At 46.3% G+C, this 70,979-nt stretch overlaps 4 protein-coding genes across 7 annotated transcripts in view; 2 read left to right on the forward strand and 2 right to left on the reverse strand.

Annotated features, from left to right (window-relative positions):
* The first annotated feature begins 6,345 nt into the window (after positions 1-6,345).
* On the forward strand, positions 6,346-21,701 carry per1b (period circadian clock 1b). 4 transcript variants are annotated; one of them, XM_055939054.1, is made up of 12 exons: positions 6,346-6,514; positions 12,492-14,009; positions 14,177-14,759; positions 15,119-15,546; positions 15,834-16,099; positions 16,259-16,359; positions 17,367-17,525; positions 17,909-18,196; positions 18,326-19,149; positions 19,278-19,440; positions 19,662-20,020; positions 20,174-21,701. In XM_055939054.1, the coding sequence occupies exons 2-12, from the start codon at positions 13,233-13,235 to the stop codon at positions 20,369-20,371; spliced, it is 4,146 nt and encodes a 1,381-aa protein (XP_055795029.1). In that variant the 5' UTR covers positions 6,346-6,514; positions 12,492-13,232; the 3' UTR covers positions 20,372-21,701. The 4 variants fall into 4 exon arrangements, with proteins under 4 accessions (XP_055795029.1, XP_055795032.1, XP_055795030.1 ...); XM_055939055.1 differs by lacking the exon at positions 6,346-6,514 and adding an exon at positions 9,614-9,922; XM_055939056.1 differs by lacking the exon at positions 6,346-6,514 and adding an exon at positions 9,614-9,755.
* A 5,655-nt stretch (positions 21,702-27,356) lies between these two features.
* On the forward strand, positions 27,357-46,047 carry LOC129865955 (procollagen C-endopeptidase enhancer 2-like). The gene is made up of 9 exons (XM_055939058.1): positions 27,357-27,528; positions 33,765-33,873; positions 39,995-40,253; positions 40,541-40,665; positions 41,937-42,073; positions 42,713-43,362; positions 43,487-43,567; positions 44,323-44,493; positions 45,575-46,047. Exons 1-9 carry the CDS (start codon positions 27,434-27,436, stop codon positions 45,703-45,705), a joined length of 1,758 nt encoding a protein of 585 aa, XP_055795033.1. The 5' UTR covers positions 27,357-27,433; the 3' UTR covers positions 45,706-46,047.
* A 3,236-nt stretch (positions 46,048-49,283) lies between these two features.
* On the reverse strand, positions 49,284-62,645 carry paqr9 (progestin and adipoQ receptor family member 9). The gene has a single exon (XM_055939059.1). The coding sequence runs from the start codon at positions 60,573-60,575 to the stop codon at positions 59,283-59,285; it is 1,293 nt and encodes a 430-aa protein (XP_055795034.1). The 5' UTR covers positions 60,576-62,645; the 3' UTR covers positions 49,284-59,282.
* Positions 62,646-65,688: 3,043 nt separating this feature from the next.
* Positions 65,689-70,979, reverse strand: part of LOC129865957 (zinc finger MYND domain-containing protein 15-like) — a 7,241-nt gene continuing 1,950 nt past the window's right edge. The window contains exons 5-10 of the mRNA XM_055939060.1: positions 70,500-70,588; positions 69,973-70,074; positions 68,423-68,552; positions 66,806-66,864; positions 66,509-66,669; positions 65,689-66,065 (exon numbers count right to left, since the gene is read on the reverse strand). Of these exons, the coding sequence (XP_055795035.1) occupies positions 65,876-66,065; positions 66,509-66,669; positions 66,806-66,864; positions 68,423-68,552; positions 69,973-70,074; positions 70,500-70,588 (731 nt within the window). The 3' untranslated portion in view covers positions 65,689-65,875. The remainder of the gene's footprint in view (positions 66,066-66,508; positions 66,670-66,805; positions 66,865-68,422; positions 68,553-69,972; positions 70,075-70,499; positions 70,589-70,979) is intronic.

Here is a 70,979-nt window from a genome sequence, read left to right on the forward strand (position 1 = left end):
CACGTGCTACATAACCGCTAGCCTAGCGGCGCTAGGTAACCTGAGCTCACCGTCACATGACCTACACGTGCTAAATAACCGCTAGCCTAGCGGCGCTAGGTAACCTGAGCTCACCGTCACATGACCTACACGTGCTAAATAACCGCTAGCCTAGCGGCGCTAGGTAACCTGAGCTCACCGTCACATGACCTACACGTGCTAAATAACCGCTAGCCTAGCGGCGCTAGGTAACCTGAGCTCACCGTCACATGACCTACACGTGCTAAATAACCGCTAGCCTAGCGGCGCTAGGTAACCTGAGCTCACCGTCACATGACCTACACGTGCTAAATAACCGCTAGCCTAGCGGCGCTAGGTAACCTGAGCTCACCGTCACATGACCTACACGTGCTAAATAACCGCTAGCCTAGCGGCGCTAGGTAACCTGAGCTCACCGTCACATGACCTACACGTGCTAAATAACCGCTAGCCTAGCGGCGCTAGGTAACCTGAGCTCACCGTCACATGACCTACACGTGCTAAATAACCGCTAGCCTAGCGGCGCTAGGTAACCTGAGCGCACCGTCACATGACCTACACGTGCTAAATAACCGCTAGCCTAGCGGCGCTAGGTAACCTGAGCTCACCGTCACATGACCTACACGTGCTAAATAACCGCTAGCCTAGCGGCGCTAGGTAACCTGAGCTCACCGTCACATGACCTACACGTGCTAAATAACCGCTAGCCTAGCGGCGCTAGGTAACCTGAGCTCACCGTCACATGACCTACACGTGCTAAATAACCGCTAGCCTAGCGGCGCTAGGTAACCTGAGCTCACCGTCACATGACCTACACGTGCTAAATAACCGCTAGCCTAGCGGCGCTAGGTAATCTGAGCTCACCGTCACATGACCTACACGTGCTAAATAACCGCTAGCCTAGCGGCGCTAGGTAATCTGAGCTCACCGTCACATGACCTACACGTGCTAAATAACCGCTAGCCTAGCGGCGCTAGGTAACCTGAGGTCACCGTCACATGACCTACACGTGCTAAATAACCGCTAGCCTAGCGGCGCTAGGTAATCTGAGCTCACCGTCACATGACCTACACGTGCTAAATAACCGCTAGCCTAGCGGCGCTAGGTAACCTGAGCTCACCGTCACAGGTTCTGTCACTCTCCTCATCTCCTACCTGGCCCTGCCCCAGACCATAATCACAGCCAACTACCCACAGTAAATATCACAGCCAAATACACACAGTAAATATCGGGCCAAATAATCATCCTATCCGACTTCCAAAGGAATATAAAGAAATAAGTAGGCGGTGACCTGCAGGACTTTTTGACACACTCAACGTTTTAAAAAAAAAACTCCAAACACATGTCAATTACAGTAGATGTCAAATCAAATTGTATTTGTCACATGCTCCGAATACAACAGGTGTAAACCTTACCGTGAAATGCTTACTTACAAGCTCTTAACCAACAATGCAGTTAATGAGAGTTAAGAAAATATTTACTAATTAAACTATAATAAAATAAAACAAAAAAGTAATACAATAACGAGGCTATATATAGGGTACCGTGTCAATGTGCAGGGGTACAGGTTAGTCAAGTTATTTGTACATGTAGGTAGGGGTGAAGTGACTATGCATAGTTAATAAACAGAGAGTAGCAGCAGTGTACATGTAGGTAGGGGTGAAGTGACTATGCATAGATAATAAACAGAGAGTAGCAGCAGTGTACATGTAGGTAGGGGTAAAGTGACTATGTATAGATAATAAACAGTGAGTAGCAGCAGTGTACATTGTTACGTTCCCCAGTTTCTGTGTTCTGTTTTGTATTTGAGTGTGTGTTTCAGGAGATGGCTTCCTGAAGTACTCCCCAACCAGTTGATTGGTCAACCCCAGGCTAATTGGTGATCGGAGCTGACCCCGCCCCCTCATCAAGAAGCAGCTGACACTAATCACCATTGCCACCTGAAGATAAAAGCCAGTGTTCTGCCCCAAGAGATTGGTAGAGGAGAGAGAGGAGATGAGATAAGGAGTAGAGATTTGGAGATTGAGAGAGAAATTAGATTGATATAGTGTTGGTTGTGTATCAGAAAGTGTGGTATGTACTGTTGTTGTTGGTAGCAGTTTTGCTATGTCCTGTGTTTGTGAGTGTTTGTGAAATCGTTAATAATTAATCTGTTTCGTTTGTTCCCAGGGGGGGAAGGAGAAGGCACTTTGGGAGTGCTTAGGCAAGAGGCCCGAGGGCATACATATACCCATAGTATATTTACTGTCTAGGCACACTAGGTAAGACCTGGGCGGACCACCCCCTGTATTTTGGTTAGGGCACCAGACGGTGCTAAGTTAGGTAAGTTAAGTGGGTAGGCAGGTTAGATAGGAGAGGGGGAACTTTGATATTTACTTTCTTTGCTTTGGTTCCGTCCAGCCCCTTTTCCCCATATTACCGTGTAAGAAAATAAATTCTAGTAAACGGTAAATTCTGCTTTTGTGTCATCCTTACTCGCACCTACAGTCCATACCTCTTGCACTTCAGAGAGTTGAGTTGTAGCAGGGAGTTGCGTTCCCTCTTCTCAGAGGCGTGCGTAACATACATGTAGGTAGGGGTGAAGTGACTATGTATAGATAATAAACAGAGAGTAGCAGCAGTGTACATGTAGGTAGGGGTGAAGTGACTATGTATAGATAATAAACAGAGTAGCAGCAGTGTACATGTAGGTAGGGGTGAAGTGACTATGTATAGATAATAAACAGAGAGTAGCAGCAGTGGAGATGTAGGTAGGGGTGAAGTGACTATGTATAGATAATAAACAGAGAGTAGCAGCAGTGTACATGTAGGTTGGGGTGAAGTGACTATGTATAGATAATAAACAGAGAGTAGCAGCAGTGGAGATGTAGGTAGGGGTGAAGTGACTATGCATAGATAATAAACAGAGTAGCAGCAGTGTACGTGTAGGTAGGGGTGAAGTGACTATGCATAGATAATAAACAGAGAGTAGCAGCAGTGTACATGTAGGTAGGGGTGAAGTGACTATGCATAGATAATAAACAGAGAGTAGCAGCAGTGGAGATGTAGGTAGGGGTGAAGTGACTATGCATAGATAATAAACAGAGAGTAGCAGCAGTGTACGTGTAGGTAGGGGTGAAGTGACTATGCATAGATAATAAACAGAGAGTAGCAGCAGTGTACATGTAGGTAGGGGTGAAGTGACTATGCATAGATAATAAACAGAGAGTAGCAGCAGTGTACATGTAGGTAGGGGTGAAGTGACTATGCATAGATAATAAACAGAGAGTAGCAGCAGTGGAGATGTAGGTAGGGGTGAAGTGACTATGCATAGATAATAAACAGAGTAGCAGCAGTGTACGTGTAGGTAGGGGTGAAGTGACTATGCATAGATAATAAACAGAGAGTAGCAGCAGTGTACATGTAGGTAGGGGTGAAGTGACTATGCATAGATAAAACAGTGAGTAGCAGCAGTGTACATGTAGGTAGGGGTGAAGTGACTATGCATAGATAATAAACAGCGAGTAGCAGCAGTGTAAAAACAAAGGGAGGGAAGGTCGTGTAAATGTAAATTGTCCGGTGGCGATTTGATTAATTGTTCAGCAGTCTTTTGGCTTGGGGGTAGAATCTGTTAAGGAGCATTTTGGTCCTAGACTTGGTGCTCCGGTACCGCTTGCCTTGCGGTAGCAGAGAGAACAGCCTATGACTTGGGTGACTGGAGTCTTTGACCATTTTTGGGGCCTTCCTCTGACACCGCCTAGTATTTAGGTCCTGGATGGCAGGAAGCTTGGCCCCAGTGATGTACTGGGCCGTACGCACTACCCTCTGTGGAGCCTTACAGTCAGATTCCGAGCAGTTGTCATACCAGGCGGTGATGCAACCTGTCATTATGCTCTCGATGGTGCATCTGTAGAACATTTTGAGGATCTGGGGACCCATGACAAATCTTTTCAGTGTCCTGAGGGGGAAAAGGTGTTGTCATGCCCTCTTCACGACTGTCTTGGTGTGTTTGGACCATGATACTTCGTGGACTACTTGGTGATGTGGACACCAAGGAACTTGAAACTCTCGACCCGCTCCACTACAGCCCCGTCGACGTTAATGGGGGCCTGTTCGGCCCGCCTTTTCCTGTAGTCCACAATCAGCTCCTTTGTCTTGCTCACATTGAGGGAGAGGTTGTTGTCCTGGCACCACAATGCCAGTTCTCTGACCTCCTCCCTATAAGGCCGTCTCATCATTGTCGGTGATCAGGCCTACTACCACTGTTGTGTCGTCAGCAAACTTAATGGTGTTGGGAGTCGTGTTTGGCCACGCAGTCTTGGGTGAACAGGTTGCAAAGATCTACGAGTAGGTTTATGGCAGCCCTTTCACAGACTCTCCTTCACAACCAGACAACCAACCAATCATGACCTGCTCACCTTAGAGACTTTGAATCAACCTTGTACACTTAGTTTCAGTGGGGGGGGGGGAAATATTAGAGCTGTTAGACTGGCTGATCTGTTGAGATACAGGTTGCTTTCCTGTAACTGGGTTATGCTACTGTGTGCTTGTGCTGTGAAAAACTTAAACACACATTGAAAAGCTAGTTGGCTTCAGCTATTCAAACACAACAGAGGCATTGCAGTGCCACTCATAGTGCAGGTTATACCAAGAGATGCATGAATATGCAGGCTAAAGGGTTTGAGTGTAAATATGTTGGTCATATTGGATTCAGAATGAAATGTATTCAAAATAAAGATGTTTACATGTCATTTAACCTCCATCAAATGGTATTATAGCAGCCATATTGGATTTTGGACGCCATATTGGATTTCAGGCAAAATCCAGGGTGGCCGCAAAGATCATCAGTGGTGGACCCCTGACTAATTGCAAGAGTAGGGACTAAAGATAGAAAATCCTTCAAGGAACATTGGACCACCCCCCCCACACACACACACACCACAAAAAAAAAATGGTGTTTTGATGTCTGTCCCAACTTGTTTTCCTTAGAGCCGAATTAAAAAAGTCACAACATCAGGAGACGTGTAGCTATCCCTTTGTTTTCAACGAGCACAATACAGCACTGAATGAGAGGAAATTTGACTTGGCAAGTTTTCTATTAATCATCAGCTAACGAAAAGTAAAGCTTACATTCATCATAAGTATTCACAGGTCTATATTTCCTAGATGCATTAAGATATCCTAATGCTGTTCGTTTGTGTATGTTGGGTAGACAATTTAAAACTACTTGTAATTCCACATTTTAGCAATATCAGAGCTTGCAATGGGTTACATGTGACTCATCGCCCCTCAGCCAGACATTCTGCACTGTTTGAGTTTAGGGGGTGTGTCATATCTATCAATTTAACCACTTTTGCAGTAAACTATGTTTTTACAACCATCCATTTCATAAATGGGAGACATTAGAGATGTGGAAAAAAACTGGTTCTGTTTCGTTCTACCTCGGGTAGGAGTATTTAATAAATAAATAAAAACTTTTTTCTCAAATACTTTTTGAGGATTGACCACTAGCCTATATGTGAGTTGTATGTATCTAACCTATGTGCAAAGATCTAGTAATAGTTTATAATAGTCTACAAAATCATTGAAAAGTATTTGATGACCTCATATCAATGCCCCCACCCGATCAGGACATTGGGGCTATTCTGTAGAGTTCTAATTCACGGTCACATTTCGCACCGCCCTAGTTTTGAAGACTGTTTACCAGAAATACCATGTCTCTCTCAACCACCCAGCCAGCCGCGTGATTTTCGAGTTGGGTTGGGAGAATATTCATCGTCACCGTGCTAGTCTTGCAGAGGCACGTTGCTTTGTGCATGGACATCTTTCCAGCAGCTGCAAGTAATTGTATAGTGGCGCACGTGCAAAAAAAAGAAAGAGGTTAACAAATTACAATGACACTGTTTTTAACGTCCCAGTTTACTACTTCGTATGCGAAGCTTTGTCAGTAAATGATATATTACAGGATTGCATTCAACAGGATTAATAACAGTTGTGTTTTCTTTGTTGATGATGTTGTGTACACTGATTTTGAGACAGTTCGGTCCCTAGAAGTACAGTGAGGGCACTGGGCCGTCATTGTAAATAATAATTTGTTCTTAACCGACTTGCCTAGTTAAATAATGGTTACATTAAAAAAAAAAAAATCTACAAGTCTGTTTTTAGTTTCGGAGAGCATGCACGATGCAACGTGCGAGTTTAAGCACAGCAGAGTCCCGTGTGGCAAGCGCCGCTCTCCTCGACCAATGGGAACATTCCTGGGTGTAACTGGGCTGGGTATTTGCTAACTGAGAGCCAATGAGTTTGTTCAATAGAAATGACCATGGAACCGATACAGGGCACGTGTACCTATGCGTGTAGACTGACATGGGCGAAGCGAAATGTGTGCGGTACGACAGAACAGAAACGAAGCAGGGGAGAGAAGTCCACTATCTCTATGGTCCATACCTTTTGAATTAAGACATTACTTATTGACAAGGACTATTCGAGAACAATATCGAAACAAGAGAAATTAAAGGTAAGATTTATTTATATTTTTACAAAAACAGTATTTGCGCTTTGGGAGTGGTGTCTGAATAGAACGTCAACCAATGCCAACTAACGTTAGCTATGTCACTTTTTTTTCCGGTTTATTTACAGTTTTTGTAGATATATATAGTTAGTCGCACATTGTGTATGTGTTCTATGGCCCGTAAACGCATTAAACTGTTAGTCAACACCAGCTGTTTAGCAAGCATGTGACAAAGACATGTTGATTATTTAGTTGTATCTTTAAAAAAAAATGTATCTAAAGATCACCCGGCAGCTAACATGACCACGCTGACTCAAATGCATCCACCGGGCAATGAATGCTTTGCTGCTTTTGGCTCGTTCACTGTAACTTTGACTGGCCCAAAATAATAATAATGTTCTACCTAGTTACGCGTGGTGATAGGATCTATTCAAATGTGACGTATAACTTTATTGTAACTTTATCTTGTTACTTTATTACATTTTCACTTGCAAGATAGTTTACTGTAGCTATTCCTGAACATGCCAGCCAATCAGGTTTGGGAAGAGAGACAAGGGATTACAAGGGGAGAGGTGGAATATCAGATGCAGAATAGAGGGGGCTGTGTCTCGTTGATTTTTATTTTATTTAACTAGGCAAGTTAGTTAAGAACAAATTCTTATTTACAGTGACGGCCTACCAAAAGGCCTCCTGCGGGGACGGTGCCTGGGATTAAAAATAATAAAAAATACTCTAATTGTGGCCATAAAGACACATCAGAACAGATGAGGTTAAAAATAACACTCAGCACTTTGAAACAAACGACCTTTAACCTAACCCGAAATTTACTGGCCTGATTTGGTAAAAAGAGGACACCCAACCGAGATTAGGCTACACAGCACGATCGCTAGAGCAAGAGGGGGGGGACAGGGAGAGAGCCAATGACTCGTACACCGCTGTGACTCGGGAGTCAGCATATTTTTTATTTAACTAGGCAAATTAGTTAAGAACAAAATCTTTATTTACATAGACGGCCTGAACAAGGCCAACTGACTTGTTCAGGGGCATAACATAAAGACAGATTTTTACCTTGTCAGCTCGGGGACTCGATCTAGCAACCTTTCGGTTACTGGCCCAATGCTCTAACCACTAGGCTACCTGATATCTGTCTGAGAAAACAACATAATCCTTTAGAAACAGTGTCCTCGTTGCAAACGGCTCCAACAGCGTGCATTAAATGCCATCCACCTCTCCTGGTGAGAGAGTGAATGTGTTGATGGAGCTGGGCTGTAGATTTGATTAGAGCTTTGGATGTGTTTTCTAGACAGGTGGCCTCTTCTAACAAACGGCATGTTATCCTAGAGGAATAAGTTTGGTTTACCTCAGAGAGGTGTGTAATTCATTGGGCGTAAACAACAATGGTCCTTCTCAGTGTACCTGTTTTCTCACATTATTTTCTACACCAAACCAGTTGGTTCACATCCATTACTGCATTACACCCTGTGGTTGTTCCTTGCATGGCATCAACAAGTCACTGGTAGACAGTTAGCCACAAGTCTAACAAACCATGCTGGGAGATTAATTGGAAGTTTAGTAAGTGAGTTGCGTATCAGTGAAGTGACTGACTGGTGGAGAGGTTGAGGAAAACTTTCTAGATTGTAAAATTACGTTTCTTGTACTTGTTACATTCAGTTTCTCCAGTGTTAACCAGCTCCTTCAACTGTTTCACAACTGTAACGCCACTAATATCCTTTTACGGATCACGTCTTATCACAATAGTCATGTAAGTCCACCGATTTTGCTGTCAGGTCACACTGTAAGTGACCGTTTCTAAGGTAACTATGACCGTTTCTACGGTAACTATGACCGTTTCTACGGTAACTATGACCGTTTCTACGGTAACTATGACCGTTTCTACGGTAACTATGACCGCTTCTACGGTAACTATGACCGCTTCTACGGTAACTATGACCGCTTCTACGGTAACTATGACCGCTTCTACGGTAACTATGACCGTTTCTACGGTAACTTAACAGCTTCACAGGGGCTCTCAAGTAAATCATTTGATGCATGATATAGGCTCAAGTGGAAAAAGTCAGCCAATCAGTCTAATATGCAAATGTTTTGAGAATAAAACTTATTGGGAAATGGATTTGACAGTTTTCTCATGAGCTTGAACATTTGGGACATTTGACAGTTTCTTTTGAGCACTGTTCTCTAATGGTCATTGGATGGCTTTAGTTTGCTTGGGCATATTTCATTTACATGAAATGTCAGTGCTGATGAACCCATGTCTCGGTCAGCTTCGACTCCTACTGTTGATTGAAACGTATTGATTCAACGATTTGAAACGTACAGTCATGTCATCTCTTTTGGTGTCTGTTTTTAAATCCATTATTTAGTTTTAAGTATTTGATGACTCGTGGTTGTAATGCAGAGTCTACCAAAGCAGCAACACTCAGGTATAGCTTTAACGATAATGCCACGATGGTTACAATATCTACGGCTCCTGTAATTACTGTGTGATGGCACACAAAATTACACTCCCCTGCTGAAATGTATAGATTTAAAGTACTCATTAGTACTGGGTCATTCAAAGTCTTATACGTTGGCCTACTAAATATGGCTCAGACTGCGTCTTCAAATGGATTTTGCCGACGCTAAGAAATATTCGGCTCAGCCCTGATTTAATAGCCTATGCGTTGTATGTGACGTCTTCTCCTGGGCTGCATCTGGCCCATGAACGAGGTTAGTCTCCTAACGTTTGTGAGGGAGGGGTATGTAACCTGTTGTCACATTGTGACAATTTTGATGTAATATCAGGATTTTTCCATGTGGGAGCTCCATTTTTATTTTATTTTTAGGCCCTGCCGAAAAGAAACAAACTCACTTATTTTTAAGGCATCGTGTTTTTTCTCTCAATAAATGTTTATCACTACTGTGGGAAAGACATTTTTAAATTAGTCTTTTTTTTATGGACTCTTAGCAGGACATTAGGTTTTTCATCATAGTGGTACGGTCACTGTGCGAAACATGCACAGTACTAAGTTATCTGTCATTGGCTGGGCGCTCTGTCCAATGAGCAGCCTGTGAGGCTCGGGTAAAGCACAGCCGAGTACACGTGCATCATGTGTTTTGAACAGAGGAGCAGAAGGGAGCGATGACGGGCCACTAAAATCTCACTCCACACTGGGAGTTATATGCAAGGAACAGAATTTACAGACGCTCATAGAGACACCAACGGACCCGCCCGCCTCAACCTACAACCGTGAATATTTGTTCTTATTTACTGCTCACGCGATCGTGCCGAACTTAATTGTTTGAGCCATATGCCATGCCATCTTCTCTGCTACATCTTAGCAACATTAGTAGAAGATAACTATACACACGTTTCTGATTCATCGACGTGTGTCTGTAACACATCTGCACATTGTGGTAGGAATTTAATTTATTTGCAATCTCTAGATGTATTATAGTTAGAGTGATGCTCTGTGATGCATGCATTTCTCAATATGGGTCCATGTTTCCTTGATTTCAGATTCTGTACAAGAATCTAGGCTGTTTTACTGCTGTTAATGTAAAAAAAAAAAAAAAAAAACGAGGGGTAAAGTAACCAAAAAAAGATTGATTTAGAATCGGAAGAATATTTGAGGAATTAAAACCAAACATGTCCGGGCGGCTGGTGGGCACTTCAGTTCCTAATGGTTTATTACATAACCGGAATAGACCACGGTTGTAAATGCTTTTGTCAGGCTACAACTGTAAAACTAGGTCTGGATGGAAAGGGACAGTTATTTGAACAAAGCATGTGTGTTGACCTGGGTAGTTGTCTTCATCTGTAAACAGGAACTTGCCACTTATATTGAGAAATTGTATTTGTGGACACAATACAGCAATGTTGTTGTATTAGAGTGGCACAATGCCAACGTTTTCCCCGGTTCCCCACTGGCTTTCGGACTCTGACGCACTCCTTGTCGGATTTCCTGTCATTATTACACAGCTTTGAACAGTAAATATATTTTCTGCCAATATTTCTTCATTCAGAGAAAAGTTGTTTTTTTTTTTAGCTTGGATCCAGTTTGGAAAGACCACGGGAAATGCCAGGCACCGGTAGGTGCCCATAGTTAATATCATCCTAATAATACTGAGTTATTATGACCCTGTTAGGGTAGGTGAGTGGGGTATTGGGACTGCATGACTGGCTGTGGCTGCTTCAGATGTTGGGTCAGGAGGTGATCTGGATGGCTGTAACCTGAGAACAGTTACCCAGCCTGGGAAGTATGCATGGCTCCATCTCCCAGTTGAGGCACAGGATGTGTTGTGCTGTGTCATCCATAGGGTCTGTCTGCCACCCAGACCAACAGCTTTTTACATTTTTTTTTAAAATTTAACCTCTACCTAGGCAAGTCAGTTAAGAACAAATTCTCATTTACAGCCTACAGTGGGTTAACTACCTTGTTCAGGGGCAGAATGACAGATTTTTATCTTGTCAGCTCGGGGATTTGATCTAGCAACCTTTCGGTTACTGGCCCATCGCTCTAACCACTAGGCTTCTGCCCCATATGGTGACACAGGGTTTGGTCCAACATGACTATTGTAGACACCATCGGTAGACACTATCAAATTGGTATGAGTCGGTTCATTCAATCTACTTCCATTCACTTTATAAGATCATGTGTTTTACCGGTTTTACCGGTAATCCAAGGTGATGTTCTTGTTGTTTATCAAGTTTTTAATCACATCCGGCCTTGTCACTCAACACACGCGTTTACTCATTTAGGCTTATCCTTCCTGAGTCATCAGCTTCTTGCTGAGCCCCTTCACTCAGACTCCGCGACCTAAGACGGCTCTTCGGTGACCGCGCTCTGCTGGGTTTAAACCTGGCTGCTGTCGACACTGCCTGCGTCACACCAATTATAGGCCACCTGATGTTGGCCCGAAAGAGAAAGTGAGCGAGAGAAGAAATGGCAAATGTGTATCAGCATTGGGCTTCTAGTTCTGAGGATTTCTGGGATTTAAGGGAGAGGTTTCTGGGGAGTAACTAGAGGAACATTCCCTGCGTAGGGGACCGGCCTGCCAATGCTCCCGGTGAAGGACCATTCAGGAATAACCGCTGATCTTTATGGCACCAACCTTGGGATAGTGATGATCTTAGTTGAACAGACTAAGACTTTAACCTGTCCTGCAAGAGAATTAGGTTACCAATGACGATAGCTGAAATTACAAGTTGGCTGGCAGCAATTGAGATCTGTACCGGGGTGCAGATGGGAGTCTTTCTATTGTAAGCTAGAGGGAGGCCTGGTTTGCACCGGTTGTCTGGGAAATGGACCAACAGTTGGGTGCTGGTCACATGTGCGCACACAATCACACACACAGCCAGACTCATCCATGCTGGGCAGCTAGGAACCGGCTTAAACTGCATGCTGCTGACAGAGACTCTGGTGTAGTCGGGGACTGTTGTACCCACACAGATGGACAAATGGGGAGATGGACAGAAGGAAGCACAAAATGATTATAACATTTTAATAGAAAGGTATTGATAGATGTGGACACACACACACACACACACACACAGAGAGAGGTACACGTCAGCTGTCTGCAGTGCTGTCCTCTCATAGGTTTATTTGATATTCCCTTTGGCTTTCAACTGAAAAGGTGGCCTCCATTTGAGGTCCTGAAGCCTCTTCAGAGCCCCCTGGTACACCAAAGGAGCTTGGGTATATTGTTTTTTTATAGACACTATCAAAGATTTAAGGAGTTGCCGCTGTAAGTATTGACTAGGAGACCCCCTCACTATTTATATATAATCTCTCTCTCTGTAGGCCAAACCTCCCACAAAGCCCACTGTACTGCAGTTTGGACAAGGCAAGATAATATTGTACTGGTACAAAGCAGGTTGACAGAATGCATAGACCAGCTTCAATACATCAGACTAATCCGATCTCGAGAGAAAAGAAGTCCACACTATGAAGTCTAACCTGTTGTTTCTCCTTCTCCCCACCAGGTGGCCTGTAGCACAGAGAGTAACAGCCACACGGCCGAGAGAATAACAGCCACACGGCCCAGAGGGTAACAGCCACACGGCCCGGAGGGTAACAGCCACACGGCCCGGAGGGTAACAGCCACACGGCCCGGAGGGTAACAGCCACACGGCCCAGAGGGTAACAGCCACACGGCCCAGAGGGTAACAGCCACACGGCCCGGAGAATAACAGCCACACGGCCCGGAGAATAACAGCCACACGGCCCGGAGAATAACAGCCACACGGCCCGGAGAATAACAGCCACACGGCCCGGAGAATAACAGCCACACGGCCGAGAGCAGGCGAGACGCCAAGAGAGAAGTAGCGACCTGTTCTTTTCTGTTTCCCAGTCGTTTCTTGAGCGGAAGCAGCAGCGTCTCTCGATCAGTCCAGCTGTGAGAGTCACGTTGGTCTACTTAGTTAGCAGAATATTATCTCTCCCTTCTGCGGGTGGAAAACCGCGGGTGGATCCCTCACCCTTTAGCACTTGACCCGAGGGTCTCAGCAAAAACTAATATTATATTCTTTTTCAACATTTTCAGGAGAAACAATGTTTTCTCTTAGTGTTTTATCAACCAATCAACCAACCACGATACACAACTGCAGTCACGCTAGTCCCACCTAATCAACTGGAAAAGAAACATTTTCTATAATTATCTTACATTACACTTGGTGAGAGAGCTTTATCTCAACCAAGCCTAACCAGCCCCATCCTAACCTATTATGAGTTATGACGACTCAATCTCCGCCGCTGGCGATGACACTTGGGGACGAGTGGGAAGCGCCAATGAAGAAGAGGAGGCGGGAACAGGAGTGAGCTCCCCCCGCAGCAACAACAACCATGGCAGCCAATCGGGAACTTCGGACTTGGCAAATCGGGTGCGAGGATCCTCTCCAAGTGGATCCGGCTCCGGTGGCTCGTCTGGGGGGGACCAGAGGGGTCCCATCTCAGATGACGGGGACGCTTTATCCAGTGGGAACGACTCCGGCGAGAGGGAGTCGAGTGAGGGAGGGAGCGGGTCCAGGGGACATCAGTCCAGGAGTTCCCACTGCTCCTCCAGCCAGAAGGACTCGGGCATGATGCTGGAGAACACGGAGAGCAACAAGAGCTCTAACTCTCCGTCCCAGAGCCCGTCTCCCCCCAGCAGTTCCCTGGCCTACAGCCTGCTGTCAGCCAGCTCAGAGCAGGACCCTCCTTCCACCTCCGGCTGCAGCAGCAACGAGCAGCACCAGACGGCCCGCGTCCAGACCCAGAAGGAGATGCTGAAAGCCCTGAAGGAGCTCAAGGTCCGTCTACCGACCGAGTGCAAGGGCAAAGGTCGCTCCAGCACCCTGGACGCCCTCCAGTACGCCCTGAACTGTGTGAAGCAGGTGAGGGCCAACCAGGAGTACTATCACCAGTGGAGTGTGGAGGAGTGTCATGGCTGCAGCCTGGATCTGTCTGCGTATACCATTGAGGAGCTGGACAACATCGCCTCAGAGTACACCCTCAAAAATACAGTACGTCAACATCCTCCAAACAATGACTAAGCATTTCACACACGTATTTCAATTTCACGTTATTTTTGAAAGTACTTTTTTTTTTAATGCAGTTGACTCACACGGTACGCAAGCAATCATTCCTGACTCACACTCTTCCTCCCCCTTCTCTCTCCTCCTCCCTCCAGGACACCTTCTCCATGGCGGTGTCCTTCCTGACAGGCAAAGTGGTGTACATCTCCCCGGAGGGCTCATCCCTGCTGCGCTGCAAGCCAGAGAGGCTCCAGGGGGCCATCTTCTCCGAGCTGCTGGCTCCCCAAGACGTCAGCACCTTCTACAGCAGCACGGCCCCCTGCCGCCTGCCCGCCTGGGCCACCTACATGGCCTCTGTGTCCCCACCGACAGACTGCACCCAGGGGAAGTCCATGTTCTGTCGCATCAGTGCCGACCGGGCGCAGGGAGGCGAGATCAAATACTACCCCTTCCGCATGACCCCCTATCAGCTAACCCTGAGGGACTTAGACACGTCAGACCCCCAGCCCTGCTGCCTGCTCATCGCTGAGCGGGTCCAGTCTGGATACGAAGCTCCCAGGATCCCGGCTGACAAGCGGATCTTTTCCACCAGTCACACTCCCAGCTGTCTCTTCCAGGAAGTAGATGAAAGGGCTGTGCCGTTGTTAGGCTACCTTCCCCAGGACCTGGTGGGAAGCCCTGTACTCCTCTACCTCCACCCAGAGGACAGACCCATCATGGTGGCCATACATAGGAAGAGTAAGTACACCTTTTATTGTCTGTCTTCCTCCACATCTTTCAGTCTTATTTTACTATTTTATTCTCATTCTGTCTGAATCATGTCATCTCTCTCTCTCTCTTTTTCTGTCTCTTTCTGTCTCTCTCTTTTTCTCTCTTTCTGTCTCTCTCTCTTTCTGTCTCTCTCTGTCTCTCTGTCTCTCTCTTTTTCTCTCTCTTTCTGTCTCTCTCTTTCTCTCTCTCTCTCTGTCTCTCTCTCTTTTTCTGTCTCTTTCTTTCTCTCTCTCTCTCTTTCTGTCTCTCTCTGTCACTCTCTCTCGCTCTCTTTCTGTAAAGCTTAGTGTTCTTCCATTCTAACCTCTTTTCCTTCCGTCTTCCAGTCCTCCAGTCTGCAGGCCAGCCCTTCGACAGCTCTCCCATGAGGATGTGTGCCCGCAGTGGGGAGTACGTGACCATCGACACTAGCTGGTCCTCCTTCATCAACCCCTGGAGCAGGAAGGTGGCCTTCATCGTAGGCCGCCACAAAGTCCGAACCAGCCCCTTGACCGAGGACGTGTTCACCCCTCTGCGGGGCTGCGAGGGCCGCCCCATGGCCCCGGAGATCGTGCAGCTGAGCGAGCAAATCCACCGTCTCCTGGTGCAGCCGGTCCACAGCGGAGGGTCGCAGGGCTACAGCAGCCTGGCTTCAAATGGATCCTGGTCCCACGAACAGCAGTACCGACGCACGGCCTCCTCCTCCGCCTCTGACAGCAAGTCCACCAACGCCATGGAGGCCATGGAGGCAGCCGTGGTCGCTCTGCACAAACCGGTGAGTGGAATGAAGACACTCTAAAAGCCTATACACACACGCACGCAGAGGTCTTCATATTTTACATGTTAGTCATTTAGCAGACTCTTCTTCAGAGGGACTTATAGACTTAATTACAGTTAAGTGCCTTGCTCAAGGCTACATCAAAAGATTGTTTACCTAGTTGGCTCAGGGATTCAAACCAGCAACCTTTTGGTTACTGGCCCAATGTTCTTAACCGATAGGCTACCTACCACCCTATATATTCACACACTGACTTTATGGTCATTGTGCTGTTGTTCACCCAGATGACGTTCCAGCAGATCTGTAAGGACGTGCACATGGTCAAGACCAGCGGGCAGCAGGTCTTTATCGACTCTCGCAACCGAGCCCTGTCCCGGAGACACGCTGTCACAGCGCTCCGAGCCATTGGAGAAGTGGAGCCCGTCAAGAGTCTGATCCCGGAGGTGGCGTGTCCACCCAAAACCCCGGTGTTCAACACCCAGCTGATGAAGGAGGAGCCTCCCAGTGCCTACAGCTACCAACAGATTAACTGTCTGGACAGCATCATTAGGTATGTACTGGTGGGAATACTGCTGGATTTAATAGTCATTTTACTGGGAACAGTGGTGGTTTTGATAGTGATTCAATTTATGGTTTGAATCCTAAATTGAAATCAAGTGCACTTCATAAAATGAACCAAATGGACTTACGTTGTCACTTCCCCTCCCAGGTTCTTGGACGGCTGTAACGTTCCCAACACGGTTAAGAGGAAGTTTGGCACGTCCACATCGGACGAAGACAAACAGAAGGAAACCGCTGGGAATGCAAAAGGTACATTCACCCTACATCCTGTTAGATAGACCCTGTACAGCAGGTTACCCTACATCCTGTTAGATAGAGGCTGTACACCAGGTTACCCTACATCCTGTTAGATAGTCTCTGTACACCAGGTTACCCTACATCCTGTTAGATAGTCTCTGTACACCAGGTTACCCTACATCCTGTTAGATAGTCTCTGTACACCAGGTTACCCTACATCCTGTTAGATAGTCTCTGTACACCAGGTTACCCTACATCCTGTTAGATAGTCTCTGTACACCAGGTTACCCTACAGCCCCTGTTAGATAGAGGCTGTACACCAGGTTACCCTACATCCTGTTAGATAGTCTCTGTACACCAGGTTACCCTACATCCTGTTAGATAGTCTCTGTACACCAGGTTACCCTACATCCTGTTAGATAGAGGCTGTACACCAGGTTACCCTACATCCTGTTAGATAGTCTCTGTACACCAGGTTACCCTACAGCCCCTGTTAGATAGAGGCTGTACACCAGGTTACCCTACATCCTGTTAGATAGAGGCTGTACACCAGGTTACCCTACATCCTGTTAGATAGAGGCTGTACAGCAGGTTACCCTACATCCTGTTAGATAGAGGCTGTACACCAGGTTACCCTACATCCTGTTAGATAGTCTCTGTACACCAGGTTACCCTACATCCTGTTAGATAGTCTCTGTACACCAGGTTACCCTACATCCTGTTAGATAGTCTCTGTACACCAGGTTACCCTACAGCTATATTAGACTTGGACTAGACCACTGGTCACTGCAGTCCACAGACACCACAGGAGAAACGGGACACACGAGTGTGAAAGAGAGTGAGCGAGGGCGAGGGCGAGAGCGAGGGGACTCTTAATGAGAACTTTGTCTGTTCTATAAAAGGCCTGCTTGTTGTGACACGCTGAACTGGGGGCTGGGTTTTACCACGAGAGCAATCCGTACGATTGACTCACCTAGGCCTGTCCGTTCGTCTGTCTGTGTGTGTGTTGGGTGCTACAGGTGATCCAGCTACTACAGTCACCCTGGTTGGGGACTCAGCGGGGGTACACCCCCTGGCCATGCACAGCCACAAGGCGAAGAGTGTAGCCTCAGTCACCTCTCAGTGCAGCTTCAGCAGTACCATCGTCCACGTGGGAGACAAGAAGCTCCCCGAGTCAGGTGGGAAAGACAACATGGCCGCCACGCTTGTCTCCTGGCCCGTAGTAGTGGTCTGTCACGGGAGTCTGTCTCCTATACCACTCCTTTTAAACTAGTGGTCTGTCACGGGAGTCTCTCTGCCACCGGTGTCTGTCCGTGGAAACTCTCAGTTACTTGATAGTAACTCATAGTTGCTTGTCGTTGCTCTGTTTTGTCTCTTGTGGTTATTTTTTTCCGTCTATCTCTCACCCCATCTAGTTTCTTATAGCTTGTTTGTTTCTCTCTCCATGACCTTTTCTTTCTCTCTCAAGCCGCCGAGTCCAGCCTTTCCTCTTCTCAGTGTTTTTCTGAAACTGTCTATAACGTTTCCTCCTTCTCTGTCTCCTCTCTTCTCTCCTACACAGACGTTGTCATGGAAGATGCTCCTCCCACTCCTATGCCAGCCACTCCCACCACGACCAAATCTCCACCGACCGCCATCATTGCCCCTCCCCCGCCCAGAACGACCTCTCCACCCAGCCGGAGAGGAAGTGGCCTGACCAAAGGCTTGACCAAGGAGGTGCTCTCTGCTCACACACAGCAGGAGGAGCAAGCCTTCCTCTGTCGCTTCAGTGACCTGAGCCAGCTGAGGGTGATTGAGCCAGCCTCGGCCCTGCGCTGCCCGCTCCCCAACAGCAACCCCCGTCGCAGAGGTACAAATGCATTTCTCAACAACACTCTTTCCATCAACTAGATTTTTAACTCGGGCCACCTATCCAACTGCACTGAAATCCACACTTCACTGTTCTGTTAACTTATGCATCTCTCTCTCGCTCTCTCAGGAGCGTGTTCCCCTGACTACCATGCAGCTGGAGGCAGCAGTGGCCGCCGTGGAGCCAAGAGGCTGAAGCAGCAGGAGTCCTCAGAACAGAGGGGCCCTCTGGCTTTGGGCCTGACCGGACCCGTCGGGGGCCCCAACGTCGTCCCCATGAACTCCCCCCCCAGCTCCACCTACACCCTCCCAATGATGCCCCTGGGGCCTCCCACAACATCCTCCTGGCCCGCCTCCGTAGGATCCCAGGCCAGCCTGCCCTCTGTGCCCTACCCCTCGGGTACGCTCCCCCTCTACCCCATCTACCCTCCCCTCTCCCAGCCCATACAGAACCAGATGGTGCCTCCTATGATGGCCCTGGTGCTGCCCAACTACATGTTCCCACAGCTCAACCCCAACCTCCCCCAGATGGTCACAGCCATGAACACAATGGGAAGCCCCATGCCCCAGCCGGGTGCCGCCACGGTTTCCCCCGGCCCACAGCAATTCTTCAACCCCAACGCTGGTTTCCCCTTCCCCGGTACCAGCGTCATGCCATGCCCCATGCCTACGATGCCCTCGCTCATGCAAACTGCCATGCCTATTCAGACCCAACGGCCAGCCTCTGGGTCCAGCACCCCCCAGTCATGTAGTCAAGTACCAGTGGGCCAGGAGGGTGCAGAGTCGCCCCTCTTCCACTCTCGCTGCTCCTCCCCCCTCAACCTGCTGCAGCTTGTGGAGGAGTCGCCTAGCAACCGGCCGGAGGTCGCCACAGCGCCGGCTGCTTCCGCGCTACAGGCCACGATCCCCGCACAAGGGACTCGGGGGAGATCGGCAGATGACTCCAAGGAGAACGTGAGTTGAAAAGATGTCATCTCTAAATGTACATTATTCATTATAGTTTGAACTCAATACGTCTAGCTAAGGTATTATAACTCATATCTCTCTCCTTCGTCTCTCTCTCTCTCTCTCTCTCTCTTTAGGCCAATGATTCCAACCAGGATGGTGAATCCACCCCCAGTGACATACTGGACCTGCTCTTGCAAGAGGACTCTCGCTCAGGCACCGGCTCCACGTCCTCTGGGTCGGGTTCTGACTGCTTGGGCACTGTGTCCAACGGCTGCAGCTCCTCAGGCAGTGGAACTAGTGAGTAACCCCTCAATACTGCCTGACATGGCAAATGGAACAGAACATGTTGACATTCTGTTGTTGCCTACATCGCTAGGTAAATGTCACCTAGAATCTTCTAGCTGTCACTCAAACATAAAGTGGGAATACCCCAATCACTAGGAAAATACTGATCACACTAAAAACTCCAGCCGGTTCAGGTCTGACCTATAACAACTTCTTCTGTCGTCTTCTCCCAGGTCGCAGTCGCAGTAGCCACACCAGCAAGTACTTTGGCAGCATCGACTCGTCAGAGAACGACCACTCCCGCAAGCAGCCAGCAGGTGGCAGCAGAGCAGGAGGCGACGGGGAGGAGCAGTTGATTAAGTGTGTCCTGCAGGATCCTATCTGGCTCCTCATGGCCAACACTGACCACAAGGTTATGATGACCTACCAGCTGCCGACCAAGGACAGGGAGACGGTGCTGCGGCAGGACCGCGAGGCCCTACGGGCCATGCACAAACGCCAGCCCCGCTTCACTGAGGACCAGAAGAGAGAACTGAGCCAGGTCCACCCCTGGATACGTACCGGGCGCCTGCCACGCGCCATCAACGTCTCGGTAAGCACCCCTCCCCTCTCGTACAAACGTAACTTTATTTATTTTGTTTTATGTGAACATAGACCTACACCCATATGACCTGTTTCATCCACAAGTGATCATACAGGAAGTGTTTTGGCTGTCAGCTAACCCTTCTCTACACCTCCCTCTCAGGCATGTATGGGGTGCAAGTCTTCCCCCTTACCAGAGAGCACCATGGACCAGGGAGGAGAGGCTCACAGAGAAGAGAGGCATGCGGCGCACTCTGAAACACAAGGCAACGACCAGGAAATGACAACAGAAGAGCAGGAAGTGACCTGGCCAACGGAGGAGGAGAAAGCAAGGGCTGCCGAATCCGAAATGACCCACTGAAAGGTTGAGAAGGGATCAAGAACACTTGATTGTGAGTTTTTCTTCCGGCTGACAGACGCCACGCTAAGAGATGCAAATTCCAGGCCTAAATGTCCCGACGCTAATCCGAGAGAATCAAGACTTTGATCACAGGCGGTTGCGGGTAATCGAAGTGCATTCTTTTTCTATTAGCTGGGACTGCTGCCATGTCAGTGTCCCTATTGGCTGGCGGTCAAATCGATTGGGACTCTGGGTCCAATCGGTCAGTCCGCTTTGTGTGTTCCATCACCAGTATGACAGTGGTTGTGAGAGAGACTGTCGACATGACAGAAAGCCTTGAAAGCATGGGGGACACAGCACACTGTTAAAATCAGTGTACCATTGGATTGTACACACCAATATATATTTTTCCTTGTGTATTTATTGAACATGTTAATTTAATAAGAAACACTAAGGTGTGAATGTGTTACAAAATGGCCACTTTATTTCACAGCACGTCTACTCCCGTTTTGGGATAGAATGGTTTCTCCTGTACAGTTCTAGTTCCTGTTGGGAGGATTCATTTCACAGGGAGAGAGGGGGACCCCTTGGTTATTTTTCTCTGTTGGGAGCTTTTTTCTGATAACCCGGGATTGTTGTAAATTGTTTTGTTTTCTGCATATATTTTTTTCCACTTAAAACAAATGCTTGTTATACGAGTCAGTTAAGACCACATTTACACAGGCAGGTTTACTTTATTTTGTAAGCAGTATGTATATTTTATATCACTGTAAATTCTGTTCTGAGAAGAAATTGTCTTGTGTTTGGTCAAAAACAAAATATTTATGAAAATCAAAGTACCCTCTGATCTCAGGGGAGTCGATGTGGCTGTTTCTGTGGTAACACAATCGAATGTGGTGTCACTCTGGACAACGGGGTGACGGTTGAACATGTGGGACCGCTGTACCCATTCCTGATTTGCTGGGCATTATGGTCACCCTGCAGTGAAACCGGTCCATAAAACTTTGCTGCAAACATATTTTCCTATGAAAACAGTCCAGGATACTGAACAAGGTAAAAAAAAAACTTCCAGCTTCCATAGCAACAAAGAGAACAGACTTTTGATTGGAGGCATCCATCACAAGGATTCTGGAATACTGAAAACCAGATTGGCAATGTTCTGATGGGTTTGAAAGGACTTTAAACAACACAGTAGAACATTGTTCAGCTCTTAAGAGTTTTTAGAGACTATCGTTGTTTGACTGTCTCGCCTCTCTGTGGCACTGTACTAGTGATATGATATTCAAGCTTAATTTCCTAATATTTTGTATTAAAAAAAAAAAGTTAATAAATGAAATGATATCCAATGTTTCATGACTTTGTCTTCTTCTGTAGTGCACCTGACTCAGGGAATGTAGCCTGTTAACCCATACTGAATGTACAGTTTCTTTAGATAAGGTATTTAAAACCCAGTTTCAACATCTGACAGCAACAAGCTAGTACTATATAAATGTATTTGTATCATTTTTTTTTTTTAAATTTTGCTCATCGTTATGGAGGTTGTCTGAGGACTACGTGCTCAGGGCCAGGGACAGCCATATCCTGAGAGGGCCACAGGAGGCTGCTGATGGGAGAAAGATTCATAATGATGGCCAGGAATGGACCAAATGGAATGATACCATTCCACTCCTGTCATTAACACGAGCCCGTTCTCCCCAATTAAGGTGCCACCAGCTTCCTGTGGTGTGAGCGCTGCGACTGGTAGGGGGACTTTAGTAGGTGGACTTTAGTAGGTGGACTTTAGTAGGTGGACTTTAGTAGGTGGGGTTTAGTAGGGGGACTTTAGTAGGTGGGGTTTAGTAGGGGGACTTTAGTAGGTGGGGTTTAGTAGGGGGACTTTAGTAGGTGGGGTTTAGTAGGGGGACTTTAGTAGGTGGGGTTTAGTAGGGGGACTTTAGTAGGGGGACTTTAGTAGGTGGGGTTTAGTAGGGGACTTTAGTAGGGGACTTTAGTAGGTGGGGTTTAGTAGGGGGACTTTAGTAAGGGTTCCCATCCCCCCTAGAGTAGAGGTTTATCTGGACTGGCCTCATACACATTCACTGAGCCTTTTTTTCTGGGGTTTGATAACTCTGTCCCATAGATTAGCTACCTGAGTCCACGTGTTTTTTTTTTAAGTCAGGTGACGCCACTCTTATGCAACGCTTGTCCCTCAGCCTCGCTGCAGATTAATTTAGAGATAACTAACGTAAGACATAGCATCCACGTGGAACACTTGAGACATTCCTATTCAAAAACAGCTGTGTGATATTTAAGTGATGATGCCCCCGAAAGCCGGTGTTTGGAGGATATATTGGCATGGCGTTGAGGGGCGGCAAACCGTGCCAATATATCCTCAAAACACCGGCTTCCAGGGCATTATCACTTTTATACAACGGGTTACCAACATATTCAGATAATGATTTACATATTTTAATTAAAAACATTTTGATGAATTCATTCATACTATTTGATCCTTCCACAAGATATATAGTGCATTCGGAAAGTATTCAGACCCCTTGACTTTTTCCATATTTTGTTACATTACAGCCTTATTCTAAAATTGATTAAATTGTTTTTCCCCCTTCATACATCTATATACAATACCCCATAATGACAAAGCAAAAACATGTTTTTAGACATTCTTGCAAATTTTTTAAAATTAAAAACTGAAATATGTTTACATAAGTATTCAGACCCTTTACTCAGTACTTTGTTGAAGCACCTTTGGCAGTGATTACAGCCTCGAGTCTTCTTGGGTATGACGATACAAGCTTGGCACACCTGTCTTTGCTGCGTTTTTCCCGTCCTTCTCTGCAGATCCTCTCAAGCTCTGTCAGGTTGGATGGGGAGCGTCGCTGCACAGCATTTTCAGGTCTCTCCAGAGATCGGTTCAAGTCGGGGCTCTGGCTGGGCCTCTCAAGGACATTCAAAGACTTGTCCCAAAGCCACTCATTCATTGTCTTGGCTGTGTGCTTATGGTTGTTATCCAGTTGGAAGGTGAACCTTCGCCCCAGTCTGAGGTACGGAGTGCTCTGGAGCAGGTTCTCATCAAGGATTGTACTTTGCTCTGTTCATCTTTCCCTCGATCCTGACTAGTCTCTCTGTCCCTGCTGCTTTAAAACATCCCCACAGCATGATGCTGTCACCACCATGCTTCACTGTAGGGAGGGTGCCAGGTTTCCTCCAGACGTGACGCTTTGCATTCAGGCCAAAGAGTTCAATCTTGGTTTCATCAGACCAGAGAATCTTGTTTCTCATGGTCCGAGAGTCTTTAGGTTCCTTATGGTAAACTCCAAGCAGTCTGTCATGTGCCTTTTAATGAGGAGTGGCTTCCATCTGGCCACTCTACCATAAAGGCGTTATTGGGGGAGTGAGGCAGAGATGGTTGTCCTCCTGGAAGGTTCTCCCATCTCCACAGAGGAACTCTAGAGCTCTGTCCGAGTGACCATCAGGTTCTTGGTCACCTCCCTGACCAAGGCCCTTCTCCCCCGATTGCTCAGTTTTCTTGGGGACCTTCAATGCTGCAGACATTTTTTGGTACCCTTCCCCAGATCTGTGCCTCGACACAATTCTGTCTCGGAGCTCTACGGACAATTCCTTCAACCTCATGGCTTGGTTTTTGCTCTGACGTGCACTGTCAACTATGGGACATTATATAGACAGGTGTATGCTTTTCCAAATCATGTCCAATCAATTGAATTTACCACAGGTGGACTCCAATCAAGTTGTAGAAACATCTCCAAGATGATCAATAGAAACAGGATGCACCTGAGCTCAATTTCGAGTCTCATAGCAAAGGGTCTGAATAGTTATGTAAATCAGGTATTTCTGTTTTTTATTTTTATAAATTAACAACAAATACTAAAAACCTGTTTTCGCTTTGTCATTATAGGGTATTGTTTGTAGATTGAAGGGGGGGGGGGGGGTTTCATCCTTTTTAGAAAAAGGCTGTAACGTAACAAAAGGGGGAAGGGGTCTGAATACTTTCCAAATGTACTGTAGTCCTGACACAAATCTAGGGTTCCTACCCAAGAAGGGCTGGTTTTTCGTTCGTCAGAGACGCGACCCAGTCATTCAGTCTTTCTGTTCTGTATCTATGGACGCGACCCAGTCGTTCATTCTAAATGTTCTGTATCTATGGACGCGACCCAGTCGTTCATTCTAAATGTTCTGTATCTATGGACGCGACCCAGTCATTCATTCTAAATGTTCTGTATCTATGGACGCGACCCAGTTGTTCATTCTAAATGTTCTGTATCTATGGACGCGACCCAGTCGTTCATTCTAAATGTTCTGTATCTATGGACGCGACCCAGTTGTTCATTCTAAATGTTCTGTATCTATGGACGCGACCCAGTCGTTCATTCTAAATGTTCTGTATCTATGGACGCGACCCAGTCATTCATTCTAAATGTTCTGTATCTATGGACGCGACCCAGTTGTTCATTCTAAATGTTCTGTATCTATGGACGCGACCCAGTCGTTCATTCTAAATGTTCTGTATCTATGGACGCGACCCAGTCATTCGTTCTAAATGTTCCATTTCCAAGCTGGAAGGCGATGTTCTTATCCCTTGCTTGCTAGCTAGCCAACTCCGGCTAATTTACAGTCACGTCAAAAAGTGCAGCCAGAATAACAGCAACGTTTAAGCTGTTTTCGAGTGACATTTATTTGGATAAATCCATAACAATTTCCTCTCCTAATGAGCTCGCTGAAGAGTCTGTCCAGAGTCTGAGTAAGATGAGTTTGTGGAGGCTGCAGTTTGTATACTAACCACTCTCTTCATATTCTACATTCAATGTGGTTTCTGCCCAGTGGCCACCACAGCTTAAAAAAGACCAAGGAATGCCTGCGTTGTGGTTCTGCTGTTATTGACGCGAACACACAAACACTCACACGCACACACACACACACCAGACAAGGATGGTGAAGGGAGGACGGCTCATAATAATGTCTGGAAAGGAGGAAATTAAATGGCATCAAATGGCCTGGAAGCTATGTGTTTCATGTATTTAATACCATACCACTCCAGCCATTACCACGAGGCGGTCCTCCCCGTTTAAGATGCCCACACACAGACACACACAAAAAGATAACTAATGTAAAATAGTCTGTCTTTAAAATGTATATGGTATGAATAAACTGGAAGAAGAAGCCCAAGTATTGTTGTTCATTAGTTTACTCCAATTAGGGGAGGGGTGGTAGGGTTAGGAGACAATACTGAAGTAGAGAGAAAAGTACATATAGGGGATTGGAAATGATGCAGACAATTACTTTGATGGAACCCACAATCTATCTGCAATATAAAAACTGGATCTACCCCCTTTAAAAACAGAACTCTAACACACTCCAAACACAATGGTGATGGTGATGATCACACAGTGGGTCGCAATGACAGGGATTTCCATGCCAAAGCCTGGTCAGAGTTTTAAATACCTACACAAAGGGTGCACATGTTGACACTATACGTTTAGGCAGATCATATGGGAGTCATTTCTTTTCCTTCAAATCTATTTCAAGCCTATCTATTTTCATATCCACACATCAACTACTTTTAGACGAAATGCAGTTTTAACTACCAGTTTCATGAAATGGAAGGATTCTCGGCCCTATCTTTTTGACCAGAGTGCCCTCGGGTTGCCAATAAAAACAGGTCTCCTACCATCATATCCCCAAATAATCCTCAATGACATTGGCTCTCGCTCTGTAGAAATAAATGGTGTGTGTGGTTCAAGCAGGTTAGAGTTACAGTTAGTTAGAGCTAGAGTAGAGTTAGAGCTAGAATTAGAGTTAGAGTTAGAGTTAGAGTTAGAGTTAGAGCTAGAGTTAGAGCTAGAGTTAGAGCTAGAGCTAGAGTTAGAGCTAGAGCTAGAGTTAGAGCTAGAGCTAGAGTTAGAGCTAGAGTTAGAGTTAGAGCTAGAGTTAGAGTTAGAGTTAGAGCTAGAGCTAGAGCTAGAGTTAGAGCTAGAGTTAGAGTTAGAGCTAGAGTTAGAGTTAGAGTTAGAGTTAGAGCTAGAGTTAAAGTTAGAGCTAGAGTTAGAGTTAGAGTTAGAGTTAGAGTTACAGTTAGAGCTAGAGCTAGAGTTAGAGTTAGAGTTAGAGTTACAGTTAGAGCTAGAGCTAGAGTTAGAGCTAGAGTTAGAGTTAGAGCTAGAGTTAGAGTTAGAGTTAGAGTTAGAGCTAGAGTTAAAGTTAGAGCTAGAGTTAGAGTTAGAGTTAGAGTTAGAGCTAGAGTTAGAGTTAGAGTTAGAGTTAGAGCTAGAGTTAGAGTTAGAGTTAGAGTTAGAGCTAGAGTTAAAGTTAGAGCTAGAGTTAGAGTTAGAGTTAGAGTTAGAGTTAGAGCTAGAGCTAGAGTTAGAGCTAGAGTTAGAGTTAGAGCTAGAGTTAGAGTTAGAGTTAGAGTTAGAGCTAGAGTTAAAGTTAGAGCTAGAGTTAGAGTTAGAGTTAGAGTTAGAGCTAGAGTTAGAGTTAGAGTTAAAGTTAGAGCTAGAGTTAGAGTTACAGTTAGAGTTACAGTTAGAGCTAGAGCTAGAGCTAGAGTTACAGTTAGAGCTAGAGTTAGAGCTAGAGCTAGAGCTAGAGTTAGTTGCTGTGGCTGTAGGAGTAGTGAAGCAGTCCTTCGTTATATACATCTACAGTAACACTGGAATTCTGTCTGTGACACACACACACACACCTTATATTCCAATATATTTCATTTGTTATATTTCACCTGTTTTCCAACAATACAATACTCATATGTTTACATGTAGGTTATTTGTTCACTTGTCACATGACACCCCAGCCACACGACCAAATAAAACATGGCATCCCCATCTGGGACATATTAAACTCTCCTTCTCTCGCCCCTCTCGTTCCTCCCCTCGTTCCTCCCCTCCTCGTACCCATGCCTTCTGTATCCCTCTCTCACTCCCCTTTCTACATCCCCCTCTCTCTCAATCCTCCTCTCTTTCTACATCCTCTACTCTGCCTCTCCCTCCCTCTTTCCCTCCTTTCTGTCTTCCTCTACTCGCCCTCTCTCTCTGGTCTGTTCCCTCTCTTGGTCTGTGTGGGCATTAGAGCAGGATGCAGGGCAGGGTGTGTGTGTGGACTGTGTCTGTCCTCCTGTCGATGACACTGGGATGGACCCAGGCTCAAAGCCAGACCACTAATTTTACCAGGTGAGTCAGAAAAAAAGGTGTGTGCGTTCACTTGAGGGTGCATTTGTGTGTTTAAAGAATGTGTGTGTGTTAGTGTCAACGTGTCTTTGGTCAGTGTGTACCCAGTGTGCATGTGTGTGTTTGTGTCAATGTTTCATGTGTGTGCATATTAACACATGTGTAGATGTGAACACAGTAAACCAGTTGGCTTGCCTGTTTGTCTGTAAGCATTTGCATTTTTAATCTGTTCCTGTCTCTCTGCACTGTTTTAATCTGTTCCTGTCTCTCTGCCCTGTTGTAATCTGTTCCTGTCTCTCTGCACTGTTTTAATCTGTTCCTGTCTCTCTGCACTGTTTTAATCTGTTCCTGTCTCTCTGCACTGTTTTAATCTGTTCCTGTCTCTCTGCACTGTTTTAATCTGTTCCTGTCTCTCTGCACTGTTTTAATCTGTTCCTGTCTCTCTGCACTGTTTTAATCTGTTCCTGTCTCTCTGCACTGTTTTAATCTGTTCCTGTCTCTCTGCACTGTTGTAATCTGTTCCTGTCTCTCTGCCCTGTTTTAATCTGTTCCTGTCTCTCTGCACTGTTTTAATCTGTTTCTGTCTCTCTGCACTGTTGTAATCTGTTCCTGTCTCTCTGCCCTGTTTTAATCTGTTCCTGTCTCTCTGCACTGTTTTAATCTGTTCCTGTCTCTCTGCACTGTTTTAATCTGTTCCTGTCTCTCTGCACTGTTTTAATCTGTTCCTGTCTCTCTGCACTGTTTTAATCTGTTTCTGTCTCTCTGCACTGTTGTAATCTGTTCCTGTCTCTCTGCCCTGTTGTAATCTGTTCCTGTCTCTCTGCACTGTTTTCACATGTTCCTGTCTCTCTGCACTGCTTTAATCTGTTCCTGTCTCTCTGCCCTGTTTTAATCTGTTCCTGTCTCTCTGCACTGTTTTAATCTGTTCCTGTCTCTCTGCACTGTTTTAATCTGTTCCTGTCTCTCTGCACTGTTTTAATCTGTTCCTGTCTCTCTGCACTCTCTCTGCACTGTTGTTTTCCCCTAAAACTCAATTCTTTCCGCTAGTGTAGTTAGAAATAGCCTGTAGGCGGTTAGGCAGGACCCACAGGAGAATATGATGTGGTTAGTATGGAGACTAGCTAGCCCTGCTCTGTGGTTAGTATGGAGACTAGCTAGCCCTGCTCTGTCTGTGGCACCCTGTTTCATAGTGCACCACGTTTAATCAGATCCCTTTCAGCCTCAACGGCCCAGATGGGAACTATGGGATTTTGGATCTTTATCATCAGAACTTTTGACTCTCCTCAGAATTTGTGACGGCCGCGTCTCGCTACCCGCTTCACTAAAACCACCACACGAGATACAGAGCCGTGGAAAGTTAGCGCAGGTTTGACAAAGCAGATATTTGTGTGCTGTTTTATTTAGCTTGGCACGTTAGAAGAGGAGGGACCAGACCACTTGAGATATTTAGGACGTTGGACCACGCAGTGTGGCTTTTCCGGCACTACTTTAAACACAAAGCAACCCTGTCAGGACCTGGAAGTGGAACATGGTTGGAGAAGGGAGCGGGTCAGGGAGGGAAACTTTCTACAACACGACATCTCTGAACTATAAGCTGAGCCATGGGGGGGGTTGTGATAAAAAAGTGTTGACCGTGGATATGATACAGCACAGTATGTTGGAACACACTGATGCCTTTTACCAACAGACCAGAACCATTACAGTTGTTTGAATTAAATATTCATGTCGAATAAGCCTGAGGGCTTGCTGTAAAATATATCACCTGTGTGTGTGTGTGTGTGTGTGTGTGTGTGTGTGTGTGTGTGTGTGTGTGTGTGTGTGTGTGTGTGTGTGTGTGTGTGTGTGTGTGTGTGTGTGTGTGTGTGTGTGTGTGTGTGTGTGTGTGTGTGTGTGTGTGTGTGTGTGTGTGTGTGTATAACAGGCTATGTGTAGTGCCGATTGGTTTCAGTTTTTCAAAAGTGCCACGGTTTGCCTGTGGCCCCATGCCAAAGTAAAGTGTGCATTGTGTGTGGTGACAATTTTCTGATGTGGCACCGCTTTAACACGAGTGTGTGTGTTGACCAGTTGGCGGGCATCTTCTCGGACATCTTCAACCTGTCCCAGTCCCAGGTTGTAGTCCCCACCTGCTTTAAGGAGACCACCATCATCCCAGTGCCCAAGAAACACAAGGTGACCCCGTCGTGCTCACCCCGGACATCATGAAGCGCTTCGAGAGGCTGGACAAGATCCACATCAGGGCCAGCATACCAGACACTGGACCCACTCCAATTAGTCTACCACTCCAACAGATCCACTGAGTCCATTTCCATCGCTATTCACACGGCCGCTACACATCTGGACAAGAGGAACACCTATGTCAGAATGCTGTTCATTGACTACAGTTCAGCATTCAACGCTATTGTCCCCCTCCAAGCTCGACACCAAGCTCAGAGCCCTGGGTCTGGACACCAAGCTCAGTGCCCTGGGTCTGGACACCAAGCTCAGAGCCCTGCGTCTGGACACCAAGCTCAGAGTCCTGGGTCTGGACACCAAGCTCAGAGTCCTGGGTCTGGACACCAAGCTCAGAGCCCTGGGTCTGGACACCAAGCTCAGAGTCCTGCGTCTGGACACCAAGCTCAGAGCCCTGCGTCTGGACACCAAGCTCAGAGTCCTGGGTCTGGACACCAAGCTCAGAGTCCTGGGTCTGGACACCAAGCTCAGAGTCCTGCGTCTGGACACCAAGCTCAGAGCCCTGGGTCTGGACACCAATCTCAGAGCCCTGCGTCTGGACACCAAGCTCAGAGCCCTGCGTCTGGACACCAAGCTCAGAGCCCTGCGTCTGGACACCAAGCTCAGAGTCCTGCGTCTGGACACCAAGCTCAGAGCCCTGCGTCTGGACACCAAGCTCAGAGCCCTGCGTCTGGACACCAAGCTCAGAGTCCTGGGTCTGGACACCAAGCTCAGAGCCCTGGGTCTGGACACCAAGCTCAGAGTCCTGCGTCTGGACACCAAGCTCAGAGCCCTGCGTCTGGACACCAAGCTCAGAGTCCTGCGTCTGGACACCAAGCTCAGAGCCCTGCGTCTGGACACCAAGCTCAGAGCCCTGCGTCTGGACAACAAGCTCAGAGCCCTGCGTCTGAACACTACCCTCTGCAACTGGACTTCCTGGAATTCCAGACGGGCAGACCACAGTCTGTGAGGATCGGCAACAACACCTCCTCCACACTGACTCTCAACACAAACACAGGAGTCCCCCCCCCAGGGATGTTTCCTCAGCCGTCTGCTGTACTCCCTGTTTACCCACGACTGTGTGGCTTTGCACGACACCAGCCCTATCATCTAGTTTGCTGATGACACCACGGTTGTTAGGCCTGATAACAGACAACGACAAGTCAGCATATAGGGAGGGGGATTTTAAGTGCCTCTGAGTCCACATCACCTATGACTTGACATGGACCAACAACACCACCCACTGTTGTCAAGAGGGCACAACAGCACTTCCTGCCACGAGCTGTTCTCTTCCTTACCGTCGGGTCGATGGTATCGGAGCAAGAGGTCTGATACCAACAGGCTCAGAGACAGTTTCTATCTACAAAGCCATCAGACTGCTGAACACTTGAACTGGACTGACCACCTGCACTGACTCTCTGCACCTTAGCACACATGCACCAACACACACACAAACACACACACACACCCACATACGCACACGCACACGCACACACTGCTACTACCAGACTCTTATTATACTGCTCAGTTTATACACTGTCTCCATCCCCCTTCCTCTATACACGTTTAAATATTACACGACAAATAGTACCTTCCTCTATTATCCTGATGCTAAAATGTTTATTCTATTCTACTGAGCCATTTACTTTATGTTGGTATTCTTATCTTGTATTATTTCTTGTTGTTGTTGTATTGTCGAGAAGGAACCTGCAAGCTATCATTTTGTTGGATGATGTATACCATACATACAAATAACAAAACTTTAAACGTGCGTATATGTGTGTGTTTATGCTTGACTGTGCTATAAAAACCCTATGTGAGTTCTCCCCAACATACATATTATCCGTGTCTACAGGATTGGGCCTACCTTTATAAAACCCCTCCCCTATGTGAGTTCTCCCCAACATACATATTATCCGTGTCTACAGGATTGGGCCTACCTTTATAAAAACCCTCCCCTATGTGAGTTCTCCCCAACATACATATTATCCGTGTCTACAGGATTGGGCCTACCTTTATAAAACCCCTCCCCTATGTGAGTTCTCCCCAACATACATATTATCCGTGTCTACTGCCCAGGATTGGACCTACCTTTATAAAACCCCTCCCCTATGTGAGTTCTCAGAGAACAGAGTGGGTCTGTGTTGCTGGTGGTTTCAGTGTGTTTAGAGAGGGGTTCTGCCCCCAGAATGTTGATGCTTAAAGGAGTTACCTTAGTAGCAAGGTTCCTGTGACGTCTGAAACCGTTTTCTACAGAATTATAAAACATGCCATGAATCGGTTCATTTTTCCTCACAGAAAAGAGAAATAATATAATGGATCTCTCTCTCAAATTCAATTCAAGTGAAATACACTGCTCAAAAAAATAAAGGGAACACTTAAACAACACAATGTAACTCCAAGTCAATCACACTTCTGTGAAATCAAACTGTCCACTTAGGAAGCAACACTGATTGACAATAAATTTCACATTCTGTTGTGCAAATGGAATAGACAAAAGGTGGAAATTATAGGCAATTAGCAAGACACCCCCAAAAAAGGAATGATTCTGCAGGTGGTGATCACAGACCACTTCTCAGTTCCTATGCTTCCTGGCTGATGTTTTGGTCACTTTTGAATGCTGGCGGTGCTCTCACTCTAGTGGTAGCATGAGACGGAGTCTACAACCCACACAAGTGGCTCAGGTAGTGCAGTTCATCCAGGATGGCACATCAATGCGAGCTGTGGCAAAAAGGTTTGCTGTGTCTGTCAGCGTAGTGTCCAGAGCATGCAGGCGCTACCAGGAGACAGGCCAGTACATCAGGAGACGTGGAGGAGGCCGTAGGAGGGCAACAACCCAGCAGCAGGACCGCTACCTCCGCCTTTGTGCAAGGAGGTGCACTGCCAGCGCCCTGCAAAATGACCTCCAGCAGGCCTCTCTCTCTCTCTCTCTCTCTCTCTCTCTCTCTCCCTCTCTCATCCCCCCTCTCTCTCTCTCTCTCTCCCTCTCTCATCCCCCCTCTCTCTCTCTCTCTCTCTCTCTCTCTCTCCTCTCCTCTCTCTCTCTCCTCTCTCTCTCTCTCTCTCTCTCTCTCTCTCTCTCTCTCTCTCTCCTCTCTCTCTCTCTCTCTCTCTCTCTCTCTCTCTCTCTCTCTCTCCTCTCTCTCTCTCTCTCTCTCTCTCTCTCTCTCTCTCTCTCTCTCTCTCTCTCTCTCTCTCTCTCTCTCTCTCTCTCTCTCTCTCTCAATTCAAGGGGCTTTATTGGCATGGGAAACATATGTTAACATTGCCAAAAGCAAGTGAAGTAGATAATATACAAAAGTGAAATAAACAATTAAAATGAACAGTATACATTACACTCATAGAAGTTCCAAAATAATAAAGACATTACAATGTCATATTATGCATATATACAGTGCTGTAATGATGTACAAATGGTTGAAGTACAAAAGGGAAAATAAACATTAATATGGGTTGAACTTACAATGGTGTTTGTTCTTCACTGGTTGCCCTTTTCTTGTGATAACAGGTCACAAATCTGCCTATGGCGACCTTTCTCAATAGCAAGGCTATTCTCACTGAGTTTGTTCATAGTCAAAGCTTTCCTTAAGTTTGGGTCAGTCAAAGTGGTCAGGTATTCTGCCACTGTGTAATCTCTGTTTAGGGCCAAATAGCATTCTAGTTTGCTCAGTTTTTTTGTTGTCTTTCCAATGTGTCAAGTAATTATTTTTTTGTTTTCTTATAATTTGGTTGGGTCTAATTGTATTGCTGTCCTGGGGCTCTGTGGGGTCTGTTTGTGTTTGTGAACAGAGCCCCAGGACCAGATTGCTTAGGGGACTCTTCTCCAGATTAATCTCTCTGTAGGTGATGACTTTGTTATGGAAGATTTGGGAATCACTTCCTTTTAGGTGGTTGTAGAATTTAACGTCTCTCTCTCTCTGTCTCCTCCCACACACGCTCACTCTCTCTCTCTCTCCCTTTCTCTCTCTCTCTGTCTCTCTGTTTCTCTCACTCCCTCTCTCTCTCTCTCCCTCATGCTCCCTCTCTCTCAGGCCTATCTTCCACTGTGGGGGTCACTTGGTGACTGAATCAGGCTTTGTGGGCAGTGAGGGATTCCCCAGCCACTACAAACCCAACCGCAAATGCACCTGGTACATCACTGTGAGTACCCAACAGAATATATACCACGACACCATATAACACCAGAGGTACTACTCAAACCGTCCAGCTGCACCCTAGCTGTAATAACAGTACCTTTAACCTCTCTACTGAACAGGTTTCACCTCTCTACTGAACAGGTTTCACCTCTCTACTGAACAGGTTTCACCTCTCTACTGAACAGGTTTCACCTCTCTACTGAACAGGTTTCACCTCTCTACTGAACAGGTTTAACCTCTCTACTGAACAGGTTTCACCTCTCTACTGAACAGGTTTCACCTCTCTACTGAACAGGTTTCACCTCTCTACTGAACAGGTTTCACCTCTCTACTGAACAGGTTTAACCTCTCTACTGAACAGGTTTCACCTCTCTACTGTTAGAAAGCCGGATCAACTCAGAATACCCAAGAGTGAAAAAAAATGTTTTTGAAAACGCAATTAAGGGAATTTACTGGAATGATCTCTTGTCCTATACAGATGTGGAAGCTAATAGTCAAGTTTTTCTATCACAATCCAGACTACAATAAATGGCTTCCTAAAGAAAATCTAATCCAAACCTGGCCTAAAGAGCACTCTTCCTTGGTTAAATGGAGAAATCTGGAAATTTATGAAAGAATGAGATTATGCTCTAAAAACAGCCATAAAATCTAAATTAGAGCATGACAGATGTAGGTTTACCATGTTGAGAAATAAGGAGATGAAAGAAATCAGACAGGCCAAGGTAAACTTTTTTATTAACATAACTGGTGAAGCAAAGGGAAATTCTAACTTGATCTGGGAGAATCTAAAAAAGTGAACAGGGAAAGACCATAGTAACACTACAAAAAGACTAGAAATCATGGTGAATAACAATCTCACACAGGATTCAGTCGTAATAGCATTAGCCTTCAATTCCTACTTTATTGACTCTGTCAGGGCACTGACACAGAACCCCTCCACCGGTTTCTTGTGCTCAGTGGTAGTGAATGACGCTCAACCTGTCTTCATCTTAAGGGAGGTTTCTGAGTTAGAAGTGAACAAGGTGATTAGCTCACTAAAGAACTCTAAAGCCAAAGATGTGTTTGGGCTGGACTCTACCTTTCGTAAAAACTACAAAGAGTCACTCATTGGCCCCATTACTAAGGTCGCCAACACATCTATTGGTCTGAGGGTGTTTCCAAGGGTCTGTAAGTCAGCCATAGTAACGGCCATCTTTAAATCGGGTGACCATGCTGACGGTTGTTGAAAAGTGTGTAGCAGAACAGCTGATTGCCCACCTCAACAACAGCCCCTTCACATTACACTCCATGCAGTTTGGGTTCAGAGCGAAACACTCCACAGAAACGGCCAACTGCTTTCTTCTGGAAAATGTGAAGTCCAAGATGGACAAAGGGGGCATTGTTGGAGCTGTGTTTCTGGACCTAAGGAAGGCTTTTGATACTGTTAACCATGAGATTCTCATCACAAAATTGCCCAAGTTCAACTTTTCCCCCAATGCCTTGAGATGGATGAAATCATACCTTGAAGGCAGAACTCAGTGTGTCAGAGTGAGCAATGAGCTGTCGCCCACTCTCAGCTATGATGTGGGCGTGCCCCAAGGGTCAATACTGGGGCCCCTCCTGTTCTGCCTGTACATTAATGATCTGCCTTCTGTCTGTACTGGGTCTGAAGTTCAAATGTATGCAGATGATACAGTGATATATGTGCATGCAAAGAGCAAACAACAAGCTGCACAAGAACTCACTACTGTAATGGTCCAGGTTACAAAGTGACTCAGTGACTCACTACTGTAATGGTCCAGGTTACAAAGTGACTCAGTGACTCACTACTGTAATGGTCCAGGTTACAAAGTGGCTCACTACTGTAATGGTCCAGGTTACAAAGTGGCTCACTACTGTAATGGTCCAGGTTACAAAGTGGCTCACTACTGTAATGGTCCAGGTTACAAAGTGGCTCACTACTGTAATGGTCCAGGTTACAAAGTGGCTCACTACTGTAATGGTCCAGGTTACAAAGTGGCTCACTACTGTAATGGTCCAGGTTACAAAGTGGCTCAGTGACTCACTACTGTAATTGTCCAGGTTACAAAGTGGCTCAGTGACTCACTACTGTAATGGTCCAGGTTACAAAGTGGCTCAGTGACTCACTACTGTAATGGTCCAAGTTACAAAGTGGCTCACTACTGTAATGGTCCAGGTTACAAAGTGGCTCAGTGACTCACTACTGTAATGGTCCAGGTTAAACAGTGGCTCAGTGACTCACTACTGTAATGGTCCAGGTTACAAAGTGGCTCAGTGACTCACTACTGTAATGGTCCAGGTTACAAAGTGGCTCAGTGACTCACTACTGTAATGGTCCAGGTTACAAAGTGGCTCAGTGACTCACTACTGTAATGGTCCAGGTTACAAAGTGGCTCAGTGACTCACTACTGTAATGGTCCAGGTTACAAAGTGGCTAAGTGACTCACTACTGTAATGGTCCAGGTTACAAAGTGGCTCAGTGACTCACTACTGTAATGGTCCAGGTTACAAAGTGGCTCACTACTGTAATGGTCCAGGTTACAAAGTGGCTCAGTGACTCATCTTTGCATCTTAATGTGAAAAAACAGTCTTTATGTTCTTCACAAAGAGGACAACTGATGCTACTGAGCCAGATGTCTGTGTGTCAGGGGAGAAGCTCCAGCTGGTATCTGATGCTACTGAGCCAGATGTCTGTGTGTCAGGGGAGAAGCTCCAGGTGGTATCTGATGTTACTGAGCCAGATGTCTGTGTTTCAGGGGAGAAGCTCCAGCTGGTATCTGATGTTACTGAGCCAGATGTCTGTGTTTCAGGGGAGAAGCTCCAGCTGGTATCTGATGTTACTGAGCCAGATGTCTATGTGTCAGGGGAGAAGCTCCAGCTGGTATCTGATGCTACTGAGCCAGATGTCTGTGTGTCAGGGGAGAAGCTCCAGCTGGTATCTGATGCTACTGAGCCAGATGTCTGTGTGTCAGGGGAGAAGCTCCAGCTGGTATCTGATGCTACTGAGCCAGATGTCTATGTGTCAGGGGAGAAGCTCCAGCTGGTATCTGATGCTACTGAGCCAGATGTCTATGTGTCAGGGGAGAAGCTCCAGGTGGTATCTGAAGCTACTGAGCCAGGTGTCTATGTGTCAGGGGAGAAGCTCCAGCTGGTATCTGATGCTACTGAGCCAGATGTCTATGTGTCAGGGGAGAAGCTCCAGATGTCTATGTGTCAGGGGAGAAGCTCCAGGTGGTATCTGATGCTACTGAGCCAGATGTCTGTGTGTCAGGGGAGAAGCTCCAGATGTCTATGTGTCAGGGGAGAAGCTCCAGGTGGTATCTGATGCTACTGAGCCAGATGTCTATGTGTCAGGGGAGAAGCTCCAGATGTCTATGTGTCAGGGGAGAAGCTCCAGGTGGTATCTGATGCTACTGAGCCAGATGTCTATGTGTCAGGGGAGAAGCTCCAGATGTCTGTGTGTCAGGGCAGAAGCTCCAGCTGGTATCTGATGCTACTGAGCCAGATGTCTTTGTGTCAGGGGAGAAGCTCCAGCTGGTATCTGATGCTACTGAGCCAGATGTCTGTGTGTCAGGGGAGAAGCTCCAGCTGGTATCTGATGCTACTGAGCCAGATGTCTATGTGTCAGGGGAGAAGCTCCAGGTGGTATCTGATGCTACTGAGCCAGATGTCTATGTGTCAGGGGAGAAGCTCCAGGTGGTATCTGATGCTACTGAGCCAGATGTCTATGTGTCAGGGCAGAAGCTCCAGCTGGTATCTGATGCTACTGAGCCAGATGTCTACGTGTCAGGGGAGAAGCTCCAGGTGGTATCTGATGTTACTGAGCCAGATGTCTATGTGTCAGGGGAGAAGCTCCAGCTGGTATCTGATGCTACTGAGCCAGATGTCTGTGTGTCAGGGGAGAAGCTCCAGGTGGTATCTGATGCTACTGAGCCAGATGTCTGTGTGTCAGGGGAGAAGCTCCAGCTGGTATCTGATGCTACTGAGCCAGATGTCTATGTGTCAGGGGAGAAGCTCCAGCTGGTATCTGATGCTACTGAGCCAGATGTCTGTGTGTCAGGGGAGAAGCTCCAGGTGGTATCTGATTTTAAGTGCCTTGGAATCATACTTGATTCCAACCTCTCTTTTAAAAAGCAGGTGAAAAGGTAATTCAAATAACCAAATTCAACCTAGCTAATTTCCGATTTATACGAAATTGTTTGACTACAGAGGTAGCAAAACTGTACTTCAAATCTATGATACTCCCCCACTTAACATACTGCTTGACTAGTTGGGCCCAATCTTGCTGTACCACATTAAAACCCATTCAGTATGTCTACAAACAGGCTCTCAAAGTGATTGATAGAACGCCCAATAGCCATCATCACTGTTACATCCTCAGAAAGCATGAGCTCTTGAGTTGGGAAAATCTTGTGCAATACACCGACGCATGTCTTGTATTCAAGATCCTAAATGGCTTGGCTCCCCCTCCACTCAGTATTTTGTTACACAGAAAACCCAAACATATTGCAGCAGATCCACAAGCTCTGCCATGAGAGGTGACTGTATAGTTCCCTTTTAAGGAAAAGCACCTTTAGTAAATCCGCTTTTTCTGTGAGAGCTTCCCATGTCTGGAATACACTGCCATCAGACACACATAACTGCACCACATATCACACTTTCACAAAAAACATGAAGACCTGGCTAAAGGTCAATCAGATTTGTGAACATAATCCCTAGCTGTGTATTTCCGCATTCCATGTTGTCTGTAGCTTGTGAGGTGTGGAAACACTTTGTTGCTTTTATGAATTTTGTCTTGTTGCTTTTTGTTCTATGTTTCTCTGTCTGCATGCTACGTGTTACTTGTTCTATGTTGCTCTGTCTGCATGCTACGTGTTACTTGTTCTATGTTTCTCTGTCTGCATGCTACGTGTTACTTGTTCTATGTTGCTCTGTCTGCATGCTACGTGTAACTTCTTCTATGTTGCTCTGTCTGCATGCTACGTGTTACTTGTTCTATGTTGCTCTGTCTGCATGCTACGTGTTACTTGTTCTATGTTTCTCTGTCTGCATGCTACGTGTTACTTGTTCTATGTTGCTCTGTCTGCATGCTACGTGTTACTTGTTCTATGTTGCTCTGTCTGCATGCTACGTGTTACTTGTTCTATGTTGCTCTGTCTGCATGCTACGTGTTACTTGTTCTATGTTGCTCTGTCTGCATGCTACGTGTTACTTGTTCTATGTTGCTCTGTCTGCATGCTACGTATTACTTGTTCTATGTTGCTCTGTCTGCATGCTACGTGTTACTTGTTCTATGTTTCTCTGTCTGCATGCTACGTGTTACTTGTTCTATGTTGCTCTGTCTGCATGCTACGTGTTACTTGTTCTATGTTGCTCTGTCTGCATGCTACGTGTTACTTGTTCTGTGTTACTCTGTCTGCATGCTACGTGTTACTTGTTCTATGTTTCTCTGTCTGCATGCTACGTGTTACTTGTTCTATGTTGCTCTGTCTGCATGCTACGTATTACTTGTTCTATGTTGCTCTGTCTGCATGCTACCTGTCACTTGTTCTATGTTGCTCTGTCTGCATGCTACGTGTTACTTGTTCTATGTTGCTCTGTCTGCATGCTACGTATTACTTGTTCTATGTTGCTCTGTCTGCATGCTACGTGTTACTTGTTCTGTGTTACTCTGTCTGCATGCTACGTGTTACTTGTTCTATGTTGCTCTGTCTGCATGCTACGTGTTACTTGTTCTATATTTCTCTGTCTGCATGCTACGTGTTACTTGTTCTATGTTGCTCTGTCTGCATGCTACGTGTTACTTGTTCTATGTTTCTCTGTCTGCATGCTACGTGTTACTTGTTCTATGTTTCTCTGTCTGCACGATACGTCTTGCTTGTTCTATGTTGCTCTGCATGTGCTCACTGCTCATTGATTGTCTGTATTGTAATTGTAATTGTTTTTAATAACCTGCCCAGGGACTGCGGTTGTAAATTAGCCGGCTGGCTAAAACCGGCACTTTTACTGAAACGTTGATTAATGTTCACTGTCCCTGTAAAAATAAAAATAAACTCAAACCAATAAAATGGTATAAAATAACCTCTGACATTTAGCCCCTCACATCTACATCCCATAATACCCAGGTCCCCGAGGGCCACGTCGTCATGCTCTCCTTCCGCATGTTTGACCTGGAGGCCGACCCCACCTGTCGCTATGACTACCTGGACGTGTACAACGGCCACTTGCACACGATGCAGAAGCTGGGGAGGTTCTGCGGGACGTTCCGACCCGGGGCTCTCATCTCTACCTCCAACACCATGATGCTGGAGATGGTGTCTGATAGTAGTACAGGAGGACGGGGGTTTGCGGCTCACTACCAAGGAGGGAAACCACACATGGACGGTGAGATGTGATTATTGATACTATGGTCTCATAGACAGTGAAATGTGATTATTGATACTATGGTCTCATAGACAGTGAGAAGTGATTATTGATACCGTAGTTTCATGCTCTTCAGTCTATCTCTATTTATAGTGTCCGTCTCTCTCTCTCTCTTTCTGTCACTCTGTCTCTCTCTCTTCTCTCTTCTCTCTCTGTCTCTCTCTGTCTCTCTCTCTGTCTCTGTCTCTCTGTGTCTCTCTCTCTCTCTGTCTCTCTCTGTCTCTCTCTCTGTGTCTGTCTCTCCTCAGAGAATCAGTTCTGTGGGGGTAGACTAACGAAGGCTCAGGGCTCAGTCAAGACACCCAACTGGCCCAACTCAGATTACCCAGCAGGCATCAGCTGCTCCTGGCACATCTCCGTGGAGCCCAGCAATGTCAGGGCTCAACCAATCCTGACACAGCATCAGCAGCACACCTCCACCAATCACAACACAGCATCAGTAGCACACCTCCACCAATCACAACACAGCATCAGCAGCACACCTCCACCAATCACAACACAGCATCACACCTCCACCAATCACAACACAGCATCAGTAGCACACCTCCACCAATCACAACACAGCATCAGCAGCACACCTCCACCAATCACAACACAGCATCACACCTCCACCAATCACAACACAGCATCAGTAGCACACCTCCACCAATCACAACACAGCATCAGCAGCATATCATTTCATCTTATTTGAGGTTCTGAAAGACACTTAACGGCCATCGTTAGAGACGGCTCTGGAAGCTTAAGTTACGGGAGTAGATCCGTGTGTGTGTGTGTGTGTGTGTGTGTGTGTGTGTGTGTGTGTGTGTGTGTGTGTGTGTGTGTGTGTGTGTGTGTGTGTGTGTGTGTGTGTGTGTGTGTGTGTCTCCCCCCTGACTGCGGTCCTGTGACGTGTGCAAATGAAAGGCTTCATTGAAGGAGTAGGGCGTGTACATGTTTGCCGAGGCAGAGGGAGAGAGAGAGGCAGAGAGAGAGAGACAGAGAGAGAGAGACAGACAGAGAGAGAGAGAGAGAGAGGCAGAGAGAGAGAGAGACAGAGCGAGAGAGAGACAGAGAGAGAAAGAGAGAGGCAGAGAGAGAGAGAGAGAGAGAGACAGAGAGAGAGAGAGAGGCAGAGAGAGAGAGAGAGGCAGAGAGAGGGAGAGAGAGAGGCAGAGAGAGAGAGAGACAGAGCGAGAGAGAGACAGAGAGAGAAAGAGAGAGGCAGAGAGAGAGAGAGAGAGAGAGACAGAGAGAGAGATGCCAATAAAGCCCCTTGAATTGAATTTGAATTGAGAGAGAGAGGCAGAGAGAGAGAGAGGCAGAGAGAGAGACAGAGAGAGAGAAGGTAAATGCCCCTCTGTATTCTAAAGCTCCTTTCACTCTACATTACAGTGCAAGAATTATGAATAACAAGAAAGCAACTACAGTGACACATAACTAAAACGTATCATGACCTTAGAGTTCTGAGCTCATATCTGTCAAAAGATGATTCTGAGATAAATGGCTTTGAAGTTCCAACACACATTGGTTTGAATGGTGTGATCATTTTCCATCTTGTGTAACTTAACATGATTTGGGTTATGTAAGGATGGTTCATGTTCTCTGCGTGGTTCTGTCATCTTGTGAAAGTCCGTTGTGACATTGTGATTGGTTGTGTTTTCCTAGGTGATCGAGGTCAAGTTTGTGAAGTTGGATATAGAGGCTGACACGTACTGTCGCTATGACTACGTGGCATTCTTTAATGGGGGTGAGAGGGACGACTCGCGGCGCATCGGGAAGTACTGTGGTGACAGGGTACCAGGGTCAGAAAATGTTCTTATGATGTTACTGAAATGTTTATCAAATGTTGTTACATTTTCACTTAGATTTGTAAAACTTTTCACTAGTATCAAAAGGATTTTTCAAAATCTACCACGGCTCTCTCTCATCACTCTCATTCCCTTCGCTATTCTCTCTTCCTCTCCTCTCTCTTTCCCCTCCTCTTCCTCCTCTCTTTTTCCCTTCTCTTCCTCTTCCCCTCTTCTTCCTCTCCTCCCATCATCTTCCTCTCTCTTTCCCCTCCTCTTCCCCTCTCTTCCTCTCCCTTTCCCATCCTCTTCCTCCTCTCTTTCTCCTCTTCCTCTCTCTCTTTCCCTTCCTCTGCCTCTCCTCCTCTCTCTTCCTCATCCTCTCTCTCTTCTCCTTCTCTTCCTCTCCTCCCCTCATCTCCCTCTCCTCTCTCTGCCTCTCCTCCTCTTTCTTCCCCCTCCTCTTCCTCATCCTCTCTCTCTTCTCCTTCTCTTCCTCTCCTCATCTTCCTCTCCTCTTTCTTCCTCTCCTCCCCTCTCTCTCCCCTCCTCTTCCTCTCCTCCTCTTCCTGTCCTTTCTCTTTCCCCTCCTCTTCCTCTCCTCTCTCTTTCCCCTCCTCTTCCTCTCCTCCATTCCCTCCACCCCTCTTACAGGACCCTAGTGACCAATGGGAACGAGCTCCTGGTGCAATTTGTGTCTGACCTCAGTGTGACCTCCAACGGCTTCATGGCTCACTACTCCAGCGTGCCCCGGGGTTCCCGGACGCCCTCCTCCGGGGAAGACAACGTCCATGGGTCTCGGGTCACCGCAACACCCCAGAAACCAACCTCCAAGCTGACCAAACCAGCCCGGAACACTCCTAAACCCAAGCCAGCCATCAGGGCCAAGCCCACCCCAAAACCAGCCGTCAGACCTGGGGTAAGGATACCAGTGAAGCCTCCACCACGTAAGCCTACAGCCAAGCCCGGAGTCAGACCCATACCTACCCCTAAACCTGGTACCAAGGCTAAACCAACCCCTAAACCTGGTACCAAGGCTAAACCAACCCCTAAACCTGGTACCAAGGCTAAACCAACCCCTAAACCAGGTACCAAGGCTAAACCAACCCCTAAACCTGGTACCAAGGTGAAATCCAAGCCCACACCAAAACCAGGGGCCAAAATAGTGAAACCAATTAAGAAACCCTTCTCTAAGCCTGGAGCCAAGCCCACACCTGAACCAGGGACTAAGCCTAAAACCACAGCCAAGCGTGGACCGAGCCGGACTAAGACCGTGACTAAGAAACCTGCCGTGAGCAAGAAACGTGAGTTACAGTCTGATGAGGGAACAACCGTTTGATACTACACTGTGATTGTTACTGCTGCTTTTCAGACATTTTGTTTTGAAATAACTGTGTGTGTGTGTGTGTGTGTGTGTGTGTTTTGTAGCCCTACCGATGAATCAGCTGTGTACCGTGGCTTGTAAGAGGACAGGAACACTCCAATCCAACTTCTGCCCTAATGATTTCGGTGAGTCACACCCTCTACCCCTCTTCGTACGGTCTATCTTTTTGGTTCTCCCTGTCTTCCCTAATGATTTCATTCCTCCCTCTCTCTCTCTCTCTCTCTCCCTGTTTCTCTCTCTCTCGCTCCGTGTCTCTCTCTCCCTCTATCTCACATGTTCGTTGGCATGGTTTGAAGTTGCTATCTTGGTTGTCATAGCTACAGTATTTGTGCTAGTAGATTGGTATGTGATCTGCATGGGCACAGTTTAGTGGTAGACAGGAAGAAGACACAGCACTTAGAACAATTATTCTAAATGACTCAAAACAAGGTCCTGTGGGGAAATCTTTCTCTCTCTCTCCCTCTTTCTCTCTCCCTCTCACTCTCTCCCTGTCTCTCTCTCCCCCTCTCTCTCTCCCTCCCTGTCTCTCTCTCCCTCCCTGTCTCTCTCTCCCTCCCTGTCTCTCTCCCTCCCTGTCTCTCTCTCCTCCCTGTCTCTCTCTCCCTCCCTGTCTCTCTCTCACTCCCTGTCTCTCTCTCACTCTGCCATTCTCAGATTTTAACAAACACCAAATAATACCCATAGGAAAATGTTTGTCACAAGCCTTGATATGACAATAATATCTTAATCCCCAGAGAAGGAAGTGGGATGAGTGAGTCAGAATGTACAAACCACCGGAATAGAATCCTGGTGTCCTGTTTCAACCCCTCCCACTCGGTATCTTACTCCATCACCCCCCCACCCCACCCCTCCCTCTCCTATCCTCTCTCCCAACTCCCAGTGATCACAGGGAAGGTGACATCCTTGGTCCCAGGCCCTAGAGGCAGTGTGACTGTGGATGTGTCTCTCATCAAGTCCTATAAGAGTGGCCACATGGCCATCATCAAATCAGGACCAGCCATGTCCGTCAAACTCACCTCCAACTGCAGGAATTGCCCCAGCCTACGCAAAGGTATGTACTGTCTCACATACACTGACTATACCAAACATTAGGAACACCTTCCTAATATTGAGTTGCACCCCATCCCCCCCAGTCCCCCATCCTTTTTGCCCTCAGAACAGTCTCAGTTCATCGGGGCATGGACTATACAAGGTGTCGAAAGCGTTCCACAGGGATGCTGGCCCATGTTGACTCTAATGCTTCCCACAGTTGTGTCAAGTTGGCTGGATGGCCATTGGGTGGTGGACCATTCTTGATACACACAGGAAACTGTTGAGGGTGATAAACCCAGCAGTGTTGCAGTTCTTGACACAAAGTGGTGCGCCTGGCACCTACTACCAGACCCTGTTCAAAGACACTTATTAAATATTTTGTCTTGCCCATTCACCCTCTGAATGGCACACATACACAATCCATGTGTCAATTGTCTTGAGGCTTTAAAATCCTTCTTTAACCTGTCTCCTCACCTTCATCTACACTGAATTAAGTGGATTTAACAGGTGACATCAATGAGGGATCATAGCTTTCACCTGGATTCACCTGGTCAGTCTCTGTCATGGAAAGAACAGGTGTTCATAATGTTTTGTACACTCAGTGTACATCTGACACACACACACACACACACACACACACACACACACACACACACACACACACACACACACACAACTGAGTAGAACATTAGCTTATTCCTGTAACTGTCTGGCATATTTGGTGGATGGACTAATTCAGGGTTTCTCAAACTCGGTCCCGGGGCCCCACCTGGGTGCACGTTCCGGTTTTTGTCCTAGCTGATTCAAATAATCAAAGCTTGATGATCAGTTGGTTATTTGAATAAGCTGTGTAGTTCTAGGGGGGGTCCCAGGACCAAGTTTGGGAAACCATGGACTAATTGACTGATTAGTAAATTGGTTAATTCATTAATTTGTTCATTCTTTCATTCATCTACCCATCCATCCATTCAGTTATTAATTCCTTAATTCATTAATCTATCAATCAATTCATTAATTTATTAATCTATCTATCAATCAATTTATTTATTTATTAATTGATTCATTCATTCATCTATCCATGAATTTATTCATTCATTCAGGAGCGAACTACGTGCTGATGGGCAAGGTGGATGTGCAGGGGCGCGGCCTTCTCAACCCCTCCAGCTTCGCTCTCCTGTACAAGGCGGTCCACGCCAAAGCACTGGCCAATCTCGCCCGCCAATCATGCTGATCTTACAGCCCCAGTTCACCAATCACAGAGTGGGAAACCTGCCATTCCTCCGACTGTACCACTACCAAACAACAACTACACAACAACTGTCCAAATATGAAAATATGAAAAACGAATTCTAAACGAGCGAATCAAAATGATTCAAAATGAGGACCGACGACCAAAGATGGTTTCCGTAAGTTTAGGGGTACGGGGCTAACCATTACGTACAGTGTTGAAAATCTTTTTATGTTGTCGTATTGCTATTTCGTATTTTTATAAACTCAGATATACTTCTTTGTATTTGTATGTAAATTGTGATATTTCTGTGAATAAAGGATGTATATCGCAAAGGTTAGATTATTTTGTGTGTTACGTCAAAGTTTAATTTTCTTAAACTAAAACATCGGTAAACGCCTATGCCTCATCATCAGCTGCAGCACTTTCCCCATCAGGTAGCCTAGTGGTTAGAGCGTTGGGTTAGTATCTGAAAGGTTGCTGGGTCGAATCTCCCCGAGAAAGACAAGGTAAAAAAATCTGGCGTTCTGCCATTCGGAAGACACATTTCGGTTGAATACATTCAGTTGACTAGGTATCTCCCCTTTCCCCATCTGGTCTCAATGAATATGGACATACTCGGCTAATTACAAATCAATGGCTGCACCTGGTGGTAGTTTGTGGTTAAGCAATCACATCTAATGTGGTTCAGATATGAACTCAGAATAAAAGGTACTGATTTGAACTTGCCTTTATTTTTGTTATGATTATATTAGAAAATCGAATTTTATATTTACTTTTATAATTAATATCAACTGTATATTATCAACAAGGGAAACAGCAGTGTCCTATTTTGGGATGAGTCTATTTCTTCCTATGGTCTGTATCAATCTTAAACTCTGTTCATCAGAATGATCACATATTATAAAGAGTTACATAAGAGTTACATAATGGCCTTGACAAGTCACCTGTGGTCACCTTCAGGACAAGATGTGTAGTCATGGTGACACATGGCTCAGAGACGGTTTGTGTCGCCACCTGGTGGTCTATTGAAGTATTACGCTTTCTCTCGCCTGTATTTCTATCTCTGCTGCTTTCAGACCATCTGCCTCTGTCTCTCCTCCTTCTCACTCTCTCACAGTGACTCACTGGCTAAGCAAGGGAAGGTGACACTGCTGAAGGGAGGGAGGGAGTGCACACAAAGAGAGCTTGAACTGCTGCCAACTCTCCTCTGTTGTACCCGTCTCTCTCTCTCTCTCCTCCATCGCTCTTCTTCATCTGCCCATCTCCTATTTCAGTGATCTGTTGAACACTGGGAGTTACAGGGCATATAGAGAGACGGGGGGAGAGAAAGAGAGGAATGGAAAGAGTCGGTGTGGGGGTGGAGAATTCTGTGTGTGTGTGTGTGTGTGTGTGTGTGTGTGTGTGTGTGTGTGTGTGTGTGTGTGTGTGTGTGTGTGTGTGTGTGTGTGTGTGTGTGTGTGTGTGTGTGTGTGTGTGATAACCATGTAATGGCCAGCTGCTCCTGCTCCTCCACACAGCAGAAAAAACTGACACACACACACACACACACACAGCACTGACACAGCAGTAAACACTGAAACACGCACGCACGCACACACACATACACAGCACTGACACAGCAGAAAACACTAAACACTGAAACACACACACACACACACACACAAACACACGGAAGAGAGCACAGCTTGGCACACTCTGTCTACAGGATAGCAGCAGCATTCAGGGCCTTTCGAAACTATTCAGACCCCTTTACTTTTCCAACATTTTTGTTACGTTACAGCTTTAAACTAAATTTGATTAAATCGTTTTCCCCCTCATCAATCTACACACAATACTCCATTATGACAAAGAAAAACTGTTATTTTTTTTATTTAGCTCATTTATAAAACCTAAAAACTGAAATATCACATTTCCATAAATATTCAGGCCCTTTACTCAGTACTTTGTTGAAGCGCCTTTTGCAGCAATTACAGCATCGAGTCTTCTTGGGTATGACGCTACAAGCTTGGCACACCTGTATTTGGGGAATTTCTCACATTCTTCTCTGCAGATCCTCTCAAGCTCTCTCAGGTTGGATTGGCAGCGTTGCTGCACAGCTATTTTCAGGTCTCTCCAGAGATGTTCGATCAGGTTCAAGTCCGGGCTCTGGCTGGGTCACTCACGGACATTCAGAGACTTGTCCCGAAGCCACTCGGGCGTTATCTTGGCTGTGTGCTTAGGGTCGTTGTCCTGTTGGAAGGTGAACCTTCACCCTGGTCTGAAGCCTTAATTGCTCTGCCTTAGGTTTTCATTAAGGATCTCTCTGTACTTTACTCTGTTCATCTTTCCCTCGATCCTGACTAGTCTCCCAGTCCCTGCCTCTGAAAAACATCCCCACAGCATGATGCTGCCACCACCATGCTTCACCGTAGGGATGGTGCCAGGTTTCCTCCAGATGAGACGCTTGACGTTCAGGCCAAAGAGTTCAATCTTGGTTTCATCAGACCAGAGAATCTTGTTTCTCGTGGTCTGAGAGTCCTCTAGGTGCCTTTTGGCAAACTCCAAGCGGGCTGTCATGTGTCTTTTACTGAGGAGTGGCTTCCATCTGGCCACTCTACCATAAAGGCCTGATTGGTGGAGTGCTGCAGAGATGGTTGTCTGTCTGGAAGTATTTCCACAGAGGAAATATATTTTCACCATCGGGTTAATGGTCACCTCCCTGACCAAGGCCATTCTCCCCTGATTGCTCAGTTTGGCCGGGCGGCCAGCTCTAGGAAGAGTCTTGTTGGTTCCAAACTTCTTCCATTTAAGAATGATGGAGGCCACTGTGTTTTTGGGGACCTTCAATTATGCAGAAATTGTTTGGTACCCTTCCCCAGATCTTCTATAGACAGGTGTGTGCCTTTCCAAATCATGTCCAATAAATTGAATTTACCACAGGTGGACTCCGATCAAGTTGTAGAAACATCTCCAGATGATCCATGGAAACAGGATGCACCTGAGATTAATGTTAAGTCTCATAGAAAAGGGTCTGAATACTTATGTAAATAAGCTATATTTCTGTTTTTTTATTTTGAATACATTTGCAAAAATTTCAAAAAATATATTTTGGATTTGTCATTATGGGGTATTGTGTGTAGATAGATGAGGGGGGGAAAAAACGATTTAATCAATTTTAGAATAAGTCTGTATGCACTGTACGTGTTCTCCAAACCCATTTGCAAACATTTGAATCTTGGATTATTCAAATTTATTCAAAGAAGAGCTATGCTACCTCAACACACCTGTGCTGTAACGACAAGACAGGAAACAGACAAGACAGGAAACAGACAAGACAGGAAACAGACAAGACAGGAAACAGACAAGACAGGAAACAGACAAGACAGGAAACAGACAAGACAGGAAACAGACAAGACAGGAAACAGACAAGACAGGAAACAGACAAGACAGGAAACAGACAAGACAGGAAACAGACAAGACAGGAAACAGACAAGACAGGAAACAGACAAGACGGGAAACAGACAAGACAGGAAACAGACAAGACAGGAAACAGACAAGACAGGAAACAGATGTACACAACAAGGCTGAGTACTCCTAGATAACGTGTCTACATTTTATTATTTTATATTCAGTTCATTCAATTAATTCAACTGTACATCTCAATATTAGGACTCGCTCTCTCTACACACAATAATATTATTGCACAAAAGACAGAAAAATGACCCTTTTCAAATTAAAAATGATTATAATTAGGATGAAATCAATGTGATCTGCTAATCGTCATTAATATATATATTTATACTATTTAAAATGCATTTATCAGAATCAGCATTTACCCCTGAAAGCCATACTGTACGTCAGGGGTTGGCAACTAGATTCAGCCACAAGACAAGTTTTGTGGTCCGGGGGCCAGAACATAATTCTAATCATTTGTACACTGCAAGCTCAAAAAGAGATTGTATTTTCAAATACAATCATTTCAAACCTTGATTATACCGAGGCACCATTACATATGCCTCTTTATTTATTCGTGGGAATACTTGGGATCAAATTTAAAAAATTATGCACATTTTTGGGGGCTGAATTTCTGGTGATTTTACAGTCTTTTTCGACCAGTTTTGGCCCGCGGGTCCGTCTGTTGCCGACTCCTGGTATAGGTAAAGTAGCCTTGTTTGTACAGTCTGACATCCACAGTGGCTTTGCATTACATCTGATAACTTTATGTCTGGCATCTCCTGCCTACACAGACAGGATAAAGAGCCTAACGTTGTGTCAGCGTTTCCATTCACAGTGCAGCAGAACTATTGAAATGTTACATTTAAGTTATGGAAAGATTAGTTCCTCAACGTTTGTAGTAATGCATAATTCTTTCAAGTTTGGCAGATAGCCGACCTACAAAGAGCTGTGTAGGGCTTTCAAGGTCGACTTCCTGTAAGCAAGTGTTGCCTAAACGTTGCAGAATGGTACAGTGCTACAATGTTACGCCAACCTTTACATTACAGCAATGTTACGCCAACCTTTACATTACAGCAATGTTACGCCAACCTTTACATTACAGCAATGTTACGCCAACCTTTACATTACAGCAATGTTACGCCAACCTTTACACTACAGCAATGTTACGCCCACCTTTACATTACAGCAATGTTACGCCCACCTTTACACTACAGCAATGTTACGCCAACCTTTACATTACAGCAATGTTACGCCAACCTTTACATTACAGCAATGTTACGCCAACCTTTACATTACAGCAATGTTACGCCCACCTTTACATTACAGCAATGTTACGCCAACCTTTACATTACAGCAATGTTACGCCAACCTTTACATTACAGCAATGTTACGCCAACCTTTACATTACAGCAATGTTACGCCAACCTTTACATTACAGCAATGTTACGCCAACCTTTACATTACAGCAATGTTACGCCAACCTTTACATTACAGCAATGTTACGCCAACCTTTACATTACAGCAATGTTACGCCAACCTTTACATTACAGCAATGTTACGCCCACCTTTACACTACAGCAATGTTACGCCAACCTTTACATTACAGCAATGTTATGTTGAGATGTAGCTTTTTTTGTGGACCATAAGAAGCAAAAGAACCTTCCTTAAAAAAAAGTCTGGTTCTCAAAAAGCTACCTCTCACAAGCTTGTGCAATTCAGTGCATCGAGACACATGTAAATACATGTAGTATGTCTGTGTGTGTGTTAGAGTGTGTGTGTGTTAGAGTGTGTGTATGTGTGTGTTAGTGTGTGTGTGTGTTAGAGTGTGTGTGTAAGTGTGTGTGTGTGTGTGTGTGTGTTAGAGTGTGTGTGTTACTGTGTGTGTTAGAGTGTGTGTGTGTGTGTGTGTGTGTGTGTGTTAGAGTGTTCGTGTGTGTTAGTGTGTGTGTGTTATAGTGTGTCTGTGTATTAGAGTGTGGGTGTGTGTGTCTGTGTCCTCACAGTCTGTTCTATGAGTTGTTGTTTAATCAGTGTTTAAAGGTCGTTCTGCTCTTTGCTGACTAACAGGAGATGCAAGGGACTTCTATGTGATCATGGCTCTGTATAATAATACTGTGAGTTGCCGTGAATTCCTGTTGGACTTTGGGACTGTGAAGAGACCTCTGGTGGCATGTCTTGTGGGGTATGTACGGGTGTCTGAAGAGACCCCTGGTGGCATGTCTTGTGGGGTATGTACGGGTGTCTGAGCAGAATGTTATTTGATGATGCAGACAATCTGCAATTTTCATCAAAGTAATTTTTTCTCTCATAAAAACTGGAAGAAAAGTAGCTAATCTCTCGTCAATCCTCAACCAGGAAAGTTGATGTTAGTTGATGTTGTTGACGTTAGTTGTACATGGGCCTTTAAAGGTGCTCCGTTTTGAGCTGCAGCTTTGCTAGGTCTTTCTTTGATACACTTGACCACATTAGTGGACGGTTATCAAGATCGGACAAAATCTGAGCCTGAACAACTAGTACAGTTGATCTTTGTGTCAAAAACGTAGAACATGTTTTTTTATAAAAGACACGCCCCCTCCCCATCTTCACAACAACTCTGTCAATATGACTTGACCATGATAATTGACCATCCGATGTTATTATACCTAGGAGTTTAGCTTCAACAGGCTCAATGGGGAAAAGGGGGGATAAAATGAAATGTGTCTTCCGCATTTTACCCAACCCCTCTGAATCAGAGAGGTGAGGGGGGGCTGACCTTAATCGACATCCACGTCTTCCACACCCTTAATGTACAACTCCAGTTTAGGTTTAGGTCTTAGAGAATGTTTTGAACCAAACACAATGCTTTTAGTTTTATATATATTAAAAACCTGTTCATTATTAATCACCCATTCTGATTCTAACTGTAACTAGAATGTCAGTGAGCTCACTGGCTTTGGGTGCTGACATGTACAGTGTGGAATCATCCGCATTAGTCATTCTAGCTTTTTGTAAGACAAGTGGCAAATCATTTGTAATAACAGAGAAGAGTAAAGGCCCAAGTCAACTCCCCTGAGGGACACCGCACTGTACATATCTGATGTTAGAGAAGCTTCCATTGAAGAACACTCTCTGGGTTCTATTGGATAAATAACATTCCAACCCAATCCAATGGCAGGTGATGTAAAGCCATAGCAAGTGAGTTTCTTCAATAACATCAAAGGCTGCAATGAAATCTAACAATTCAGCTCCAACTATTATCTTAGTATCCATGTATTTTAGCCAATCATCAGTCATCTGAGACAGTGCAGTACAAGTTGAGTGCCCTTCTCTATATGCATGCTGAATGTCAGGAGTTAACTTGTTCTCTGATAAATGGCATTGTATTTGGTCAAACACATATTTCTCCATCAGTTTACTAAGAACAGGCAACAAACTGATTGGGCGGCTGTTAGAGCCAGCAAAGGGTGCCTTACTATTTTTAGGCAGTGGAATTTGTTTAACTTCCTTCAACACCTGTGGACACACCCTCCTTTAGGATTTGGTTAAAGATATAGCAAATAGAGGTGGTAATACAGTCTGCTACCATTCTCAATAGTTTCCCATCTAGGCTGTCTCTACCTGTAGGCTTATCATTATTGATAGATAACAATCATTTTCCCACCTCTCCAGCACTAACTTGACCAAATCCAAAACAGCAATCCTTATTTTTCATTATTAGATATTTTATATAACAATATGATGGTTCACTTGTTCAATGTGGTAATTTCACTTCTGAGTTTTTCCACTTTACTAGTGAAATAGTAATTGAAATGATTGGCTATTATCGAAAGGTTTTGTTATAAATTATCCATAAACTTCAATGATCGATGGAGATGAATTTGGGTTTTCTACCCATGATATCATTTAAGGTACTCCAAAGCCTTTTCCAATGTGTTTTAAGTCATTTATCTTGGTTTGGTAATAAAAAAGAAATCATATTTTTGTTAAGTTTAGTCACAAAATGTCTCAAGTTACAGAATGTCAACCAATCAGCTGAGCAACCTGACTTGTATGTCAACCAATCAGCTGAGCAACCTGACTTGTATGTCAACCAATCAGCTGAGCAACCTGACTTGTATGTCAACCAATCAGCTGAGCAACCTGACTTGTATGTCAACCAATCAGCTGAGCAACCGGACTTGTATGTCAACCAATCAGCTGAGCAACCTGACTTGCATGTCAACCAATCAGCTGAGCAACCTGACTTGTATGTCAACCAATCAGCTGAGCAACCGGACTTGTATGTCAACCAATCAGCTGAGCAACCTGACTTGTATGTCAACCAATCAGCTGAGCAACCTGACTTGTATGTCAACCAATCAGCTGAGCAACCAGACTTGTATGTCAACCAATCAGCTGAGCAACCTGACTTGTATGTCAACCAATCAGCTGAGCAACCTGACTTGTATGTCAACCAATCAGCTGAGCAACCTGACTTGTATGTCAACCAATCAGCTGAGCAACCGGACTTGTATGTCAACCAATCAGCTGAGTAACCTGACTTGTATATCAACCAATCAGCTGAGCAACCTGACTTGTATGTCAACCAATCAGCTGAGCAACCTGACTTGTATGTCAACCAATCAGCTGAGCAACCGGACTTGTATGTCAACCAATCAGCTGAGCAACCTGACTTGTATGTCAACCAATCAGCTGAGCAACCTGACTTGTATCTCACGTCTTTTGTATCGTGTCTTCGAACCAAAGAATTATTAAATTCATCATCAATCCAGGGGCCTAACAGTTCTTACAGGTAGATTCTTAACAGGTGCTGGTCAACAACTGGAAGGAATATTTTTACAAATACTTCCAGTGCAGCATCTGGATTCACTTCCTCATACACAACAGACCAACATACATGTTATACAGCTTCAACAGAAGAGTCCTTGGAAAACATGTTGTATGATCTCTTATAAATTAGTTTAGGCCCAACCTTTTTTGGCACTTTGACTTTCCTCGTTATTGCCACAATGTCACGGTCACGACAGCCAATGGGAAATGATGTTGTTTTGGTGCAAAGTTCTGTAGCGTTAGTGACGACATGATCAATACAAGTGGATGTCACAGATCCAACAATATTGGTATGACAGGCATTAGTCACAGTTGAGAGGACAGCTAGATGATAACCAGCAATGTTCAGGTCCCCCAGAAAGTAGACCTCTCTATCAAGCATCGTACACATATTAATCCAAATCCTGACTGACATAGTGGCCTAATATAATATGTTAAAGCCTAGATACTATACAGGTGTCTGTTTGAGTCAACAAAGCAGTTGACTAAAGTGAGCTAAAGCTGCACTTCATCACTGCACTTCATCTCTAAGACAGGACTGGCCTGGTCCACCGTCACTGTGCAAATAAACTCAGGGCATGGGAGAGGGCAGAACCAAAAGAGTCAAAGATTTACCCCATAAATAGAGTTATCCATAGAGATTGGGATTGGAAATTTGGAGCTAAAATGGAGGATAGTTTGCAAAACTCTGTTATGTATATCTACGGCTTGCCATGATAGAAATTAATCAGATCAGACTCCTACATTTTAAACACAAGACATGCTTTCTCTTTCTTTTCTCAATAACTGACGGCATAATTCTTCAAACGAAGACAGAACTAAAAACAGATAGCAGTAGAATCTATAACCAGGAAGAGACAGACAGCAGTAGAATCTATAACCAGGAAGAGACAGACAGCAGTAGAATCTATAACCAGGAAGAGACAGACAGCAGTAGAATCTATAACCAGGAAGAGATAGACAGCAGTAGAATCTATAACCAGGAAGAGACAGACAGCAGTAGAATCTATAACCAAGAAGAGATAGACAGCAGTAGAATCTATAACCAGGAAGAGACAGACAGCAGTAGAATCTATAACCAGGAAGAGACAGACAGCAGTAGAATCTATAACCAGGAAGAGACAGACAGCAGTAGAATCTATAACCAGGAAGAGACAGACAGCAGTAGAATCTATAACCAGGAAGAGACAGACAGCAGTAGAATCTATGACCAGGAAGAGACAGACAGCAGTAGAATCTATAACCAGGAAGAGACAGACAGCAGTAGAATCTATAACCAGGAAGAGACAGACAGCAGTAGAATCTATAACCAGGAAGAGACAGACAGCAGTAGAATCTATAACCAGGAAGAGACAGACAGCAGTAGAATCTATAACCAGGAAGAGACAGACAGCAGTAGAATCTATAACCAGGAAGAGAGAGGAGAGCAGAGATATGGGGGAGGAGACATGAGAATGTCCAGAGCATAGCAATTATAACATCATTGTTTATGCTAGCTAATCTACTGTATGTCTAAAATAGAAGCATGTCTTGTTGTCTCTCTTACATTCCAGGAAATGAACATTCAGAAGGAGTATTTAAACATGCTACTGCTAATTATCTACATAAGAGGAGACTATTTCATGCAAATATTTGCATGATTGGTTGAGAGACAAATAAACAATCATCCTTCAGGGGTCTCATTGGTCAACAACTTCCTCAAAGTGACCTGATTGGTTGAATGCAAATCTAACCAGAGTGTTTCTTTCTGGTGGTCTCATCCAATCGTCCACATTGTCAACATTCAGATTATGTTACCCTGCTCAGACATTGCATGCATCAACCAGTGGTTGCATGCCACGTCATCGATTGTGCCGTCAGGCCCCAGATTGCTATAACACATGATAAGGTAAAATTCCTATCAAGACGTTGTAAGATCTGTCAGCAACGTCTGAGCAGGCGAACACATCATCAATGATCTGCTGATAAGAGTTTATACCACAGGAGGCTGCTGAGTGGGGGACGGCTCATAATAAAGTCCGGAACGGAGCAAATGGAACGGCATAAAACACATGGAAACCATGGAAACCATGTGTTTTGACGTTGCTGATATGATTCCACTGATTCCACTCCAGTCATTACCACGAGCCTGTCCTCCCCAATTAAGGTGCCACCAACCACCTGTGGTTTATACAATGTATCCTCACTACGGCTTCAGACGTATAGATATTACTGCAGGTAAAAAATAAAGTTCCATCACTGGCTGTTTCAGGCCCGTGTTTCTTTACCATAAATAAAGTACGGCAACTTTTTCAGTGCAATCAGTGTACAGTACATGCAGCTATAGTATGAAGTTGACCATTGATATTGATAGCAATACAAAAAATCTGTGGTCTAGTACGTTAGATCAACAATTTGTCGTCAAACATTTTTGAAATATTCTGTACGTAAAAGTCCTTTTGAAGATGTGGCTTCAGAAAGTGCATATGAAGTTGGGCTCAACCCCTCAGAGTGCAATAATGCAAGACTGAGTGAGGTCTTGGTCTATTTCTGTTGTCGGAAAAGCTACCCCACTTCCTGTTTTTTTTTATTTAACCTTTATTAAACTAGGCAAGTCAGTTAAGAACAAATTCTTATTTTACAATGACGGCCTACCCCGGTCAAACCCTCCCCTAACCCGGACGAAGCTGGGCCAATTTGGCTCCGCCCTATGGGAATCCCGATCACGGCCGGTTGTGATACAGCCCGGGGTCGAACCAGGGTCTCTAGTGACGCCGCTAGCACTGAGCTGCAGTGCCTTAGACCGCTGCGCCACTCGGGAGCAAAGTCGACTTGTGAGAAAGCGCTCGGAAATTAAACTGTGTGTGGCATGACAGAGAGTTTTGAGAAGGTATCAAGAAAGTATGAAGAGCGAGATTCAGTATAACATGAAGGAAAATGAATTTGCGAGTGTGTGAGATATATATATATATAGAGAGAGAGAGAGAGAATTTGAGAGTGAGATAAATAGAGAGAGAGAGTGAGTGAGATAAAGCGAGAGAGAGAGAGAGAGTGAGAGAGAGAGTGAGAGAGAGAGAGAGAGATATGAAGAGGTATTATCAGTCAGAGGCGGTAGGGGAAGTGGAGGAAGGTTGAAGGAGACTAATCGAGAGAGAGAGAGAGAGAGAGAGAGAGAGAGAGAAAGAGAGATATGAAGAGATATTATCAGTCAGAGGCGGTAGGGGAAGTGGAGGAAGGTTGAAGGAGACTAATCGAGTGAGAGAGATAAAGAGAGAGAGAGATAAAGAGAGAGAAAGATAAAGAGAGAGAGAGAGAGATATGAAGAGGTATTATCAGTCAGAGGCGGTAGGGGAAGTGGAGGAAGGTTGAAGGAGACTAATCGAGAGAGAGAGAGAGAGAGAGAGAGATATGAAGAGATATTATCAGTCAGAGGCGGTAGGGGAAGTGGAGGAAGGTTGAAGGAGACTAATCGAGTGAGAGAGATAAAGAGAGAGAGAGATATGAAGAGGTATTATCAGTCAGAGGCGGTAGGGGAAGTGGAGGAAGGTTGAAGGAGACTAATCGAGTGAGAGAGATAAAGAGAGAGAGAGATATGAAGAGGTATTATCAGTCAGAGGCGGTAGGGGAGGTGGAGGAAGGTTGAAGGAGACTAATCGAGTGAGAGAGATAAAGAGAGAGAGAGATATGAAGAGGTATTATCAGTCAGAGGCGGTAGGGGAGGTGGAGGAAGGTTGAAGGAGACTAATCGAGTGAGAGAGATAAAGAGAGAGAGAGATATGAAGAGGTATTATCAGTCAGAGGCGGTAGGGGAAGTGGAGGAAGGTTGAAGGAGACTAATCGAGTGAGAGAGATAAAGAGAGAGAGAGTTATGAAGAGGTATTATCAGTCAGAGGCGGTAGGGGAAGTGGAGGAAGGTTGAAGGAGACTAATCGAGAGAGAGAGAGAGAGAGAGAGAGAGAGAGAGATATGAAGAGGTATTATCAGTCAGAGGCGGTAGGGGAAGTGGAGGAAGGTTGAAGGAGACTAATCGAGAGAGAGAGAGAGAGAGAGAGAGAGAGAGAGAGAGAGAGAGAGAGAGAGAGAGAGAGAGATATGAAGAGGTATTATCAGTCAGAGGCGGTAGGGGAGGTGGAGGAAGGTTGAAGGAGACTAATCGAGAGAGAGAGAGAGAGAGATATGAAGAGATATTATCAGTCAGAGGCGGTAGGGGAAGTGGAGGAAGGTTGAAGGAGACTAATCGAGTGAGAGAGATAAAGAGAGAGAGAGAGAGAGAGAGATACGAAGAGGTATTATCAGTCAGAGGCGGTAGGGGAAGTGGAGGAAGGTTGAAGGAGACTAATCGAGTGAGAGAGATAAAGAGAGAGAGAGATATGAAGAGGTATTATCAGTCAGAGGCGGTAGGGGAGGTGGAGGAAGGTTGAAGGAGACTAATCGAGGAAGCGTTAAAAGACAGCATGGCAGCAAACGCTTCGTTAAATCTCACTGTGACATTTAAAGGGCATTGCTAACATGTTGATCCTATGTATCTTAGTTCTCAGAGGGTAACAACACCTTTCCAATGTCCTCTACCTTAAAACCCCCTTAAGGAATAGAATTATCATCTTGTTCTAGAACAGAATGTGAGTCCTGGAACCCCAGGGGACATGACTGAACCCCAGGGGGACATGACTGAACCCCAGGGGAAATAACTGAACCCCAGGGGGACATGACTGAACCCCAGGGGACACGACTGAACCCCAGGGGACACGACTGAACCCCAGGGGAAATAACTGAACCCCAGGGGAAATAACTGAACCCCAGGGGAAATAACTGAACGCCAGGGGAAATAACTGAATCCCAGGGGACATGACTGAACCCCAGGGGACATGACTGAATCCCAGGGGACATGACTGAACCCCAGGGGACATGACTGAATCCCAGGGGACATAACTGAACCGCCAAGGTGTTCCAACCCCACAAAATACTGTTCCTAATCCAGTGGACCAAATTGCACCCCCATGGTGAACTTTAAAAACAAAACCCCTTGAATATTAGCTGACAGCCACTTACCCTTTCAAAGCTAAAGTTACCCACATAGTCCAATGAAAAGGGAAAGGGGGAAACCACTGGGTGAAGGTAAAGACAAAGTAGGCTACAGAACTAGTGAATGTTACAGAGTGACTACAAATGAAAACAATACATGAAAACATGCTACTTTTTTTTATATTACGTGAGTGGTAACCTCTCGAACCTCCATAAACGATATGTGCTGCATTGTTCAAGTGATGAAATACATGAAGTCAATAAATCTACTAAATGACTGGCCTTCGTCTTGAAATTAAAGTCAGAGGTCTTCATCAAATCAGACCCCAATATCAGTGACACTTCAGATGTCTTTTAGTGAGGAACTCTTTCTCCAACTGGTCTCCCTGGGGTTTGTAGATGCTGTTGGCGCACCAGGAGAACCAGGCGATGATGGAGGCGATGGAGGCCTGGAGGACCAGCATCACCCCGTAGGTGGAGGCTAAGGTGGGGCCGGGGAGGTGTGGAGGGGTGGCTGGGGGGACCACCAGGACTGGCTGAAGGAGTATGGCCCTCACCTCCCCGTTGATCATATGAAGTTCATCGAGGATGGACAAGAAGGTGCAGACATGGAACCACTGGTGACTATGACCCCAGATATCAAACCGACCGGGTGACAGTCGCTCGGGGATCTTGCTAATGTTGAACAGGGCTGACACCACCAGCCAGAAGCAGTGTCGACAGAAGAACTGAGCCATGGAGGCGGAGGAGGAGAAGGAGGAGGAGGTTGGGAGGTAAGGGGAGGAGTGGAGGAGGCGGTAGAAGATGGGCGTGGAGGCCACGAGGAAGGGCAGGAGGAAGACTAGGGTACGTATGATATAGCGGTAGGTCCTCCAGCGCTGGCGGGTGTTGCAGCAGGCCAAGACACAGATGATGGCCACCAGGCAGGAGCTGGGGATGTATAAAGTCTCGAAAAACACGCTGAACTCTGGCATGGCCGAGGACAACGATGATGACGATGACGAAGAAGTGTCCTGGTGGGTGTTGTTGTGTCTCCCAATCCCCAATTCCAGGATCCCCGCCCTGGGGTGGATATAGTAGTAGTAGGCCAAAGAAGACCCGACGGTGTAAGCACTGATGGTTCCATAATCCACGAAAAAGCACACCTCCCTTATGACCAGAGACATGGAGTTGAGGAGATGAGCCATACTGCTAGCCATCAACAGGCACAACACCCCCGTGAAGTAGTTCCACAGCGGGTAGAAGAAAGGGTCGCCGGTGGGCGGAGCGCCCTCCAAACCGAACGGCTCCAGGAAGTAGAAGGCAAAGATGAAGACTGGCAGGAAATGGGTCCAGAAGTTGCCGGTCTCATTGGTGGGCCGGAAGGCCGAGAGCAGGCATTGGGCGAGGCTATAGTTGGGGAAGCGGTAACCGGACAGGATGAAGCTCTCCGTGATGCGGGCTGGGACATCCGCGTGCCGCAGCAGGGGTGGCAGCAATTGGCCGCAATTCAAGAACATGATTGGATGAGGAGAAGGACGGACTGTTTGATGATTGGTTGGCTCCAATAAATCTCTGTTGAGGGGTTGAACACGCTCTACTTGCTCTGTCCTTAAAAGCACTTGTTCTTTTGTCGTCATTGCCATAAAAATGCCCTCAGATCCTCTTGGCTGGCTTTTATTGATCTAGCTGTCAATCACAGCATGGTCCTCTTGATTATTGACAGACAGCATCTGATGTCATAATCCCCGATGATTTCCTGTCAATTCCTTTCTCCCTTTTTCATTGTCAAAAATTCCCTTCTCATGCAAACCTTTGATCTCAATAACAGTATCAAAACCAAATGCAAGTTTCATAAAGTGTAATCCTTATAGCACCATTAATGAAAATGGTTTTCATGAGCATGAAATTCCCTGAGTCAGTAGAATTATTCTTCCCGCATGTAAAAAGAAAAAAAAAGACAGGTGTTATACAGGAAATTCCCTTAATCCAGTGCTTCAGAGGGAAACGCTCATGATAATAATGTCTCCTCTCAGTTGTTTCTTGACCCCCAGGTAAGTCCAAAAGATTTAGACACATCCAGCAATCAAAACCTTGATATAGGCTATCATTGCCTAATACACATTTACGCAGCCTTTATAATAACGCATCGTTTCCGTTATTCAATGGCAAACTGAGTGACAGGTACTTCACGTCCTTCAAGGTTCAATGGAGTTTAAAGTCAATTGTTATCTGTCAAAGCCAAAAGACAGGTACCCGTACTCGAAATGTTATCCCTCCGAAACTAGGTAATGTGGGTCATGCTGGGGTAGGCGGGGCTATCAGAAGAACTTCGCACGGTTGAGCGCACTATTTATTATTCACGGTCTTTACTCCAGAGTTCTCGTCCCGGTTTAATTCATCAAAGTCGCCGATTGGTGCCAAATAAATCCCCCGGAGAATGTAGAGAGAAACAGGATGTTGCAGTAACTCTAGCCCTTGAAACAAGGTCACTCACGTTCGTTCAAATATTCAGGTTTGTCTTACCTAAAGGGAAAATAGTTCACACATGAATGGAGCCGTGTTCGTGTAAATTCGTGTTCATCTATTCTGCCATTTGTTTTTGTTTGCCAGTATGAAGATATTCCGTTATTACCCAATTCTTTTCAAGTAGCTGCGACGCCGGCCGGAAAGCTTTTCAATTCCGTGAGCCGGTACTGACAGCTTGTAAATTCTGTAGGTCATGTGACTATCTCAACGAATACTTTTTTTTAACTTTCCCGTTGGTCCTTCGCAGTCCTGGATAAAGACGGACAGAGCGAGAGAAAACAGGGGGTTGTTACAGAGTGTAGCTAGCGTCAACATGCGTAGCGGTAGGCTGCTAAAAAGGCTACCTTCCCCTTCCGTTACTCAAGACGGTCCGGTTGTTGTGATGTTTGTTTCTCCGTGGTTGTAGACTCAGAACACTCTGCGCCGCTATCTGTTTAGAATGCGCCGTACAACCTGCTTAGATAATGCATTGTGCCGGTTGGAGGTGAATAGCCTCTCTCTCTCTCTCTCTGTCTCTGTTTGTCTCTCTCTCTCCCTTTCTCTGCGCTACACAGTTGTTCAGTGACACGCACTAGGCTACATCAGCAGGCAGCCGACAACAAAAAGCGTTTGCATGTTTTTTAAAACTATAAATAAAAGCTCTGACGTCATTCAAATGAAATAGACTCCTTTCCAGTACACGACACCATGACGTCACTCACCGTTGCGCGCGACTCTTGGCTGCAGTCAGAAAGCCATCACCATCTGCGCACATTCAACAAAGCCTACATTTACGTTTTTATTACTTCTAAACAAAATATATTTTGGGGATTCTCATACCTTACAATGATGTTTTGATTCTTGCTTGAACACTGCTATGATTATATTTGGTTGTGATCTTTGCAAAATAACTATTTTGCATGCAGCAGTTGTTAGCTAGAATGCTAACGCTCATTGACATAGGCTGTAGCCAAAGAGGAATTTTACTGGTTGAAGCGAAGTGTTTTTTTTAGCCCCACACTGTAAACAGCGAAAAACCAGAATGCATTGCAACAATATAATCCAGAAAACACTATTGGATAAAAATCGAATGAAAAGTTCTCACTAACCTCATCAAAGTAATTCAATTAGACATTACATGGTTTCCACTTATAAGTCATTCTCTAATGCGACTCCATAGCCCCCTACCCATCTCCACTAGCTGAGGACCCCATAGCCCCCTACCCATCTCCACTAGCTGAGGACCCCATAGCCCCGTACCCATCTCCACTAGCTGAGGACCCCATAGCCCCCTACCCATCTCCACTAGCTGAGGACCCCATAGCCCCCTACCCACCTCCACTAGCTGAGGACTCCATAGCCCCCTACCCACCTCCACTAGCTGAGGACCCCATAGCGTGACACCATCTCCACTAGCTGAGGACTCCATAGCCCCCTACCCATCTCCACTAGCTGAGGACCCCATAGCCCCCTACCCATCTCCACTAGCTGAGGACCCCATAGCCCCCTACCCATCTCCACTAGCTGAGGACCCCATAGCCCCCTACCCACCTCCACTAGCTGAGGACCCCATAGCCCCCGTACCCATCTCCACTAGCTGAGGACCCCATAGCCCCCTACCCATCTCCACTAGCTGAGGACCCCATAGCCCCCTACCCACCTCCACTAGCTGAGGACCCCATAGCCCCCTACCCACCTCCACTAGCTGAGGACCCCATAGCCCCCTACCCATCTCCACTAGCTGAGGACCCCATAGCCCCCTACCCATCTCCACTAGCTGAGGACTCCATAGCCCCCTACCCACCTCCACTAGCTGAGGACCCCATAGCCCCCTACCCATCTCCACTAGCTGAGGACTCCATAGCCCCCTACCCATCTCCACTAGCTGAGGACCCCATAGCCCCCTACCCATCTCCACTAGCTGAGGACTCCATAGCCCCCTACCCATCTCCACTAGCTGAGGACCCCACTGTGACATCATCAACTCCATAGCCCCCTACCCATCTCCACTAGCTGAGGACCCCACTGTGACATCATCAACTCCATAGCCCCCTACCCATCTCCACTAGCTGAGGACCCCACTGTGACATCATCAACTCCATAGCCCCCTACCCATCTCCACTAGCTGAGGACCCCACTGTGACATCATCAACTCCATAGCCCCCTACCCATCTCCACTAGCTGAGGACCCCATAGCGTGACATCATCAACTCCATAGCCCCCCCCCCCCCCCCCCGTATGTCGGACAGTGTGCCATATAAATAGATATAATAATGGTCAATCCTCCTGATCATTTCAAAGTGGCAGCCAGCCATGTGGACGATTTAGTTTCTTTGTCTTCAGCGCAGTTCAGAACGTGCTGTGACATTTCACGTTATCACATATAGCCTACGCAACAGCCTCTGTCTGAGGTTAACTTGGATAGAACTGTGAGGAACTAAACAAACGGAACTAGAATCATTTGGAGGCACACAAGAGGCCATTGATTTACAAGCACGTGATTTAGAGTTAATTAACTGATCAGGAATCAGTTGTCCCCAAAGTTCTGTTGGGGGATGATGGGATGCGCCAAGCGGTTATGGATAGGGAGGGAGCATATGGGTGGATAGGGAGGGAGCATATGGGTGGATAGGGAGGGAGCATATGGGTGGATAGGGAGGGAGCATATGGGTGGCTAGGGAGGGAGCATATGGGTGGATAGGGAGGGAGCATATGGGTGGATAGGGAGGGGGAATATGGGTGGATAGGGAGGGAGCATATGGGTGGATAGGGAGGGAGCATATGGGTGGATAGGGAGGGAGCATATGGGTGGATAGGGAGGGAGCATATGGGTGGATAGGGAGGGAGCATATGGGTGGATAGGGAGGGAGCATATGGGTGGATAGGGAGGGAGCATATGGGTGGATAGGGAGGGAGCATATGGGTGGCTAGGGAGGGAGCATATGGGTGGATAGGGAGGGAGCATATGGGTGGATAGGGAGGGGGAATATGGGTGGATAGGGAGGGAGCATATGGGTGGATAGGGAGGGAGCATATGGGTGGATAGGGAGGGAGCATATGGGTGGATAGGGAGGGAGCATATGGGTGGATAGGGAGGGAGCATATGGGTGGATAGGGAGGGGGAATATGGGTGGATAGGGAGGGAGCATATGGGTGGATAGGGAGGGAGCATATGGGTGGATAGGGAGGGAGCATATGGGTGGATAGGGAGGGGGCATATGGGTGGATAGGGAGGGGGAATATGGGTGGATAGGGAGGGAGCATATGGGTGGATAGGGAGGGAGCATATGGGTGGATAGGGAGGGAGCATATGGGTGGATAGGGAGGGAGCATATGGGTGGATAGGGAGGGGGAATATGGGTGGATAGGGAGGGAGCATATGGGTGGATAGGGAGGGAGCATATGGGTGGATAGGGAGGGAGCATATGGGTGGATAGGGAGGGAGCATATGGGTGGATAGGGAGGGGGAATATGGGTGGATAGGGAGGGAGCATATGGGTGGATAGGGAGGGAGCATATGGGTGGATAGGGAGGGAGCATATGGGTGGATAGGGAGGGAGCATATGGGTGGCTAGGGAGGGAGAATATGGGTGGATAGGGAGGGAGCATATGGGTGGATAGGGAGGGAGCATATGGGTGGATAGGGAGGGGGAATATGGGTGGATAGGGAGGGGGCATATGGGTGGATAGGGAGGGAGCATATGGGTGGATAGGGAGGGAGCATATGGGTGGATAGGGAGGGAGCATATGGGTGGATAGGGAGGGAGCATATGGGTGGATAGGGAGGGGGAATATGGGTGGATAGGGAGGGAGCATATGGGTTTGGCCTGTCATTTTTGTGTTTTGTTACTTTATCATTTACATTCTGTATTTGTTTTTAAGAGTATTGTACGCTTAGGAACTTTCTCTCTCTCTCTCTCTGTCTCTCTCTCTTTCTCTTTCTCTCTCTCTCTCTAGTACATAAGGTCCTAACTACAGGGGAATGAACGGGTCTTGGTTGTTACATGTAATGTATCTCTTCTCTCTCTTCTTCCCCTCTAATATCTCTGTCTGTACAAGATAAAGAATGTCACAGCCACACAAACTCTAGCCTACATAATAAGTCATCTTACCAGTCACGTGGTTAACAGTAGACTACACTATCTTATAGAAGGAAATGGACCCTTAGGGCGTTGATTTGCGGAGGATTAAAACATCAAATATAAACTATTGAGAATGTGTAACCCACAAACAAACTGGCACGGCAATCACTGAAGAGTCTATGATTGGTCTTTTTAATGAAAAGGCTAGTTCAGCTAAAGTGTTAGTCTGCCCTGAGTCTGGTCATTGAGAGTAACCTTGTGTGCGCACGCGCCAGTGTGTGTGTGCCAGTGTGTGTGTGTGTGTCAGTGTGTATATGTTTGTGTTTGAGTGCGTATGTGTGTGCATGTCGTTATCATCATTTGCGTTTGCGGGGCATATTGCGGGCGGCCTGCTTCCTATCCCTGCGACTCATCTTCACAGGGTAGTCAGGTTCCTGATTGGCCGGCTCTACCTGCAGAGGCGGGGCTTTGGGGTAGGCCACAGAAGGTCGTTTCTCACTATGTAGGGGCTTGTACCTCAGATGGAAGATGAAGGCATTGGAATACCTGGGAGGGAGAGGAGGACAGGTCATATAGCAGACACTTTCGTAGGCTTAGGGTTAACACAAAACAGAGAGAGAGAGACAGAGAGAAACAGAGAGAGAAGAGAGAGGGAGGGAGACAGAGAGAGACGGACAGAGAGAGAGAGACAGAGAGAGAGAGAGAGAGAGGGAGAGAGAGAGAGAGAGAAGAGAGACAGAGAGAGAGAGACAGACAGAGAGAGAAAGAGAGAGAAGAGAGAGAGAAAAGAGAGAGAAGAGAGACAGAGACAGAGACAGAGACAGAGACAGACAGAGAGAGAGAGAGAGAGAGAGAGAGAGAGAGAGAGAGAGAGAGAGAGAGAGAGAGACAAACAGAGAGAGACAGAGACAGACAGAGAGAGACAGAGCGAGAAGTATACCAGAAGATATTGCCCCCCAACAGCTCTAAGGAAGGAGTCCCTCCCTCACCAGGGCAGCATGTTATCTCCTCCAGTGATACGCATGGGGCAGTGGAAGGGGTTGACGTGTGGAGGGGAGAGGGTGCCCCCGGTGGCCTGGCTCATCACCTGCTGGCTGCACTCACAGCTCAACTCTCCAACCTCACAGAAGTAGGCTGGAACCCTCAGGGACTACAGAGACAGGAAGAACTTTTCAGTCACATGGTCAGTCCCACTTGTAGAATGTGGAAGTGGTTGGCGTCAGTAGATATGGAGTGGTTTGAATAACATCTTGGTAGGAAAGGGGGGGGGGGGGGGGGGGGGTTACCTGGAGCCTAGGGAGTATACTGAGCCACGACTCCTGAAGCAGGATCGCCGGTCTGAAGCCTGTTGGATGGACAATGGACACACACACATACACATTCCAGCTTTCCGTCCTCATGTCCCCTAACACACTTGTCTGCGTTACAGTACTACCCTGATTTACAGTACAGTACTACCCTGATTTACAGTATAGTGCTACCCTGATTTACAGTACAGTGCTACCCTGATTTACAGTACAGTGCTACCCTGTTTTACAGTACAGTACTACCCTGTTATACAGTACAGTTCTACCCTGTTTTACAGCACAGTTCTACCCTGTTTTACAGTACAGTTCTACCCTGTTTTACAGTACAGTACTACCCTGTTTTACAGTACTACCCTGTTTTACAGTACAGTTCTACCCTGTTTTACAGTACAGTTCTACCCTGTTTTACAGTACAGTTCTACCCTGTTTTACAGTACTACCCTGTTATACAGTACAGTTCTACCCTGTTTTACAGTACAGTACTACCCTGTTTTACAGTACTACCCTGTTTTACAGTACTACCCTGATTTACAGTACAGTACTACCCTGATTTACAGTACAGTACTACCCTGATTTACAGTACAGTACTACCCTGATTTACAGAACAGTTCTACCCTGTTTTACAGTACAGTACTACCCTGTTTTACAGGACAGTTCTACCCTGTTTTACAGTACTACCCTGTTTTACAGTACTACCCTGTTTTACAGTACAGTACTACCCTGATTTACAGTATAGTACTACCCTGTTTTACAGTACAGTTCTACCCTGTTTTACAGTACAGTACTACCCTGTTTTACAGTACAGTACTACCCTGTTTTACAGTACAGTACTACCCTGTTTTACAGTACAGTTCTACCCTGTTTTACAGTTCTACCCTGTTTTACAGTTCTACCCTGTTTTACTGTACTACCCTGTTTTACAGTACTACCCTGTTTTACAGTACAGTACTACCCTGATTTACAGTATAGTACTACCCTGATTTACAGTACAGTACTACCCTGTTTTACAGTACAGTTCTACCCTGTTTTACAGTACAGTTCTACCCTGTTTTACAGTACTACCCTGTTTTACAGTACTACCCTGTTTTACAGTACTACCCTGTTTTACAGTACAGTACTACCCTGATTTACAGTATAGTACTACCCTGATTTACAGTATAGTAATACCCTGTTTTACAGTACAGTTCTACCCTGTTTTACAGTACTGTTCTACCCTGTTTTACAGTACAGTACTACCCTGTTTTACAGTACAGTGTAAGTAACACTTCCTGCTCTCAGGGGGGTAATAAGTTACTTGTTAAGAATCAAAGGGCTGTAGTTCAGGAAGAGAAACCAGATCTCCCTTCACTTCCGTCTATTCAGCGATTCAACAATACCGTCGATAACACTGTCAGGAAACCAACTGGAGACAGACGTGTACACAGGAATGTACACACAATGAAGTAGACACACACAGCTCACATACAAACAGGACACCCACTCAAGGTCCTGTTTGCATACAGAAACACACGCACATGCACGCTCGTACGCGCACACGCACATGCACGCACACACAACAAAAACACACACACCTCTCCCAACATACAGTATACTCACCAATCACCAGGTCAGGCTTGGGCCCTTGCAGCATGTGATAGGCCCTGCGGTAACCTTTGACCCGGATGCTCCTCCTGTCCAACTTCTCATCCGGGGTGAAGCTGGGGTTAACCAGGTTGACACGGCCGTCCTGGATGAGCAACCCCACGGTGACAGGGGAGGACGATGTCAGACTACTGCTCTACATCCACTTATAGGAACCATATAGTCCACCTGAACTTATAGGAACCATATAGTCCACCTGAACTTATAGGAACCATATAGTCCACCTGAACTTATAGGAACCATATAGTCCACCTGAACTTATAGGAACCATATAGTCCACCTGAACTTATAGGAACCATATAGTCCACCTGAACTTGGTGTGAAATGTATTTACAGAACAACCTGTACTAAACATCGCAAGACTGGTGAGTTGTGAAGTTATTGTTCAGGGGGACGGGGTGTTGTTCAGGGGGGACGGGGTGTTGTTCAGGGGGGACGGGGTGTTGTTCAGGGGGGACGGGGTGTTGTTCAGGGGGGACGGGGTGTTGTTCAGGGGGGACGGGGTGTTGTTCAGGGGGGACGGGGTGTTGTTCAGGGGGGACGGGGTGTTGTTCAGGGGGACGGGGTGTTGTTCAGGGGGACGGGGTGTTGTTCAGGGGGGACGGGGTGTTGTTCAGGGGTGACGGGGTGTTGTTCAGAGGGACGGGGTGTTGTTCAGGGGTGACGGGGTGTTGTTCAGGGGGGACGGGGTGTTGTTCAGGGGTGACGGGGTGTTGTTCAGGGGGGACGGGGTGTTGTTCAGGGGGGACGGGGTGTTGTTCAGGGGGGACGGGGTGTTGTTCAGGGGGGACGGGGTGTTGTTCAGGGGGGACGGGGTGTTGTTCAGGGGGGACGGGGTGTTGTTCAGGGGGGACGGGGTGTTGTTCAGGGGGACGGGGTGTTGTTCAGGGGGGACGGGGTGTTGTTCAGGGGGACGGGGTGTTGTTCAGGGGGGACGGGGTGTTGTTCAGGGGGGACGGGGTGTTGTTCAGGGGTGACGGGGTGTTGTTCAGAGGGACGGGGTGTTGTTCAGGGGGGACGGGGTGTTGTTCAGGGGGGACGGGGTGTTGTTCAGGGGGGACGGGGTGTTGTTCAGGGGGGACGGGGTGTTGTTCAGGGGGGACGGGGTGTTGTTCAGGGGGGACGGGGTGTTGTTCAGGGGGACGGGGTGTTGTTCAGGGGGGACGGGGTGTTGTTCAGGGGGACGGGGTGTTGTTCAGGGGGGACGGGGTGTTGTTCAGGGGGGACGGGGTGTTGTTCAGGGGGGACGGGGTGTTGTTCAGGGGGGACGGGGTGTTGTTCAGGGGGACGGGGTGTTGTTCAGGGGGGACGGGGGTTGTTCAGGGGGACGGGGTGTTGTTCAGGGGGACGGGGTGTTGTTCAGGGGGACGGGGTGTTGTTCAGGGGGGACGGGGTGTTGTTCAGGGGGACGGGGTGTTGTTCAAGGGGACGGGGTGTTGTTCAGGGGGGACGGGGTGTTGTTGAGGGGTGGTGGGGTGTTGTTCGGGGGGGGGGGGGGGGGTCACCTTCTTCTGCAGAAAGAGCTGCTCCTCGTCACTCTCAGGGGGAAGTCCCTCCCCTATGAACACCAGTTCAAAGGTCATGTGCGGCAGGAGAATGGACAATTCCTATTGGTGGAAGGGAGGCAGTAAAACAAAGGCAGACAGACAGCTAAACAGACAGACAGAGACAGACAGACAGGCGGTTTATAGACGTTACTCGGGGTGGGAAGTGAAACAGGAGTGGTCAGTTCTAATCTCTGTGTTTACGCCCTGCTGAGAGCTGCCAGGACCAGACAAAGAGGCCTCACAGGAAGATGCAGGAGATGAAAGTGAAAACAGACACAGATATGCCTGACACACACACACACACACACACACACACACACACACACACACACACACACACACACACACACACACACACACACACACACACACACACACACACACACACACACACACACACACACACACACACTGGAAGAGTGAGTGATTGCAGAAGAAGAGTGGTGATATGGACAGGGTGGAAATCCCAGGCCTTGCAGTCCTACCCAGAACACCTTGAGACAGTGGAACTCCCTGTAGGAGTCGATGATGTGGATCTTTAGAGACTGCTTCTTCTGGATGTTGAGCTCTGGAACTGAGGAGGGACAAATACTGCATACTCAGTGGTCTTGTCCAGGTAACCTTACTCTTTGAAACATGCCATGATTACACACACACTCTCACACAGCTCACACACTCTCACACAGCTCACACACTCTCACACACTGTCACACTCTCACACAGCTCACACACTCTCACACTCTCACACACACATTCACACAGCTCACACACTCTCGCACAGCTCACACACATACTCTCACACAGCTCACACACACTCACACACTCACACAGCTCACACACACTCACACAGCTCACACACACTCACACACATTCTCACACACTCTCACACAGCTCATACAAACTCACACACACTCACACAGCTCACACACACTCACACAGCTCACACACACTCACACAGCTCACAC

The sequence above is a fragment of the Salvelinus fontinalis genome, chromosome 11, assembly GCF_029448725.1.
Source record: "Salvelinus fontinalis isolate EN_2023a chromosome 11, ASM2944872v1, whole genome shotgun sequence".
NCBI lineage: Eukaryota > Metazoa > Chordata > Actinopteri > Salmoniformes > Salmonidae > Salvelinus > Salvelinus fontinalis.

Excerpts from the sequence above, each read along its gene's own strand:
- per1b (XM_055939054.1), top strand. The coding sequence starts at position 13,233 with ATGAGTTATGACGACTCAATCTCCGCCGCTGGCGATGACACTTGGGGA. Across the intron at positions 15,547-15,833 it reads TGGTCGCTCTGCACAAACCG|ATGACGTTCCAGCAGATCTG; the intron begins GTGAGTGGAATG and ends TTGTTCACCCAG. Across the intron at positions 19,150-19,277 it reads CAGATGACTCCAAGGAGAAC|GCCAATGATTCCAACCAGGA; the intron begins GTGAGTTGAAAA and ends CTCTCTCTTTAG.
- LOC129865955 (XM_055939058.1), top strand. The coding sequence starts at position 27,434 with ATGCAGGGCAGGGTGTGTGTGTGGACTGTGTCTGTCCTCCTGTCGATG. Across the intron at positions 33,874-39,994 it reads AATGCACCTGGTACATCACT|GTCCCCGAGGGCCACGTCGT; the intron begins GTGAGTACCCAA and ends CATAATACCCAG. Across the intron at positions 40,254-40,540 it reads AGGGAAACCACACATGGACG|AGAATCAGTTCTGTGGGGGT; the intron begins GTGAGATGTGAT and ends GTCTCTCCTCAG.
- paqr9 (XM_055939059.1), bottom strand. The coding sequence starts at position 60,575 with ATGGCAATGACGACAAAAGAACAAGTGCTTTTAAGGACAGAGCAAGTA.